At 45.2% G+C, this 70,087-nt stretch overlaps 2 protein-coding genes across 2 annotated transcripts; both read left to right on the forward strand.

The window, feature by feature from the left end:
• The first annotated feature begins 11,680 nt into the window (after positions 1-11,680).
• Positions 11,681-29,007, forward strand: LOC144592449 (arrestin domain-containing protein 3-like). Its single transcript, XM_078397038.1, has 2 exons — positions 11,681-11,958; positions 28,919-29,007. Exons 1-2 carry the CDS (start codon positions 11,712-11,714, stop codon positions 28,981-28,983), a joined length of 312 nt encoding a protein of 103 aa, XP_078253164.1. The 5' UTR covers positions 11,681-11,711; the 3' UTR covers positions 28,984-29,007.
• LOC144592448 (arrestin domain-containing protein 3-like) lies at positions 25,583-54,110 on the forward strand. Its single transcript, XM_078397037.1, has 7 exons — positions 25,583-25,829; positions 29,934-30,006; positions 34,597-34,747; positions 37,169-37,271; positions 39,754-40,010; positions 41,917-42,079; positions 50,453-54,110. The coding sequence occupies exons 1-7, from the start codon at positions 25,583-25,585 to the stop codon at positions 50,500-50,502; spliced, it is 1,044 nt and encodes a 347-aa protein (XP_078253163.1). The 3' UTR covers positions 50,503-54,110.
• Positions 54,111-70,087: the final 15,977 nt, after the last annotated feature.

The following is a 70,087-nucleotide window of genomic DNA, read 5'->3' on the forward strand; positions in this document are numbered from 1 at the left end:
TGGATCTCAGCGCGTCGCTGAGAAATCATCCGGAGTGAAATTTCTCGGCGACAGCTGGCTTGTCGCCAGGTATTGTTGCTTTTTGCGGGCGCTGTCGCATGCTGTCCCCAGGTTTGCTAGGTTATTTTAGATGCATTTAGAAGCACAAAATATTAAAATAAGTAAAGTCATTTGAAGATACCATAAAATACTTGTGTTTAACCAATTTATTTACTGTCAGGACATTTGACAGGTAGATTGGAGGTGACAGTTTCACGGTCAGGTAAGCGTGAGAATTTTGCAATGTTTATGGCCATCAGCCATTACATTTAAAGTGGGCTCCCAACCCAGAAATGCAACCCAGAAAGCAGATATGCATCTCCCGTACATTTTCAAAGAATGCGCACACACTTTTCACAAAAATCCACTTAACCACTTAAAAAAAAAAAAGTTTTAATACAGCTATTAGTAAACTGGAAGTAAATGCAGTTTATGCCTTGTTACAGTGATGCTTGATTTTTAAGTAATCCATACAAGATGTTATATTTCAAAACTCTCAAGTACTTACCAACTTGTCAGTGATTTCAGCGAAAATTTGGACGCTGGAGAAGCATTTACAGCGTGGGAATTTTGCAATGTTTCCGAAGACGCTGTAATCTCGACCTGACTCGGCATTGTCGTGGTCATTGTCGTCTGGTAAAAGAAAAGTTCGGCGATCTGCTATGACTTTGACAGTCGCCGGCAGTCGCCTTAAAATCGCCTAAAGTGGGACAGGCCCTTAACTGGTTCTTGATTATGTTGGCGACCTTGCCGAGGTAACATGAAGTGCAGATGGTCATTGGTCGGGAGGTTGGTTTGGGTGATGGTCTGGGATATGTCCAGAACTCTCTGCAATTTCTTGCGGAGATTCACTCCACTCTATGCCTGATGTTCCACTCCACAAACATAGCTCAGTTTGAGATTGGTATTGGTATATTATTGTCACATGTATTGAGGTACTGTAAAGACCTATTTGATTATGATGTGGAGTGCAGTTGTGTTGCAAGCTAGACCACAAGGATAGGAAGCTAAACATCCTCCATGAAAATTGTCAACACCAGCTGTGTTGAGAAACGCAAGGCTGTGTCCTCAGCCCTTACTATACCACTCTCCTCCCATCGACTCTATCCGCATTTCATGCTGTCTTGGGAAAGAAGCCAACATAAGCAAGAACCACTCACACCTCTGTCATTCCCTCTTCTCCTTTCTCCCTTTGGACAGAGGATACAAAGGCTTGAAAGTACACACTACCAGATTCAAGAACAGCTTCTTCCCTGCTGTTATCAAACTCTTGAATGGACCTTTCATATGCTAAGGATGTATTTCCAATCTTTCAACCTACCTTGACATCACCATCGTAGCACGTCAGTTCCATAGACAAAGTCCAATGTCCGCAATGGGCAGTGGTAAATCAGATAGTACCGATGTTATGCCAAAATGATTCCAGTCCTCATACTAAAATCCTCCACGATAAACTCAACTGCATTTCTCACCAAAAGCACAACTCAATTTAGGTTTAGGTTTATTATTTTAATGTGTACCGGGGTACAGCGAAAAACTTTGTTTTGCATGCTACCAAACAGAACGGATAATCCTGGACATAAATACAATCAGGTCAAACTCAAGTACAATAGGTAGAGCAAGGGGGAAGATACAGAATGTGGAATGTAGCTCTCAGTATCATAGCACATCAGTTCCATGTCAACAATCGGCAGTAGTTAACCAGATTATGGATTTAAACTAGTTCATGGAAGGACTATTCAGAAGCCTGATAATACAAGGGAAGAACCTGCTTTTGGAGTCTGATGGTGCATGATTCCAAACGTCTGGACCTCTTGCCAGATGGGAGAGGGGAGAAAAGAGAGTGACCGTGGTGAGACTGGTCCTTGATTATGTTGGCGTCCTTGCCGAGGCAGCATGAAGTGTAGATGGAGTCAACAGAAGGGAGGTTGGTTTGGGTGATGGTCTGGGCTACGTCCAGAACTCTCTGCAATTTCTTGCGGAGAATCACTCCACTCTACACATGATGTTCCACTACACAAACATAGCTCCTAACTCTGCTACGCAAATACAGCTGCAGCCCAAAGCACAGCTCCACTCAAATCCCCTATAATAATAATAATAATAATAATAATGCATTTTATTTATATAGCGCTTTTCATATACTCAAAGACGCTTTACAGAGATTTTGAGAACATAGGGAAATGAATAAATAGATAAATAAGTAAATAGATAAATGAACAGAGAAAGGAGACAGAAGGTGAGGTGACCTTCAGTGGTTGAAGGCAGTACTGAACAGGTGAGACTTCAGCGATGTTTTGAATGTGGTGAGTGTGGAGGAGTCTCTAACGGTTTGGGGTAGTGAGTTCCATAGGGTGGGAGCAGCGATGGAGAAAGCCCTGTCCCCCCAGGATCTGAGTTTGGTCCGGATGTGGGGGGATAGGAGATTGGCAGCGGCAGAGCGGAGGGTGCAGGTGGGAGTGTGCCTGTGGAGGAGGTCGGTCAGGTAGGATGGGGCCAGGTTATGGAGGGCTTTGTAGGTTATGAGGAGGATTTTGTACTGGATTCTTTGGGGGATGGGGAGCCAGTGGAGTTTATAAAGTACGGGGGTGATATGGTAATAGAAGTCTATTAGAAGTCTAATAGAAGTCTACCCCACTCTACTTCACAAACACCACTCCACAAACACTTTAGAGCACACAGAGAGCTCCGCTCCACTATATTCACATTCACAGCTACAATCTGAGAAACTTGTAATTAATTCCTAACTTATTTTCTATCTTGCTGATATATTTCTGTAGCTTATGTTACCTGATCCCAGTTTCCATATCCCCTAACCATTACGAAAATCTATTATATCTGGCAGTTTTGTGTAGGTCTGCATACAGTGTTGAGAACTCGTCGGTGAGCCCTGTTGAACTGCCACAGGCTGACACATGGAAGGGGCTTTCATAATATTGCTAGTAATACTAGTTGCTTAACTTGTAGTTTGTTAGGTCATTTAAAAAAAATTATTTACCATCAAAAGCAAAATTTCTGCTCATATATTACCTCCACCTCCTAGTTCCAACTTGTCTTTAAACCCACGAGATTATTTCTGCAGCAGACCATGGCTTGTCAACATGGAAGAGGCCATTAACTTTCTCAATTACTTTCTCAAAAATGATCACCAACAAAAAACATTGGTATGAAAAAAAAGTCATTTCAATTATTATTAGACTTATTGAGTCATCGAGTTATATAGCACATAAACATGTCCTTTAGCCCAACTCATCCACCTCAGCCGAGGTGCCTACCAAGACTAATCCCATTTGCTTGCATTTAACCCGTGTCCCTGTAAAACTTTCCTATCCACATATCTGTCCAAATGTTTCCAGGCATAGACCTTCATTGATGCCAGCTATCTGGTGTGTCTTTGCACTTATTGTGATTGTACTCCCTTGTTTTAGGTAATATAATGAAAATATATTATCATCCCTCACAAAATTAGGGCGTGGCATAGCGGTTGAGCTACTGCCTTACAGCGCCAGAGACCCGGGATCGATGCCGACTACGGGTGCTGTCTGTGCGGAGTTTGTACATTCTCCATGGGACCTGCATGGGTTTTCTCCAAGATCTTCGGTTTCCTCCCACTCCAAAGATGTAGTTTTGTAGGTTAATTGGCGTGCTGTAAGTGTAAATTGTCCCTAGTCTGTGTGTGATGGTGTTAATGTGTGGGGATTGCAGGTTGGCGCGGACTCAATGGGCTGAAGGGCCTGTTTCCGTGCTGTATCTCTAAACTAAACTAAACTAAATTAGACTACAATATATGGGAGACAATCCAGATGCATGAATGGATTTCTATTCTAAGGCCTAGGTCCCAGGGTGTGAATAGTCCTGGAGACTGGATATTTTATTCTTAAAGGACTCGTTAACTTGTATGTGAGAATACAGTAGAGTATTTGTCACTCATTTAAAAGTCCCTTTAGTTTAATTAAATGTTCCATACCTGAACTAATAACATTGTGCTGAACGTACTTCCTAGGTGAACTTCTGCCACATTTTCTACCTGATACTCAATGTTTGGTCTGTGTCGTTGATCGGCAGAATAATTTTTGAAGGGACAGTGTTTGACTTCTGCCTTCATCAATTACATGTTAATAATAATAACATGTTGCTCAATGTGGTTAACCATATCCTGTCAGTGTACTTTATCTAGTTTCCTTTCTAGATAAATATAATTTTCCTGCATAACTTATATACCTTGTGGCAGATAGCCTTGACAGTATTATCTAAGACAGCCAGATGCATAGTGTGACCAGAGAGCTGGCTTTAGTTAATATGGTGGCTACATCATTCTTAGCACATCGCTGCTCTATCCCCGCTGTCCAGCTGCTGAATACATTGTGTCCTGACCCCCTCACCCCCTCCCTCCAACCTCCAGAATGCTCCTTCCCTTCTGTTTGATTTCTGACATCATCAATGATGGTATATTAGTTGTGTAAATATGTTTCTCTCAGTGGTTAACTACATTAAACATTACTAGGCAATAGCTTGGGAGGGTGCACTTGGATCAGTTGTTAAAGGTTAAGTCCACACCTGACATGTAGGAGTTGTTTAAAGGCTTGTTGATCAAAGTTCAGAATCAGCATGTTCCAGTGAGGAGGGATAAGAATAACAATGTAAAGGAACCTTGGATGACAAAGGACATTGTAAATTTGGTCAAACGTTTTTAAAAAAAGAAGCAGATGCAAGGTGTAAGAGATTGCAATCAGACAGGGACTTTGAGGAATGTAAAGGAGGAAATAACTCAAGTGAACAATAATAAAGGTCAAAAGGGGTCATGAAGTGCCTTTGAGGAGTCAGTTTCACGAAATTTCCAAAGCTTTTTTTTACCTATATTAAAAACAAAAGGGTAGCCAGTGACAAGGTAGAACCATCAAGGATTAAGGAGTCTGGGAATGTAGGCAAGATACCAAACAAATACTTTGTACTTGTTTTCACCAAGCAGATGGACATGGAGGACAGTGAGATCAGCGTGGAGAATAGAATGGAGAATAGGGAATAGGTGGAGACTAGAGGGTCTGAGCTATAGGCAGAGGTCGAGTAGGCTGGGACTCTATTACTTGGAGCGCAGGAGGATGAAGGGTGATCTTATAGAGATATAATAATATATTCAATATATTCAATAATATATTCAATAATAATAATAATAATAATAATAATATATTCCTTTATTCCTTTACACTGTCACAGCAGCAAAGTAGATAGCAAGAGCGCAAGAGATCATTCATTATAAATAAAAGGTACATAAATTGTCATCAGTTTCCTGTGTGTTCTTAGCTGTTATTAAGATCATGAGAGGAATAGATCAGGTAGATGCACAGAGTCCCTTGCCCAGAGTAGGTGAATCGAGGACCAGAGGACATAAGTTTAAGGTGAAGGGAAAAAGATTTAATAGGAACCTGAGGGGTACCTTTTTCACACAATGGGTGGTGGATGTATGGAACAAGCTGCCAGAGGAGGTAATTGAGGCAGGGACAATCACAACATTTAAGAAGCAGTTAGACAGGTAAATGGATAGAACAGGATTGGAGGGATATGGACCAAATGCTGGCAGGTGGGACTCGTGTAGCTGGGACATGTTGGCCGGTGTGGGCAAGTTGGACCGAGGACTGTTTCCACACTGTATCATTCCATGACTCTCTAATACTAATATGCAAGAGCAGTATGAGACTAAGAAGGAGGAGGTCGTGGTTGGTAGGTTTGTCACCAAGATGACACCAAGATTGCTGGGCTCGTGGACTGTGAGCAAGACTGTCAAAGTATACAGCAGGATACAGATCACTGCAGAAATGGGCAGAGACATGACAGATGGAGTTTAATAGGAACCTGGCAATTTTTGCACAATCCGCAGGCATTGCCACTTTCATTTCACTGCACATCGTGTATGTGCAAATAAACTTGACTTGACTTGACTTGTTTAGACCAAGGTCGAATGTAAGAGAAAAATGTACAATTGATGGCATGACCCTTAACTCATTAATGTACAGAGGGATCTTGGGATCTAAATCCATAACTTCCTGAAAGTATCAACACAAGTTGATAGACTGGTAATTAAGGCATTTGATCTGCTTGCTTTCATAGATCGGGACATTTGAGTATAAGAGTTGGGAAGTCAAGATATAACTCTTAGGGCTAACGGAATCAAGGGATATGGGGAGAAAGCAGGAACGGTGTACTGATTTCAGATGAACAGCCTTGATCATATTGAATGGTGGTGCTGGCTCCAAGGGCCGAATAGCCTACTCCTGCACCTATTTTCTATGTTTCTATGCTTCTATGATGCAGCTTTATAGGACTTTGGTTAGATCACATTTGGAGCATTGCTGGTAGTTCTGGTTGCCCCAATACAGGAAGGAATGTGGAGGCTTTGGAAAGGGTGCAGAGGAGGTTTACCAGAATGATGTCTTGATTCAGGAATATTAGCTGCAGGGAGAGGTTGGGTGGATTTGATTGTTTTCTTTGGAATGCCAGGGACATGGTAGATCCAAGGCCCCGTTTCCATGCTTTTGGTTCTGTTTCTGTTCCTGGACGTCCCGGATTTGATAAGATATGACAACCAGATTTGTGCTGGGACTGGTCACCAGCAGCAAAGCTGTTTCTGGTATCTTCACATGGTTAGGATAACATAGGCAGTTTGCAGAATTGATTTTAAACAACAAACTGTCCCAATTTGACAATGATAGAGAATGGATAGTTTACATTCCGGGAACCCTGCCCATCAGATCCTTTCCGACATAACCAATACCTCACCCACAAAGCACACATCCTCGATGGAACTACGATGAGGATGAGATGATTGATCACCTCTTTGTGAACTGTGGATTTGCAAAGAAGGTGGGATATTTGTTCTCGTTGAAACTCATCCTGAGCAGCTACTTAGCAGAGGATTCTCTGATCTACAGACTGCTCCCAGGAATGCATAATGAGCCAAACATCAAGTGTTGCTGGAAGATCAGCAACTCAGTGAAAGACACACTTTGGTGTGCCTGAAATTTGCTGATCTCCCAGTACAAGAAGTTGTCTGTAAGGAAATAGCCCAGTTTGGCACATTCCCTTATGGAGGAATGTGTGATAAAGGATGTATTAAAGCTTGTGGATGCATTAGTGATAATTTTTCAAAACTCTTTAGATTCTGGAGTAGTTCCTGAGGATTGGAGGGTAGCTAATGTAACCCCACTTTTCAAAAAGGGAGGGAGAGAGAAAACGGGGAATTACAGACCAGTTAGTCTATCATCGGTAGTGGGGAAAATGCTAGAGTCAGTTATTAAAGATGGGATAGCAGCACATTTGGAAAGTGGTGAAATCATTGGACAAAGTCAGCATGGATTTATGAAAGGTAAATCATGTCTGACGAATCTTATAGAATTTTTCGAGGATGTAACTAGTAGAGTGGATAAGGGAGAACCAATGGATGTGTTATATCTGGACTTCCAGAAGGCTTTCGACAAGGTCCCACATAAGAGATTAGTATGCAAACTTAAAGCACACGGTATTGTGGATTCAGTATTGATGTGGATAGAGAACTGGCTGGCAGATAGGAAGCAAAGAGTAGGAATAAACGGGTCCTTTTCAGAATGGCAGGCAGTGACTAGTGGGGTACCGCAAGGCTCAGTGCTGGGACCAGAGCTATTTACAATATATATTAATGATTTGGACGAGGGAATTGAATGCAACATCTCCAAGTTTGCGGATGACACGAAGCTGGGGGACAGTGTTAGCTGTGAGGAGGATGATAGGAGGCTGCAAGGTGACTTGGATAGGTTAGGTGAGTGGGCAAATGCATGGCAGATGCAGTATAATGTGGATAAATGTGAGGTTATCCACTTTGGTGGCAAGAACAGGAAAGCAGACTATTATCTGAATGGTGGCCGATTAGGAAAAGGGGAGATGCAACGAGACCTGGGTGTCATGGTACACCAGTCATTGAAAGTAGGCATGCAGGTGCAGCAGGCAGTGAAGAAAGCGAATGGTATGTTAGCATTCATAGCAAAAGGATTTGAGTATAGGAGCAGGGAGGTTCTACTGCAGTTGTACAGGGCATTGGTGAGACCACACCTGGAGTATTGCGTACAGTTTTGGTCTCCTAATCTGAGGAAAGACATTCTTGGCATAGAGGGAGTACAGAGAAGGTTCACCAGATTAATCCCTGGGATGGCAGGACTTTCATATGAAGAAAGATTGGATAGACTCGGCTTGCACTCGCTGGAATTTAGAAGATTGAGGGGGGATCTTATAGAAACTTACAAAATTCTTAAGGGGTTGGACAGGCTAGATGCAGGAAGATTGTTCCCGATGTTGGGGAAGTCCAGAACAAGGGGTCACAGTTTAAGGATAAGGGGGAAGTCTTTTAGGACCGAGATGAGAATTTTTTTTTTCACGCAGTGTGGTGAATCTGTGGAATTCTCTGCCACAGAAGGTAGTTGAGGCCAGTTCATTGGCTATATTTAAGACAGAGTTAGATGTGGCCCTTGTGGCTAAAGGGATCAGGGGGTATGGAGAGAAGGCAGGTACAGGTTACTGAGTTGGATGATCAGCCATGATCATATTGAATGGCGGTGCTGGCTCGAAGGGCCGAATGGCCTACTCCTGCACCTACTTTCTATGTTTGTGCAGCCAACGTAAGGTTTCGTGGGGAAGAGCTGCAGCCTAAGGTCCTGCTGCCAAATGGTGTTGAGGGGCTGGGTCCACTGTTGAAGCCTGTTGTACACTTTTGATACAATACGATACGATATGATGGAATTTTATTTATCCCAGGAGGGAAATTGATCTGCCAACAGTCATAAAAACACAAAATACATGAAACATGGAATTAAAGTGACGAGTGGAAAGGCTTGGGGGATGTGCAAAGATTGGGGAGGGGAGACAGTCTCAGTCCACCCCATGGCAGAAGGGGGAGGAGTTGTAAAGTTTGATAGCCACAGGGAAGAAGAATCTCCTGTGGCGTTCTGTACTGCATCTTGGTGGAACAAGTCTGTTGCTGAAGGTACTCCTCAGGTTGACCAGTGTGCTACGGAGGGGGTGAGCTGTATTGTCCAGGATGCTCCGCAGTTTGAGGAGCATCCTCCCCTCCAAGACCACCTCCCATGAATCCCACTCCTCCCCCAGGACGGAGCCAGCCTTCCTGATGTGTTTGTTGATCCTATAGGCGTCCGCAGCCTTCACCCTGTTGCCCCAGCACACGGCAGCAAAGAAGATGGCACTGGCTACCACTGATTGGTAGAACATCTGCAGCATTTTACGGCAGACAGTGAGAGCCTTCTCAAAAAGTACAGCCGGCTCTGTCCCTTCTTGTACAGGGCCTCAGCATTCCTGGACCAGTCTAGTTTACTGTTTAGGTACACTCCAGTGGTCAGGGCGGTGAGGCTTCTCCATGATGATACAAAGCTAGGTGGCAGTGTGAACTGTGAGGAAGATGCTATGAGGTTGCAGGGTGACTTGGACAGGTTGTGTGAGTGGGCGGATGCATGGCAGATGCAGTTTAATGTGGATAAGTGTGAGGTTATCCACTTTGGTGGTAAGAATAGGAAGGCAGATTATTATTTGAATGGTGTCAAGTTAGGAAAAGGGGACGTACAACGTGATCTGGGTGTCAGTGCATCAGTCACTGAAAGGAAGCATGCAGGTACAGCAGGCAGTGAAGAAAGCCAATGGAATGTTGGCCTTCATAACGAGAGGAGTTGAGTATAGGAGCAAAGAGGTCCTTCTGCAGTTGTACAGGACCCTAGTGAGACCGCACCTGGAGTACTGTGTGCAGTTTTGGTCTCCAAATTTGAGGAAGGATATTCTTGCTATTGAGGGCATGCAGCGTAGGTTTACTAGGTTAATTCCCGGAATGGCGGGACTGTCATATGTTGAAAGACTCGAGCGACTAGGTTTGTATACACTGGAATTTAGAAGGATGAGAGGGGATCTTATCGAAACGTATAAGATTATTAAGGGGTTGGACATGTTAGAGGCAGGAAACATGTTCCCAATGTTGGGGGAGTCCAGAACCAGGGGCCACAGTTTAAGAGTAAGGGGTAGGCCATTTAGAACAGAGATGAGGAAAAACTTTTTTAGTCAGAGAGTTGTGAATCTGTGGAATTCTCTGCCTCAGAGGGCAGTGGAGGCCAATTCTCTGAATACATTCAAGAGAGAGCTAGATAGAGCTCTTAAGGATAGCGGAGTCGGGGGTATGGGGAGAAGGCAGGAACGGGGTACTGATTGAGAATGATCAGCCATTATCACATTGAATGGCGGTGCTGGCTCGAAGGGCCGAATGGCCTACTCCTGCACCTATTGTCTATTGTCTATTGTCTATTGATGTTGGCTGCCTTTTTGAGGCAGCACCTCCTACATATCCCATCGATGGTACACATACAGTATTATATGACACAAACCTGACGTTTGTCTCAACAGAGAAGGTGACGTGAGTGTCAGTGGTTCCTTGCAGGTAGAATGTGCCAACACTACCAATTTACGGGTGTAGGCAGGAACTGCAGATACTGGTTTACACCAAAGATAGATTCAAAATGCTGGAGTAACTCAGCGGGTCATGCAGCATTTCTGGTGAGAAGGAATGGATTTCTTCTCACCAGAGATGCTGCCTGTCCCGCTGAGTTATTCCAGCATTTTGTGTCTATCTTCACTACAAATTTCTGCATTATGATAAAACCATGAATATGCATATGATAAAACCACAAATTTCTGCATATGATAAAACCATGAACATGCCACGATGAAGGTATGAAATGCCATGCAGGGCTTATGTATTTGTGTTATCAAAAGTATCAAGGATGTTTAATTGTCATGAGTTCCTAAACGGAACAATGAAACTCTTACTTGCAGCAGAATAACAGGTCTGTAAACACTGTACTCAATTGATAACATAATAAAAAAGTTTTAAAAATCAGTATATTGAAAAAACAAAACAAATTAATGCAAACCCAAACATAGACCGAAGTCACAACTGCAACCAAGACAGTTCGTAGTTCGAATTTTAGTTGGTGTCCGTAGTGTTTAATAGCCTGATGGATGTTGGGAAGAAGCTGTCCCTGAACCTGGAGGTCACAGTTTTGATACTACTCTATCTTCTTCCCGATGGCAGGTGTGAAATGAAAGAGTGGTCAGTGCGGTGACCTCCAGTTTCAGGGACAGCTTCTTCCCAACATCCATCAGGCTATTAAACACCACGAACACCAACTAAAATTGGAACTACGAACTGTCTTTCTTGATGATGTTGGCTGCCTTTTTGAGGCAGCGCCTCCTACAGATCCCATCGATGGTACACATCTAAAACGAACACACAACATTTTAATAGACTTGAAATGGGTAAACGTCTTTCAGTGGGTTGTTCAATTTAACCTCACCCCCCCCCCCCCCCCCCCCCCCCCACAACCCCCCAAAAAAATCAGAGGACAAGGGAAGACATTTTCTTCACTGTCATATTTTGTACTAAAAGTTTGAACTTTGGAATAATAGTTTTTCGGAACGGAATTAGAATCTAAATATAGACGAGCCTTTCCTGGCAGTTTGTCACGCAATGCTCAGTGGGGTGGTGCTTATCACCCGCCCTAAAAATTGGAGTGGTGCTCAACCCAAGTTCTTGCCTTTTGTTTCGCTACTGGGCGGAGGGAGAAGTTCCGGTGCAGTCTCTCAGTGCACTGACCATGGGAAGAGTGAAGACTTTAGCGATCCTCTACGAGCACCCTACATACGCTTGCGGGCAATGGGTCTCCGGGCGCATCGTGTTGGAGCTGACAGATCGCACCGAGGTGAGAGCGCTGAAACTTCACGCCAAAGGCGAGGAGTTCGTGCGCTGGACCGAAAGGCACGGCAGTGGGAAACACCGCACCACTCGGGTGTACTCTCAGCAGCTGAGATACTTCAAGCACAAGTACCTGGTGATCGGGACGGGTAAGTGAGTCTCCCCTCGCAGTGCACAGAGAGAGAGAGAGAGAGAGAGAGAGAGTATAAACAAACTGGTTGCAAAGTGTCTTGCAGTCCAGCAACATAGCTCTGCTCGGCGCTGCAAAGCGGAGACAAAGGCCACTGCCGCCAGGGTTCAACACTTGGTTCCGACGGCGGGGGTTGCAAGTTATGATTCGTTGGAGCCTTCATCATGACTCACTGCTGTTGGGATTTCTCCTGTCCTGTCCTGTCAGAGCTGGGGGCCGCATAGCGAACCTCACAGTCTGACAAAGATCCCGGGGAGAAACATAGAGACTTAGTTAATGGGCCTAATATCTCCCTGTAAACCGTGGACATCCCGTGAAATAACACAAACAATATCCCCGTGAAACAACATCCTGTGAAATAACACAAACAATATCCCCGTGAAACAACATCCTGTGAAATAACACAAACAATATCCCCTTGAGATGATATTGAATCGGTATCGGAGGGGAAACCGTGACCTCAAGAGTGAGTCGTTTATTGTGTAGGGAGGAACTGTTGATGCTGGTTTAAACCCAAGACAGACACAAAATGCTGGAGTAACTCAGCGGCACAGGCAGCATCATCTCTGGAGAGAGAATGGCTGACGTTTCGGATCGAGATCCTGCTTCAGACTACTGATTATTGTCATATAAACGGGACAGTGATTTTTTTTACTTGCAGAAGCACAACAGATTATGTAAACATGGTATTTTGTAAAACCCATAAACCTAGGTCCATGAACCTAGGATTTAAACAACGAACATTGGTGCAGGAAGAGGCCATTTAGACCTTTGAGCAAGCACCACTGAGTTTATTAATTCGGAATACTTTCATACTTTCTGTGTGTAAATCGCAGCAGTCCTGACAGTGCGCGGCATTACAATACGACACGACAGAACTTTATCCCTGAGGGAATTTGATCTGCCAACAGTCATAAAACACAAGATACAGGAAACGTGAAATTAAAGTCACGAGTGGAAAGGATTGGGGATGTGCAAAGATTGAGGGAGGAGGGGGTATAAGAAAATAACTGCAGATGCTATTCACAAAATGCTGGAGTAACTCAGCAGGTCAGGCAGCATCTCAGGAGAGAAGGAATGGGTGACGTTTCGGGTCGAGACCCTTCTTCAGACTGATGTCAGGGGGGCGGGACAAAGGAAGGGGGGGGGTCAGTCTACCCCACGGCCGAAGGTAGAGGAGTTGTACAGTTTGATAGCCACAGGGAAGAAGAATCGCCTGTGGCGTTCTGTGCTGCATCTGGGTGGATCCAGTCTGTTGCTGAAGATACCTCTGAGGTTGACCAGTGTGTCACTACATTGAGAGGGAAGCTCTGATGGCTGCATAGGGCAACTCAGAAAATCACTCAAAAACGTTCAGCATATTGTTTTCAGAAACTAGCTGTTCATACCTACTTAGCAGAGGGCAAACAGTTCCCAGTCTAATAAGTCAGGTAACTGGATATATTCCCCACTCTTTCCACTATCCATCAGCGCTGTTCACTGGAACTCCCTCAAGTTCACGTATACCAATGTAATGGATAAAGGGGCAGGAGAATGGGGTTGAGTGGGAAATTGAATGATTGAATGGCAGAGTAGACTTTTGGACTGAATGGCCTAATTCTGCTCCTAGAACTTATGAATTTGTGAATGAATTCAGCATGTCTCCAACATGATTGATCTCCAATGAGAAGAGGTCTCGACTTTGACAGTAGTTCAGAGAATCTTACAGCTCATTATAATATATTTTTAAAATTGCAGTTAGTGCCAGGAAGAAATAAGCACAACCTGTACTGTACCTGTGCCTTCAGTTTTGGTCACCATGTGATAGGAAAGTTGCAGTCAAACTAGAAAGGGTGCAGAGAAGATTTATTGAAATGTTGCCAGGGCTCGAGGGCCTGAGCTAGAGGGTGAGGTTGAGCAGGCTAGGGCTTTAGCAGGGAGGTTCTACTGCAGTTGTACTGGGCATTGGTGAGACCACACCTGGAGTATTGCATACAGTTTTGGTCTCCTAATCTGAGGAAAGACATTCTTCCCATAAAGGGAGTACAGAGAAGGTTCACCAGATTGATTCCTGGGATGGCAGGACTTTCATATGAAGAAAGACTGGATAGACTCGCTGGAATTTAGAAGATTGAGGGGGGATCTTATAGAAACTTACAAAATTCTTAAGGGGTTGGACAGGCTGGATGCGGGAAGATTGTTCCCGATGTTGGGGAAGTCCAGAACAAGGGGTTACAGATTAAGGATAAGGGGGAAGTCTTTTAGGACCGAGATGAGAAAGTTTTTTTTCACACATAGAGTGGTGAATCTGTGGAATTCTCTGCCACAGAAGGTAGTTGAGGCCAATTCATTGGCTATATTTAAGAGGGAGTTAGATGTGGCCCTTGTGGCTAAAGGGATCAGGGGGTATGGAGAGAAGGCAGGTATGGGATACTGAGTTGCATGATCAGCCATGATCATATTGAATGGTGGTGCAGGCTCAAAGGGCCGAATGGCCTACTCCTGCACCTATTTTCTATGTTTCTATGTTTATTCCTTGGAGCACAGGAGGATGAGGAATGATCTTATAGAGGTGTACAAAATCATGAGAGCAATAGATCGGGTAAATGCACAAAGGCTTTGGCCCAGAGTAGGGGATTCGAAAACCAGTGGTCAGAGGTTTAAGGTGAGGGGGAAATTATTTAATAGGAACCTGAGGGGTAACATTTACACAAAGGGTGGTGGGTGCATGGAATGAGCTGTCAGAGAAGATAGTTGAGTCAGGTACTATTGCAACATTTAAGATGTATTTAGACAGGTACATGGATAGGATAGTTTTACAGTGATATGGGCCAAATGCTGGCAGGTGGGATTACTGTAGATGAGGTATGTTGGTCGGGGTGGGCAAGTGGAGCAAAAGGGCCTGTTTCCATGCGGAATGACTCTATGTCCTATGCCCCCTGTAGTACACCAGAGTTTTATAAAGTGCCCACCGACACTACTCTAGTGATATGTAATGACTAACCTGTTCCTGCTCACAATGTAACTAGAGTATATAATGACAGCTCCGTACACCATTGGACACCATCATTGGAGACCTTCAAACTATCTTTAATCAGATTTTATTGTATTTTATCTTACACTAAACATTACACCATTTATCCTGTATCTGTACACTGTGGATGGCTTGATTGTAATCATGTCTAGTCTTTTCGCTGACTGGATATCATGCAACAAAATGCTTTACATTGTACCTCAGTACACGTAACAATAATAAATGAAACTAAACTAAACAGACAAAAAGCTGGAGTAACTCAGCGGGACAGGCCGCATCTCTGGAGAGAAGGAATGGACCCTCACCAAAGTCCCGACGGAGCTCGGTAGAACAGGCCCCTGGACCACCACACCGGGGGGTTGGAGACGGAGCTGGCGCAGGGAGAGGAAGCAAAAATGTGGTCGGAGAGCGAGGGTGCAGGCCAGGCTATGGAGGGCCCCACAAAGACCATCCTTACCAAGCATCTTTCTCGCCAATGTCCGGTCACTCTCCAACAAGCTGGATGAGGTAAGGCTGTGGATCAACACCCAGCGATCCCTGAAAGACTGCTGCGTGCTGATCTTCACGGAGACGTGGCTCAACGCGCTGGTTCCCGACGGGGCTGTGGAGCTAATGAACCGGTCACTACATCGTGCTGATAGAACAAAGGACTCCGGTAAGAGCAAGGGCGGTGGCCTCTGCATCTACATCAACAATGACTGGTGCACCAACCACTCCGCAATAGAGAGCTACTGTTCCCCAGACCTGGAGTACCTACTGCTCAAATGTAGGCCGTTCTATCTGCCGCGGGAGTTTACGGTGGTCATCATCATGGCTGTATACATTCCCCCACAGGCTAATGCTAACCTAGCACTAGCACAGCTGCACTCCGCCATCAGCAAGCAGTAGGATGCCCACCCCAACGGTGCCTTCATTGTTGCAGGGGACTTCAATCAGGTCGACCTACGTGCCACACTCCACAAATTCCATCAGCATGTGCAGTGCCCTACCAGGGGCTCAAACACACTGGATAAGGTGTACACCAATGTAAAGGATGCCTACAGAGCTCTCCCCTGCCCACCCCTGGGACAATCCGATCACCTCTCACTGTTTCTACTGCCCGCATACAAACCCCTCATCCGCAAGACCAAACTCACAATAAAGACGGTCAAAATATGGCCCGAGGATGCCACCCTACAACTCCAAGACTGCTTTGATCGCACCGACTGGGACCTGTTTGCACAACAGGCCACCTACGGTTCAGAGGTAGAATTGGAGGAATACGCATCCACTGTGCGCTCCTACATCAACTTCTGTGTGGAGAATGTCACGGAGGACAAGGAGATAAAGATGTTCCCAAACTGGAAACACTGGATGAACAAGGAAGTACAGAACCTGCTGAGGGCACGCAATAATGCCTTTAAATCTGGTGACATTTCAGCATACAGTGTTGCCAGGTCAAACCTGAACAAAGGTATTAAAAGGGCCAAAGACACCCACAGGCAATGGGTGGAAGACCACTTCAACACCACGGACACCAGAAGCATGTGGCAGGATGTCAGGGACATCACTGGCTACAAGAGCAGCCCTGCCTGCCCCCACAGCGATATGGCACTGACCAACGAGCTTAACACCTTCTTTGCCCGCTTTGAAACTGGCAAAACCACCTTGAGTGGAAGAACCCCAGCCGAGGCGGTGGGACAGGTCTTGCAACTGAGCACACAGGAGGTACAACGCGCTCTGCAAAGGGTCAACCCACGCAAGGCTGCAGGACCGGATGGAGTTCAAGGAAGGGTACTGAAGGACTGTGCTGAACAGCTAGCTGTGGTATTCACCAGGATCTTTAACCTGTCATTATCTCTGGCTACGGTCCCCAAGTGCCTGAAGTCGGCTATCATAGTTCCGGTGCCGAAAAAAGCAAAGATCTCCAACCTGAATGACTACCGCCCGGTTGCCCTAACGCCGATAGCCATGAAGTGCTTTGAAAGGCTGATCCTCTCACACATCAAATCCAGCATCCCTGACTCACTGGACCCACATCAATTTGCATACAGGGCAAATAGATTCACAGAGGACGCCATCTCTCTGGCTCTTCACACTGTCCTGACTCACCTAGAGAGACAGGGCACATACGTGAGGATGCTATTCATAGACTATAGCTCCGCCTTCAACACGGTCATCCCCACCAAGCTCATCACCAAACTCCACCAGCTAGGCCTCAGCTCGTCATTATGTGACTGGATCCTGGACTTCCTGCTGGAACGACCGCAGGCAGTGAGAATGGGCCCGCACCTGTCCTCCACTATCACCCTGAGTACTGGCACTCCACAGGGCTGTGTTCTGAGCCCCATGTTCTACTCCCTCTTCACACACGACTGTGTTCCTGCATTCGACACCAACACCATTGTCAAGTTTGCAGACGACACAACGGTGATCGGGCTGATCACCAACGGGGATGAAACAAACTATAGAGCGGAGGTGCAGAACCTGGCGGACTGGTGCTCGGATAACAACCTGTCCCTAAATACCACCAAGACCAAGGAGCTGATCATCAACTTCCGTAGGTCACATAACGGGGAATATGCCCCGATCTCTATCAACGGGGACAGTGTGGAGAGAGTGTCCAGCTTCAAGTTTCTGGGCACTCACATTTCGGAGGACCGAACATGGTCCAATAACACTGCTGCGCTGGTCAAGAAGGCACAGCAAAGACTGTTCTACCTAAGAACACTGAAAAAGTCTGGTCTACCCCAACAGCTGCTGACGACCTTCTACCGCTGCACCATAGAGAGCATCCTAACGCATGGCATCCCTGTGTGGTATCTCAGCTGCACGGAGGCAGAAAGGAAAGCTCTACAGCGGGTAGTCCATAGAGCTCAGAGGGCCATCGGAACACAGCTACCAGACTTGGAGGGCATCTACAACACACGGTGCCTCAGAAAAGCCACCAGCATCCACAAAGACTCTTCACACCCCTGCAACAGTCTGTTCGAACTCCTTCCATCGGGCAGACGATACAAGGCCTTCTACGCCCGCACCTCCAGACTCAGGAACAGCTTCATCCCCAGAGCCATAGCTGCTATGAACCGGTCCTGCTGAGCCGGATGGTCACAATGCATAGATCAACTTGCACTTTACCCTGTCTAAAACTGTTACAATTGTTTCGTTGGGTTGCTGTTGTCTAAATTACTTAAATTATTGCATCGTATGGGAGGCGCTTTCCCAATCTCGATGTACCCCTGGGTACAATGACAATAAAGATATATTGTATTGTATTGTATTGGGTCGAGACCCTGCTTCAGACTGGTTAGGGATAAGGGAAACGAGAGATATAGATGGTGATGTGGAGACAAAAAGAACAATGAATGAAAGATATGCAAAAAAGTAACAATGATAAAGGAAACATGCCATTGTAAGCTGCTTGTAGGGTGAAAATGAGAAGCTAGTGTGACTTGGGTGGGGGAGGGATGGAAAGAGAGGGAATGCCGGGGCTATCTGAGAGAGAGAGTCCAACAGAGACAGACAGCCTAATGCCCACCGATTCTGTTTTCTAGTGTTATACGGTGGCAGATCAGAACAAATTGCTGGAGAAACTCAATGTGTCAGACAGCATCTGTGGAGGGAAATGGATAGATGACGTTTCAGGACAGCAGTGTTACCAACCTGCATTTACTCACCAGTTTCTATTCATGCGGCTCTTTTTTGGTTTCACTAGAAACAGCAGCTCCATGCATCATCAACTGTTTGGTCCAAATGGACTAAATAAGTAAATTCCAGAAATTAGGTGAGAGTCATTGTCCTTGACTTCAAGGCAACGTTTGACGATGGTATAACTGTAACTATTACTACTCCAGTAAAACTGTAATCTGTGGCCATCAATGGAACATATTTTGTAACAGCTCTTCATATCTGATTTGGTTGAATTGTTCTTCCATTGACCTTTGACTGTTCGGTATTTCCAAAGGCTTTGGGTTTGCAACCAGATCTTTGCAGCTTTAAATGTTACTTTCTTGTGAAATTTTACAGTTAGCTGGTTGAATAGTCCAAAGCCAGAAGAGACCACGGAAGGAAAGCATTGGTGAAGATCAACACAATGCTCCCTCTCCCGCTCTCTCTCTCTCTCTCTCTCTTTCTGTCGTCTCACACCTTGTACATTTACAAATCTCTTGGTGCACTCATGACATGCTGGTCTATAAAACTTTGGTCAATTCCTTAGAATGTGGGCAGCAGGCTGCCATTAATGTAGAGCCGACAAAATGTGTAGGAAAGAACTGCAAATTCTGGTTTAAATCAAAGATATGCACAAAATGCTGGAGTAACTCAGCGGGACAGGCAGCATCTCTGGAGAGAAGGAATGGGTGACGTTTCGGGTCGAGACCCTTCTTCAGACTGTAGTCTAATGTAGAGGCATTCTGTTTGCCATGCCCTTCCTGCAGGCATAACTACATCCACATACATAGTTCTAACCAGTTGATCCATTCCAGTGTGCTTTGTAAACACAGCTCCACTATACAGCATAAGGCAGTGCTGCTCCTCTCCACAAAGACAGCTGAACACCTCAGACACTTCATGCCACTCATGCCAATATTTGGGATGTTACGGTGGGCTGAAGGGCCTGGTTTTATGCTCTATTTCTTAACAAACATAACATCACTCCACAAGGACAAGCACCAATTCATTTCACCCAACACATGAACATCCACTTCACAAACACAGCTCCAGAGAAACTTTAAGGCACTGTGTTTGGAATTGTTTAGTTTAGATCATTTAGAGATATAGCGCAGAAACAGGCCCTTCGGCCCACCGAGTCTGCACCAACCAGTGATCCCTGCATATGAACTCTACACACACTAGGGGCAATTTTACATTTTTATCCCAAGCCAATTAACCTACAAAAATGTACATTTTTGGAGTGTGAGAGGAAACCAAAGATTTCGGAGAAAACCCATGCAGGTCACGGGGAGAACGTACAAACTCTGTAAAGCACCCGTAGTCAGGTTCGAACCCGGGTCTCTGGCGCTGTAAGGCTATAGCTCTACCACTACGCCCATTGACCCGGTTGTACCTTATTATGTGCAGTTTATGGCTTCCTTCCCAATTCAATATAGAGTGATCCAGTATGTTTAATTTCTCTTCAATGTTCTTTTTGCTGTGCCTATTTATTTCTCTCATACCCCATCCAATTTCCTCCTTAATACATCGATTATCATCATTTCTACTATTCTCAAAGGCAGCAAGTTCCAGCTTATTACCAATTGCTGCTTAAAAGTACTCTGCCTCACATTCAAGGCTTGAGATCTCTCTCCTGAATTTTGTGCCATTCGTTAATGAGAATAGCTTTTCTTGTTTATTAGTTTAGTTTGGCTTAGTCTAGTTTATTGTCACGTTTACTGAGGTACAATGAAAAGCGTTTTGTTGCATGTTATCCAGTCAACGAAAAGACAATACATGATTGCAATCAAGCCATCCAAGATAAAAGGTATAATGTTTAATGCAAGATAACATCCGATAAAGTCAGATTAACGGTAATTCGAGGGTCCCCAGTGAGGTAGATGGGTCAGGACCACTCTCTAGCTGCTGAGAGAATGGTTCAGTTTCCCTGATAACAGCTGGGAAGAACCTTATCTAATCGTTCAAAGTATTGTTCACTTTGTCAAATCTCTGCTCAATGTCCTTTCAATCTATATGGAGAAAAACATCAACTTCTCTGACCTAAACTGGTCGTAAAAAATCACTATAATATTACTGGCAAAATTGGTTTAAAAAATTGGCCAAACTGGTAAAAAATACTGTACTCACATCCTTCAAAACGTTTGGTGACCAGCATTGGGCCCATTAGTTTCTTTGTTGTCATTTAGTGAGAGCACAATGAAGCTTATACAGTATATAATTACCCAGCCTTTACTCTCAATAGTTCATTTATGATGTCCAAGATTTTATTTTCTTCAGTGACATGACTCATTGTATGATTCAATCCTTGCTTTGTTATATTTCTTAATTAGTGTTCTGTTCTGAAAATACTTGTTTCAAATACTATATCTTATTACCATATTCCTGGGAGACCTCTTGTATGTGCTTTGTTCAAGTATATCTGTGCTTTCAACCCTTCCAGTCTAAATGAGGACAGTACAGGACATGAACAGGCTCTTCAGCCCTTAATATCTGTGCTGAACATAATGCCAAGTTAAACTATCTCATCTGCACAATTGTGATAAATGTGATAAATATTCCTACAGTTTATAGTTTATACAGTTTGGTTTATTGTCCTGTGTACCATGGTACAGTGAAAAGCTTTTGTTGCATGCGTATCAGTCAGCAGAAAGACAATACATGATTATAATCGAGCCACTTACAGTCTGTAGAATCATGATAAGGGAATAACGTTTAGTACAAGGTAAAGCCAGCAAAGTCCGATCAAGGATAGTTTGAGGGTCACCAATGAGGTAGATAGTAGTTCAGCACTGCTCTCTGGTTGTGGTAGGATGATTCAGTTGCCTGATAACCGCTGGGAAGAAACTGTCCCTGAATCTGGAGGTGTGCGTTGTCACACTTCTATACCTTTTTGCCTCCACACTCTGCATATCCACGTGCCTATTTAAAAGCCTTTTAAATACCTCAATTGTATTTACCACCACCACCACCACCCCTGGAAGAACATTCCAGGCTTCTACCACTCTTTGTGTAAAAAAAAACTTGCCCTGCACGTCTCCTTTAAACGACCCCCCTCACAACTTAATGTCTTTGACATTTGCACCCTGGGAAAAAAAGGTTCTGACTGTCCATCCTATCTGTGCCTCGCATCATTTTAAAAACCTTTATCAATTTCCCCTCAACTTCCAACGCCCCAGAGAAAACAATCCAAGTTTGTCCAACCTCTCCTTACAGCTAATGTCCTCTCATCCAGGCGGCATACAAGTAAACCTCGTGTGTACATTGTCCAAAACCTCCACATCCTTCCTGTAATGTGGTGACCAGAACTGCACGCAATACTCCAAATGTGGCTAACCAATCTTTTATAAAGCTGCAACATGATTTCATGTCTCTTATACTCAATGCCCCGAATGACGAAGGCAAACATACCATACCCCTTCTGGGATGGTTGAGGTGAGGTAGATGGCAGTGGTTAACACGCTACTTGCATTTATGTTCTTCAGAACTCAGCCACATTGGTCTGTTAAGGTGTTATTATGGTTCAATGGTGCTTTATTATCACATGTACAGATGTACAATGAAATTATTTTTATTCATACAGTTCAGTAAAATGTCACTATACCTAAGCACAATCCCCAATTAGTATAATCTGCATGCGTATATAAGTAGTCCACTGAGACTACATATAAGAGTCGCCATGTTTTGGCACCATTTTTAAAGTCCAGTCCGGCTCACGCGCTAGGCCTTCTGGAGCAGTGACTGATCCTGGCGAGCCCTAGGCTGCTGCAGGGCCTCCTACCGTCACCTCCACCTGGATCGTCCAGTGAACCAATGTCCCTATCCTCGTCCAACCACTTTCAGATTGCCCTGGGAGCACCTCCCACAGCCGACCTTGAGGGCGCGGAAGTAAGATCCTGGTTCACTCTCTTACTGGCCCTTGCTCTCACGTCCGCTGTTGCCGGCTTCCTCTATCCTCCTCTCTGGTTCTCCGGTCCTTGGGAGATGATCAGGTACCGGGCTCGGTGACTTCACAATACAGACCGCTGCTATTCTTTCCTTCTGGCCTCATGGCCCTCCGGCCCATCCTTCTGCATGGTTAGTGATAGAAATTGAAGATTTCCATCCAAAGGACATTCCAAATGGCCTTGTTACTTCCATCGCTTCTTCCAAGTGCTGTCCAACAGACGGAGCACTGATTCATCAGCTGAGGAAGAAGTGTGCAGGAAGGAACTGCAGATGCTGGTTCAAACCGAAGGTACAGAAAAAAAGCTGGAGTTACTCAGAGGGACAGGCAGCATTTCTGGAGAGAAGGAATGGGTGACGTTTGAGTTGAGACACTTCTTCAGACTGAAAGTCACGGGAAAGTGAAACGAGAGATATAGACAATGATGTAGAGAGATATAGAACAAGGAATGAAAGGTTGCGAAATATGAGATGCTGTTCCTCCAATCTGCATTTAGGCTCACTCTGACAATGGAGGAGGCCTAGGACAGAAAAGTAAGCATGGCAAGGGGATAGTTTCGGGACTCGATCCTGCATCAGGATTGTAGCAAGAAGATAGGCAGAATATATAAAGTAATACGTGGGTATAGGTGAGGTACAGGACAAGAGCTGCAGGTGAAAATGAGACAAAAGGGAGTCAATAAGGAAAGAAGAGGAAGAGTGAAATGTAAATCCGAAGGGAGGGATATGGGTGGAAGGGAAAAACAGGAAGTGGTCCAAATCACTTTCAGCCCGGGGAGACTCTTTTAAAGAGCAACAAAAGTTAACTAAAAAGGCAATACGGGGAGAAAAGATGAGGTACGAGGGTAAACTAGCCAATAATATAAAGGAGGATAGCAAAAGTTTTTTTAGGTACGTGAAGAGGAAAAAAATAGTCAAGGCAAATGTGGGTCCCTTGAAGACAGAAGCAGGGGAATTTATTATGGGGAACAAAGAAATGGCAGACGAGTTAAACCGTTACTTTGGATCTGTGTTTACTGAGGAGGATACACACAATCTCCCAAATGTTCTAGGGGCCGGAGAACCTAGGGTGATGGAGGAACTGAAGGAAATCCACATTAGGCAGGAAATGGTTTTGGGTAGACTGATGGGACTGAAGGCTGATAAATCCCCAGGGCCTGTTGGTCTGCATCCCAGGGTACTTAAGGAGGTGGCTCTAGAAATAGTGGAAGCATTGGAGATCATTTTTCAATGTTCTATAGATTCAGGATCAGTTCCTGTGGATTGGAGGATAGCAAATGTTATCCCGCTTTTTAAGAAAGGAGGGAGAGAGAAAACGGGTAATTATAGACCAGTTAGTCTGACATCAGTGCTGGGGAAGATGCTGGAGTCAATTATAAAAGACGAAATTGCTGAGCATTTGGATAGCGGTAACAGGATCATTCCAAGTCAGCATGGATTTACGAAGGGGAAATCATGCTTGACAAATCTACTGGAATTTTTTGAGGATGTAACTAGGAAAATTGACAGTGGAGAGTCGGTGGATGTGGTGTACCTCGACTTTCAGAAAGCCTTCGACAAGGTCCCACATAGGAGAATAGTGGGCAAAATTAGAGCACATGGTATTGGGGGTAGGGTACTGACATGGATAGAAAATTGGTTGACAGACAGAAAGCAAAGAGTGGGGATAAATGGGTCCCTTCCAGAATGGCAGGCAGTGACCAGTGGGGTACCGCAAGGTTCGGTGCTGGGACCCCAGCTATTTACGATATACATTAATGACTTAGATGAAGGGATTAAAAGTACCATTAGCAAATTTGCAGATGATACTAAGCTGGGGGGTAGTGTGAATTGTGAGGAAGATGCAATAAGGCTGCAGGGTGACTTGGACAGGTTGTGTGAGTGGGCGGATACATGGCAGATGCAGTTTAATGTAGATAAGTGTGAGGTTATTCACTTTGGAAGTAAGAATAGAAAGGCAGATTATTATCTGAATGGTGTCAAGTTAGGAAGAGGGGATGTTCAACGAGATCTGGGTGTCCTAGTGCATCAGTCACTGAAAGGAAGCATGCAGGTTCAGCAGGCAGTGAAGAAAGCCAATGGAATGTTGGCCTTCGTAACAAGAGGAGTTGAGTATAGGAGCAAAGAGGTCCTTCTACAGTTGTACCGGGCCCTAGTGAGACCGCACCTGGAGTACTGTGTGCAGTTTTGGTCTCCAAATTTGAGGAAGGATATTCTTGCTATTGAGGGCGTGCAGCATAGGTTCACTAGGTTGATTCCCGGAATGGCGGGACTGTTGTATGTTGAAAGGCTGGAGCAATTAGGCTTGTATACACTGGAATTTAGAAGGATGAGGGGGGATCTTATTGAAACATATAAGATAATTAGGGGATTGGACACATTAGAGGCAGGAAACATGTTCCCAATGTTGGGGGAGTCCAGAACAAGGGGCCACAGTTTAAGAATAAGAGATAGGCCATTTAGAACGGAGATGAGGAAGAACTTTTTCAGTCAGAGAGTGGTGAAGGTGTGGAATTCTCTGCCTCAGAAGGCAGTGGAGGCCAGTTCGTTGGATGCTTTCAAGAGAGAGCTGGATGGAGCTCTTAAGGATAGCGGAGTGAGGGGGTATGGGGAGAAGGCAGGAACGGGGTACTGATTGAGAGTGATCAGCCATGATCGCATTGAATGGCGGTGCTGGCTCGAAGGGCTGAATGGCCTACTCCTGTACCTATTGTCTATTGTCTATTGAGAAGGCGTTGTTTTCGCGGACAGGGAGCTGGGACTGAAAGTCCCTGTGAGGTTTGCGAAATCATATTATTACTGAATACTTCCCGTCGCTCAGGACGGAAGCAGGACCTGAGTGCGGGCATGCCATTCTTGGCAGTTTGCCCCGAAAGTTTCAACAGGGTGGAGGAGGCGAGGCACGAAAGGCGTGGCATTGATCATGTGAAGTCTTGTCTTCTGTTCGCCACTCGGGACAGAGGTACCGTCCGCAGCCATGGGCAGAGTGAAGACTTTCGTGATCCTCTACGACCGCACTACCTACTCCTGTGGGGAATGGGTCTCCGGGCGCATTGTGATGGAGCTCACTGACAAGACAGAGGTGAAAGCCTTGAAGATCCACGCCAAAGGCGAGGCGTACGTGCACTGGACAGAAACCAGCGGCACTGCAGATTCTAGACGAACTGAATCTTACACTCAGCGACTGCGATACTTCAAACACAAGTACTTGCTGATTGGGTCGGGTAAGTGTGCAGAGAACTTATGGACAAGCCGACTGTAGAGTGTCGGAGTAAAGAACTGCAGATGCAACTTTACACCCAAGATAGACACAGAATGCTGGAGCATCTCAGCGCGACAGGCAACATCTCTGGAGAGAAAGAATGGGTGGGTGGAGCCCCTTCTTCAGGCTGTAAAGTGCCTCTCAGTCCAGCGACATTGACGCGTGGAAACGAGAAAGTGCAGATACTGGATCTATACACCAAAGGACGCAGAGAGCTGGAGTAACTCAGTGGGTCAGGCAGCGTCTCTGGAGAACATGGATTGGTGCCGTTTCGGGTCGGGACCCTTCTTGAGACAGAGCTCACCTGTCCCGTCTACCTGTGGCCGGCTGTGGAGCGGACACAGAGGCAGCGAGCGCTCCCCGCCGCGTTGCCAACTTTAAACACGCTCTACAAACGGGTGAAAGTTGTACATGTGAACGTGCGGCATGCAAAACGCCGTATTTTGTTTTTCCTCTCTGCTGGCGGAGATTGTGGGATCGTGGGATGACAGAGGTCTTGTCCCGTGTTGTTATGAGTAGGGCCACACTGTAGATCAGTGCAATGGTGTCACTCATGTCATACCTAGCCCCACTGTTGCAAAACACGAAGTGCTGGAGGATTTCAGCGGGCCAGGCAGCTTCTGTAGAGAGAAGGTTTAGGAAACGATTCGGGTCGGGACCCTTCTTCAGACTCCATCCCCAGACGCTGCCTGACCCGCTGAGTTCTTCCAGCAGTTAGTGCTTTGCTCAAGAAGGGTGGTGAATCTGTGGAATTCATTGATTGCCACAGAAGGCTGTGGAGACCAAGTCAATAGATATGTTTAAGGCGGGTATAGATAGATTCTTGAATGCATGGGTGGCAGGGGTTATGGGGAGGAGGCAGGAGAATGGGGTTAGGAGGGAGAGATAGATCAGCCATGATTGAATGGCGGAGTAGACTTGATGGGCCGATTGGCCTGATTCCAATCCCATCACTTATGTCGTTATGATTTCACCTTCTGCGGTCCCTCGTGTGTCTATTTTAAAGTCGCTGTGGAGGATAAGAGATCCTGGGGGGAAGCATAGGGTATGAGGAACAAACTACGCCCTGTAGCTCCGGACATCCAGTGAAATATTATTAAACAAGAGGCAAAAATAGCGTGTAACACAACATTTACTATTCAATGTTATTCATTTCTGATTTTTTTCCCCTGGAAATCGCGGCAGTCTTCATAGTGTGTGGCGTTACATTCAGAGGGAACTCTGAATGCTGCACTTATAGCCACTCAGGTAAACATAAAATGTGATAAGAACCAGTCTGAAGAAGGGTCTCGACCCGAAACGTCACCTATTCATTTTCTTCAGAGATGCTGTCTAACCCGCTGAGTGATTCCAGCTTTTTTGTGTCTATCTTTAGTGATAAGAAAGAACTACAGATGTTGGTTTATACCCAAAGATTGGTGACGTTTTGGGTCAGGACCCTCCTTTAGTCTGCTGAAGAGGCGTTCTGTCCTGAAAAGTCACCTATTCATTTTCGCCAGAGATGTTGCCTGACTTGCTTAGTTACTCCAGCACTTTATGTCGATTTATACCATAGCAAAATGCCGGAGTAATCCAGGCAGTGTGCCAGGCAGCATCTCCAGATAACATGGGATGTTACTCAAGCACTTTGTTTCTTTTGTAAACCAGCATCAGCAGTTCCTTGTTCCTCGCGTCTCAAGCGTAATGCTTTCAAGAAAGTTAACTGTTTACTCCATCCTCATGAAGAGCAAATATGAAAGGGAAATTATTTTTGACAATGCTTTGAATTCTCCGAGCATGTATGTAGGAGAGTAAATATGGGGGGATGGGGAGGGCGCGGATATGGTGTTCTTGCTTATTTTTCAAACGGCTTTTAAAACATTTGATTTAGGAGGCTGGGTGAACAATATTTGAGGGTGTGGAGTAGAAACAAGGAAATGCAGATTTACAAAAAAAGACAAATTGCTGTGTGGGTCAGGCAGCATCTCTGCAGAAACATGAATTGGTGACGTTTGGGATTGGGACCCTTCTTCACACTGTCTGAAGAAGGGTCCTGACCTGTAAATCACCTATCCATATTCTTCAGAGATGCTGCCTGACCCGCTGAGTCATTCCAGCACTTTGTGTATTTTTTTTTTAAGAGGGTATGGAATTGGCATTTATATACTAGTGTGGTCTGAGAGCTGATTAATACATAGGAGACAAGGAGTTGGAATACATGAGTCATAATCAGGTTGATAGGCTTCAACTTTTCGGGTATGGTAGAGATCAGTGCTGAGCTCCAGCTATTCACGGCTTACATCAACGATTTTTCCTCGGGGGACCAAATGCAAGATTTATTAGTTTGCTAATAACATGAATCTTGCTGGGAATAAAACAGTGATGGAGGCATAAAGTGGCTTCGGCTGTATATGGGCAGACTGAGTGATTGGGCAATCACAGGGCTAATGGGATGCAATATGGAAATTGTGAGGTTATCAGGCCAGTTAAAAAAATACAGAAACACAGAGTATGTTTTGCTCTGTTAGATTTGGAAATGTTGATGTTCAAACGGACCTGGATGAATCTGCGTTAGGAGATGAGTATATGTAGGAGGGGAAAGGAGCAGGGTCACTTACATTACATTACCCCCACTCCCATAAGATTAGTGGAACCCTTCCATATCGCTGTGTCTCCCTCTCCCCTGACTCTCAGTCTAAAGAAGGGTCTCGACCCAAGACGTCACCCATTCCTTCTCTCCAGAGATGCTGCCTGTTCCGCTGAGTTACTCCAGGATTTTGTGTTGACCTTCGGTGTAAATCAGCATCTGCAGTTCCTTCCTACACGGGAATTACACAATTTCCTTATTACGGAAAAGTGATATTTCAAAATGATTTGTGGTTTAAATCATCAGAATTCTGTGGTTAAAGTAAACTTGACATTCCCTTAAAAAGCATTCACTTCACAAATTACTAACAATAAAATAAAAATAGAAAAGGCTGGATATTCAAGTAGGCCAGGCTATTGAGACGAAAGTAACAAAGTTAGCATTTCATATGATCGATCTGCTACTTAATTGTACCTTTCTCCAAGGCCTGGCCTGCTGTATACTTTCATCTCCAAGTTTGTGGATGACACAAAGCTCGGTGGCAGTGTGAGCTGCAAGGAGGATGCTATGAGGCTGCAGGGTGACTTGGATAGGTTGGGTGAGTGGACAGATGCAGTATAATGTGGATAACTGTGAGCTCATCCACTTTGGTGGCAAGAACAGGAAGGCAGATTATTATCTGAATGGTGTCAGATTAGGAAAAGGGGAGGTGCAACAAGACCTGGGTGGGCTTGTACATCAGTCACTGAAAGTAAGCATGCAGGTACAGCAGGCAGTGAAGAAAGCTTGTGTTGACCTTGATTGTGAGGGGAATTGAGTTTAGGAGCAAGGAGGTCCTACTGCAGTTGTACAGGGCCCTGGTGAGACCGCACCTGCAATATTGTGTGCAATTTTGGTCTCTTAATTTGAGGAAGGACATTATTGCTACTGAGGGAGTGCAGCATAGGTTCACCAGGATGTCGGGACTGACATATAATGGAAGAATGGGTCGACTGGGCTTGTATTCACTGGAATGTAGAAGGATGAGATGGGACCTTGTAGAAACATATAAAATTCCTAAAGGATTGGACAGGCTAGATGCAGGATAAATGTTCCGATGTTGGGGGAGTCCAGAACCAGGGGTCACAGTGTAAGAATAAGGGGCAAGCCATTTAAGACTGATATGTAGAAAAATCTCTTCACCCAGAGAGTTGTGAACCTGTGGAATTCTCTGCCACAGAAGGCAGTGGAGGCCGGTTCACTGGATATTTTGAAGAGTTAGATTTAGCTCAGGGCTAAAGGAATCAAAGGATATGGGGAAAAAACAGGAACGGAGTACTAATTTTGGATTATCAGCCTTGATCATATTGAATGGCGATGCTGGCTCGAAGGGCCGAATGGCCTACTCCTGCACCTATTTTTTTTATGTTTCTACCTTTCAGCATTTATTTGCTTTTACTATTTCAGATAGCATCTGCAGTGTTTTGCTGTTGAACTAATTTCTTGACTTTGGTTTTACAGAATCTTCTGACGAAGTTACTGTATTGCAGGAGGGCAGACATGAGTATCCATTCAGTCTTGTGCTTCCACAAATGTGAGTCAACTACAGCATAGATACAAAAATGTATTTGAATTCGGACTATCTAAATGTCCATGAAGTCATTCACTTTCTTTTGAAAGACATGTCTACACAATGGGTAAAACTCCCACCAAGTTTGCTTTTTAGTTGTCCATATTTTTTTGTTGGATATATTTTGTTGGATCCGGCAATATGTGTACCTTGAGTGCTGTTGAGCAACCTGTGATAATCCCTGGCAACTTAACTCATCAACTTGTTGGTGCCAGAGCTGCCGACTCATCCGTCTGACTCAGAGCTGGACTTGCTCTCCATAAACCTGGATTACTGGTGCAATTTTGTTTCCTTTCAAGAAATACCTGAATAACACAGTCATAATCCCTTTATAGTTTCGTAATAGTTAAATCCTGATGCAGGCAGTTTTGCTATAATGTGATAGTTGCATTCCTAAGAAACCTCGCGGTGTAGAAAGTTGTGTTAGAAGAACAATTGTGTTTAGACTTTACTTTTAGACTTTAGAGATACAGCGCGGAAACAGGCCCTTCGACCAACCGAGTCCATGCTGGCCATCGATTACCCCATACACTAACACCATCCTACACACTAGGGATGATTTAAAATTTTACTGAAGTCTATTAACCTACAAACCTGCACTTGTGGGAGGAAACCAGAGCACCCGGAGAAAACCCATGTGGTCACAGGGAGAACGTACAAACTCCATACAGACAGTATCTGTAGGCAGGATCGAACCCTGGTCTCCGGCACTGTAAGGCAGCAACTCTACCACTGTGCTGCTGGCTGTAATGGGTAAGGGAGGATAAGGGCCTAGAAAATTTCGCAGTGACAAAGCATATTTCCCTGAAGGATTTTCAAAAATAAAGGTCTTTTTAATAGGTTTAAGTTCATTTTTGTTACCCTAAGTTAGAAATACTCTCGGCTGTATGTTATATTAATAGAGTATCATCGCACAAGTGTTGTCTGCTTATCAACTTCAATGACCACCTGCTGTGACACTGACAGACTGTGTCCTTAAGGGGCAACTACATCTGATTACTTTAAGAAGTTATATAAAAATATTTTTTTGCAAGAAGTTTGCTTTCTGCTCATCAAATCCCAAAGTAATTTTTAAGTAGTTCTCTGCTTTCTGATCAAAATTTCGTTATAACCAATTTGGCCTATTCAATTCAATGATTCAATGATACTTTATTGTCACATGTACCTAGGTGCAGTGAAATGCTTTGTTTTGCATACATCCGGGTAAAATCATGAGTCACGAGACATGTCAAGTCAAGTCAAGTCAAGTCAATTTATTTGTATAGCACATTTAAAAACAACCCACGTTGACCAAAGTGCTGCACATCTGACTAGGAAAAAAAAGAAACATACAGTGGCAGGCAGCCAAACACAACGGCGCGGCCATCTTGAACAAAATGTTAATTCAATCACCCACAGTCCAACAATAAAAGCACTAAACAGGCACCCAAATTACCCAACCCCAAAAAACCCCCAAAACACAGTCCAACAATAGAAGCATTAAATAGGCATTCAAATCACACACCCCAAAACCCCCAAAAACACAGTCCAACAATAAAAGCATCAAACAGGCACTCAAACCACCCAACCCCAAAAACACACAAAAAAGAAACATCCATCAAAGAAACATCCATCACAGTGAGTCTCCTCCTCCAGTCCTCTCTCTCCTCACTGTGATGGAAGGCCACAATGTCTTTCCCTTCTCCTGCTGTCCTCGCCCGCAGTCAGGTTGTTGTGGTTGCAGGCCGCGCCGGACGGTCCACAGCGGGCCAAGCCCAAGGCGCGTCGCGTCGCAGCCGCTCCCGCAGCCTCCGAAGACGGCCGGCTCCGCTGATGATAAGTCCGATCCGGGGCGGGCGAACACGCTGTCGCTGCCGCTGTTGCTGCACGTCGGGGCGGTCGTGGCTCCCAACATTGAAACCCCCGCCCAGCAGAGAAATATCCCGCGGCCATCTTAGGCCGCGCCGGACGGTGAAATGTCCGCGCCCCAAGCCCCGCGATCCGGGGCGGGCGAACACGCTGCCGCTGCCGGAGCTCCCGATGTCGGCATCCACGCGGCCCGAACCTAAGGCGAGTCGCAGCCGCTCCCGCAGCCTCCGAAGACGGCCGGCTCCGGTGATGGTAAGTCCGATCCACGGACTTGGATGGTAAGTCCGATGGAGGCTGACAGCTCCAGGAGTTGGGCCGATGGTAGGCCGCAGCAGGAACGGAGACACGGCCCAGAAAACAAAGGTCGGGTCTCCGTTCGGAAGGGACACATATTTACAGTGTTAGTTTCCCCCTCCCCCCCACATACACACATAGTACACAAACACAAAACACCACATCACAACTACAACTAAGACAAAAAAAACAACAAAAACACAAAGACAAATGGACCGCAGGTGAGCGGCAGCTGCTAGGGCAGTGCCGCCATTTTGTAATTTATGTGGTGACGCTCATAAACTGCCTGGGTGAGCAGACCTCATCTAGGCAGTGCACAAAAGTCACCACATTTCTGGCGCCGATAAAGTTACACAAAATGAATCAAGCAGACTTATCTTCTGCTCACAGCGGTGGACTAGTCTTGCTGCAGCATGTGGCTGCAGTGTCCCCCCCCCCCCCCCTCGCTGGGTCCCCTCTTCGTTCCCGGAGGCCTCCTGCCAGATCCCCCTTCGTTCTCAAATACAAATTGTGTTCCCTACTTCAACAATTGCATTGCATCCAATTTGTGATATAGAAACACAAGTTTCAGCAGAACGACCTGTGTTAAATATGTAAGAAGAACCCCACTGCCCTTTCATCATGTGGCTTTCTTCTTCTCATTTGTCCTTTACAGCCAGATAGGAAACATTTCTATTCCATTTTGAATTTAGATTTATCACGTAGCACACTGGATGTAAAAGCATACTCTCTGTTGATAGAGTAGTTGCCAATTCAACTTGTGCTTGAGTGTTCACATAGTCTAATTCTTGCATTAAATAGTTTCAGTAACACCCAAATGAAAAGACAGAGGGGAAAGACAGAGGAGAAAGAAGTACCCAATCTACATCGGGTATTCAGGATGTAGATTGGCTTCGGGACTCCCTTACATTGGCCAGTTGGCTGCATTGTTGAACAAAAGATGAGAGAGGTTGAATTGACTGATTTAGCAAACACCATCTGCATGAACTGAGTGATTCTCTTTGGATTCCATTTGTCCACATACTTGGAGTTGATCCTTTCTTTCCCTGGACAGCAAGCAGGTCCTTTACACACTCTGACCCTTCACTGATACAGGAGCATTCATATCCAAGTTTCATCTCAAAGGAACTTTAGATGAACCTTTTGCCAATTAGTGGTTCCCCTTCCTCGTGCTGGTACTCTCAAACTCCAGAATGGTTCAGCGGTGCTTTTATTGTCATATGTGTGAAGTGCTGGCACTCAGTGTCTTTTTCTTACAACCAATCCAGTAGAGTATTACCATACCCCCTGATCCCAGATTAGCAAGTGTACATAAATAGTCTACTGAGCCCGCATGCAAGAGGCACCATGTTTTGGTGCCATTTTCCAAGTGCAGTCCATGTTCTAGTTTTTACGAGCAATGCCCCAGGCTGTCGCAGGCCTCCATCCACCCCCTTCCTAGAATTATTTTTTAGTCCTACTCTACAAATGGACAAAAAAGCAAATTCTCTCCTCTGAAACTGTTACATATCAATGGCTGCAATTCTGTTGTTTCTGACCACATCTGTTGACGTTTCAGTAAAGAAACACGAAAGTGATCGTTTCTAAACACACACACGATTCCCACTGATCTTCCTCCAAGGAAGATTTCCGAATGAAAATAATAGGAAATCAAATGGGAATTCAAGCCCCTGATATCTGTCTGCAATTGGTTCATCTTTTAAACAACCATGCTCTGCATTAGAAACTTTAGAATGAAATAGAAATAAGGAAACATGAACTTATTGAGGGTTAAAATGTGACACAATGTTGAAAAATTGCCTGTTCATTCTCTCCCCAGATGCCAGCTAACTCACTGAGTTCCTCTGGTGCTTTGTTTTTCTTCCTCATGATTGCAGCATCTGCAGTTTCTTGTGTCTTCATGACATTGATGCATGCATATATGTTCCAGATAATTACAGTACCCCCTGTATGATTGAATGATAACAGTTTTTCCATCAGGCATTATCAGTCGGCCTTTAAACTGGATGGCTGATCTTTTCTGATAAACTCCCTGTGTCTGGTCTGATTTGAGAAGATCCCCAAATCAATTAAGATGACATGCGAATGTCTGATTGAAAGACTCATTGAGAGAACCGAGCCATGGTATTTAAAAATCAAGAAAATTGCAGACGTTGAAATAAAAACATACGGTGCCGAAAACACTCAGCAAATCAGGTACTTCTGTGCAAAGAGAAACAGCTTTAATTTTTCAGGTCAAAGATAGGTTTGATGAAGGTCTGTCTAATGATCTGGAACATTAACTCACTGCATTGTTACAGGCATAATTTCTACCCTGGCAATCGTACTGTGAGGGACATTTGAAGTTGCACGCACTAAATTTGTGTTCTGTTATGAGCCAGTGATCTTCATGACTTTTTGTGTTCCCAACAGGCCACCACTGCCTTCTTCCTTTAAGGGTACATATGGTCACGTGAAATATTGGATGACAGCCAAACTGCACAGGCCACTGAAGCTGAGAAGTAAAACCAAAGAACCATTTACAGTATTTAACCACGTTGACATTAACGCTCCCAGATTATTGGTACGTTTTGCAGGATTTTTTGTGTCTGCTTGAAGGAACAATTAGTTGCTTTACCAATCATATATCTATTCATAACATGCTCTCTAACAACGTTTTATCAGAGGGCAAAAATAGACAAACAATCTCATGAACTGAATTATTCAAACCTTACATTTGTACTCAAAGGCATCCAAGTAAACAAATACAATTGAAAGCAATTCATGTTGGGAATTTTCTTTGAAATAATCATTAGAAACCTGTTTAGCAGACAGGGAAGATCTAATGACAGGAATCAATGTTTAGAGGAAGAGGGAGACCTAAATATATTTTCACTGCAAAAAACTCCAGTCATTGAAAACTTCCGCATGGGTTCTTCTGCTTGCTTACTGTTACTGTGCTGACTATTATTATACTTCTGCTTTGGAATGTTCACATCTTTATATCAAATCTCCACCTCCTTGCCCAGCTGGGTTCTTTAGTTACCTCCATTCTCCTCAATGTCCTCCTAACCTACTCATAAAAATCAGGACAATATACAGCATTACAAGTCTGTGAATATATAAATGTGTTACTGTCTACTGTTCCCATCTGCATCAAGGAAACCACTATCATTCCAGCACCCCCAAAGAATAGTGTGACCTGTTTCAAGGTCTACCACCCAGTATATCTAAGTTTGATCATAATGAAGTACTTCGAAGGATTGGTCTTGGCCCATATCTACGCCAGTCTCCTGGACAATCTCAACCTCTGGCAGCTTGCAAACAGGAACAGTAGGTCAACGGAGGATGTCATCTCCCTTGCACTACATTCAGTATTGTATCACCTTGACAATAAAGACACCTATAACAGGAAGCCAGGTCAGTTTTTACAATCATTATCTCTAAACTTTTGAACCTTGGGGCCTGAGGGCCTCCATCTGCACTGCCTTCTACTTGACTGGAGTTGATTAGAATTGGCTATAGCCTTTCCCCCACCATGACCGTCAGCTGGTGCTCCCCAGGATTGAGTGCTCAGTACTTGCTCTACTCACCTGTACACCAATGACTTTATGGCCAAGTACATCGCCAACTTGATCTTTGCCGTTGATACCACTGATATCGGCCGAATCAACAACAATGAAGAGACAGAGTACAAGAAAGAAATTGAGAGCCTTGTGTCATGGTATGAAAACAACAGCTGGGCCCTTAACATCAGCAAGACAAAAGAGTTAGTAAGATGTAAGGAAGCGAGAGAATCCTCATTAATGGACCTGCTGTAGAGATGGTCAACAGCTTCCAATTCCCAGGCATCTGTATTCCTAGCAACGTAACCTTGTATCTTCATACTGCTGTGGTGATCAAAGAAAAATCATCAGTCTATAGTTTTTGAGGTATCTGAGAAGATTCGCCAAGTCCACAAGGATTCTCACTTCTACAGATTTGCTATAGAAAGAATTCTGATGTTATGCATCTTGGCCTGATATGGCAACAACTCTCCTCTCAACCACCTGAACCTGCAGAGTGTGAACACTGCGCAGTCCATCACAGGCTTATCGCTATCTTCATTTCAGTCCAGGCCCCATAGCAGAAGCGTCCATGTCGCGGGGCTGGAAACTGGAATTCTGCTACCACCATCATCTATGGCAACAACTGATGGCTCCCACTGCTTGTCGCCGGAAGCTTGCGTCCTTTCCAGGACGGACGATGTCAGCAACGTCAACATTTGAAACATGGATGATGGACACGAAAGAAGAAGTTTCAGTCCATTTTCCTGGTGTATTGCATTAAGAAGGCTGGGAGCAACATCATGGCTGCTCCCTTTTCTCCCTTCTCCCTGTGGGAGCAAATACAGAAACTTGCAGAACTGGATATCCATACTTAAGAAAAGCTTCTTCCACACTGCTATCATACACTGGAACCAATCACCTCTTTCATGTTCCAATCCTGGAAGTAACACCATGCACCCTTATTTTTAGCTCTACCTCAATTGGTTATTCCGTTATTGCATTTCATTATTTTTGTTGTATTAATTCAGATTGAATGAAAATCTTTATACTATTTTGCTCTGCAGCTTTCGCCTTCGTATTTTTTGTTGTATTTATCGCATTTATGGTTTATGAACATCATGCAAACTTGGAATTTTGTTGCGCCACGGTGCGCATGAGAAACTAATCTGAATCTTAAGTGCATAAACAAAATAGCATCAGCAGTAAAGTGTGAAACCAATTAATTGTGTTTCATTTCTCATAAAGTAAATCATAAAGTTGGAGACCTTCAGATATTTTGCATTCAACTCAGGTTAATCTTTTTTGCTAATTTAATATTTATATCTTTAACCTTTTTTAAAAAAAGACATTGATTCTGATGCATAAAGAAAATCTTTGAACTTGATGGTCTCAGAAACGAATGCCAATCCTGGTGGAAGCCAGAGTGTTTACTGTTTTCTTTTGTGTTATTTTGATAGGAACCACACACAGCAATGAATGAGAAAATTATTTGTTGTTGGTGTTGTGCTTCTGGCCCAATATCACTAAAAGCCAGAGTTGAACGGATGGGCTATGTGGCAGGTAAAAGTCTAGAAACTGTTCTTCTTGCTACTTTGTATCATATTCACCATAATATAACATTAAAAGGTTACTCGTTTTCTGTTTAATAACTGCTATTTGCTTTCTCAAAGATCTTTCTGTGAGGTTTCCCTGCAGCATTTAACAGATCTATACTTACCCTATTGTTTTCCTGTTTATAATTTACATCTCTAGGATAATTGAAAATTGCCACTCACCCGAGGCGGAGGCAGTAGGCCTCTTATGTACTTATTCTATTTATTTAATACCTATTACATTTCAAAGGGAAATGTGTTGATTTCCAGCATGCAGAAACTGCCCCTGCTGTTGTCAATGGAGGTGGAAGAACTCCCAAGAGTTAAAGAGCCCAAAAGCCTCATGCTTTGCCTCAGATTCCATCATGGCCACTTTCCAATCTAGAGACCAATCCATTGCAGCAGAAAACATCATGCCCCCACTTAGAGTCATAGAGTCCTACAGATACAGTGCGGCAGGGCCGTTTTTACAGCATTATGGGCCCCCGGGCAAAGCAGTGTACTGGGGCCCCTACCGTTACTCTCCCCCACCCCCCTTTCCCTACCAGCCCCTCCCCCCCCCCAGTCGTGCCGGCGAAAAACACTTACCGAAAAGCACTTAGCGATGGACTTAGGGTGCTACATTGTTGCGAAAAGCACTTACAGATCGCTGTGAGAAGCACATAGTGACCGAAAATGTTGCGAAAAAAGCACTTATTGAACCTACATTTTTAAAGTAGTATTTATTTATTGCAAGTCACTTAACATACACAGATCAGCATGGGGCCCCTATGCTCGTGGGCCCCCGGGCAAGTGCCCATCAGGCCCATGCGTTAAGACGGCCCTGCAGTGCGGATAGCCCCTAGACCCTTATCCCCATTGATACAACTTCTAACGCGTTTTTTTGGTGTAATACAAAGTTTCTTGGAAATGCAACTGTCATGTTACATCAGAGTGACTTGTACTGGCACACCATTGGTTCTTCTTTATCCATCCTGCTCAATGTATCCTCTGCGGATTCTAATAAACTTGACTAAGGCAAATTTCCATTGATAACATTATGTTGACTCTGCTTGATTCTTCATGGATTGATTCTATTATAAACTAGCTGCTGTGGACCCGTTGGGTGCAAACCTCCTGCATTGGTGTAGCACCCTCCCTTCCCCCACTCCCCCCCTCATCCCCTTCTCCTACTCACCCACTCCATCCCCCCTCAACCCCATTTTTCCCCCTCCTCCCCTCTCCCCCCTCACCCTCTCCATCCCCCTTCAACCCCACTCCCCCACCCCCCCCCCCCCCCATCCACTCCATCCCCCCTTAAAACTCCCCCGGGACCGGGGGTGGGCGAGTGGGGAGAGGAAAGGGGAGAGGGAGCCACTCACACCGGCCCCGGGCGGCCATCGCGGCAGCCAGCAGCAGGAGAGTTCTCATCATTCATTGGCCGTCACTCGGGCTGGTCCCGCCCCCCCTCTGAGCGGCAACCCTACCCAACTGCGCACACGTGGATCCGGCGGCCATCTTCTTTTACCTTCTCCCATTGTGACATCGAACACGGAGGTATTACTGCGCAGGCGTGGTTGATGGGCAAGGAAAGTGGAAACGCAATTTATTAAAGATTAAAATATGAATGACTCTTAAAATATATCAACAATTTGAACGGAAATTGCTACTGCACACCGCAGGCCAATGGTGAGTATGGTGGGCCTACAATTGTTGCGCTATCGTGTACCGTTTCAGCTGTATTTCGGGAACAAACAAACAAACAAACAAACATACAAGATAAGAGTTTTAGTAACACATATAGATAGATAGGTTTCTAAATATTCTGTTTTTACTTCCTGTTGCATTCCAAGATTTTCTCAACAACAGACATTGGACCAACTGGCCTGGCCTGTTATTATCTGCTTTTCATCTGGAGTTTTCCAATTTATTGAGAGTTTTCCAGAACTAACTTTGGAAGATCACAAACTATCACCATCACGTTATCCACCTATTTTTCTATGAGTGTGTAAGAAGGAACTGCAGATGATCCTGGGATGCAGATCTTTTTTTGGGGAGATACAGTATGGAAACAGTCCGTTTAGTCCACTGCGTCCACACCGACCACTGATCGCTCGTTCACAGTAGTTCTATATTATCTCTCATCCCCTCTCTAAACTTGGGGCAAATTTTACAATGGCCAGTTAACGTACAAACTTGCACATCTTTGGAATGTGGGCGGGAACCAGAGCACAGAGAGGAAACCATTGAGGTAACAGAGAGAACATGCAAATTCCACAAATAGACAGCACCCACGGTCAGGATCGAACCCAGATCTCCAGCACAGTGAGTCAGCAGCTCTACCAACTGCTTGTGAAAATCCTTCTTCAATTATCCTCAATTTTACTTACTGACTTTTATTATTGTAACTAATTTGCTACGTCCAGAAGGAATATACAAGATTATATGAATTTTGCATTTTGTACTTTTAGGTGAATCGGTTGAAATATTTGTTGAAATTGAGAACCACTCTTCCCGCAAAGTAGTGCCAAAGGCAGCCATTTTGAGATCAACCATATTCCACGCAAAATCCAAGAAAAGGGGAATGTCGGAGGTTATAATCAAAACCGAGGGAGAGCCAGTTCTAGCCGGACAAAATGACAGTCAGAATACAATGGTATTGAAAATCCCAGAATTGATTCCAACACTCATGAACTGCACCATTATTCAGATGGACTATTTAATTAAGGTAAATAACTTTGAATTACAGTTTTGAGTGGGGACAATGGGAAATATGGACAACACCATAGAGTGTGCAGTAATGGCAAGCATTCAGAAGTGGAGCTCACTGGTTACAGCATACTGTTCTATTAATCTTAACTTCACCTCACTACTATTTTGACTGCTTTTGCCCTCTAGCCCTCATCTTCCACCCAAATCATTTTGCATCAAAACCTTTAACGTTTGAATAAAATAGCATTAAACTGAAATGAAGAACACTGAACATAGAACAATCCAGCACTGGAATAAGTGCTTCAGCCCATAACGTCTGCACTGACGATGGTGCCAATTTAAACTAATCCCTTTGCTTGGACATGATCTCTATTCCTCCATTCCCTGCTTGTTCAGATGCCTGTTTACATTCCTCTTAAACATTGCCATTTTATCTGCTTCCACCACTTCCCCTTACCACTCAGTAAAAAGATTTTCAGTAGGAGCAAGGATAGAGTCATTGAGTTATACAACATAGAAACAAAGCTTTCAGCCCAACAAGTCCATGGCAAACATCGTAACTATTTACACACAGGGCATACTAATTCCATTTAATTCTACCTACACTTCAGTCAAGTCCCCCGTCCCCCCCCCCCCCGATTCTAAACATAGAATGTAGAACAGTTCAGCACAGGAGCAGGCTCTTTGGTCCACAATCATGATGCTAAATTAAACTGCACGTCTGACTGAAAGTGGTCTATATCCATTAATTCCCTGCGTGCTCTTCTCTCAGAGAGTGGTGAACTTGTGTAATTCTCCAACATGGAAGGCCATGTCATTAGAGATATTTAAAAAAAGATGGGTTCTAGAAACAAAAGGCTTTGAGAGATTTAGGGAGAGAGCAGGAATGTGACATTGAGACAGTGAGTCAGGCAAAATTGTATTGAATAGCAAGACTAAAAAATCCAAATTATCTACTCCTGTTTCCATTTCCTATTTTCCTTTCTCTAAATAACAATTATATGTTTACAGTAATTTACGACTTTCAAGAGACATTTGGACAGATATAGGGACAGGAAGGGTTTGGAGGGCTCTGGGCTAAATGCAGGCAAAAGGCCCAGCTTAGTCAGCATGGACAAGTTGGGCTAAAGCTGCATAGCTCTATGACTCCATACTCGCTTAAATGTGCAGATTAGGTTTAGTAATCTACTGCAACGTATCTTCCCAATTAAGTTCGGCATTACTTAAGAAACAGAGACCAGGAAATCAATGCACCAGAAAAAGGTGGCAGAGCATTAAGTTCTGTTAGGCCTGTTTGATTGTAACCTGATATAATTGTTTGGGCTGCATACATGTGTGATGGTGTAAGGGAGAGGGGAGGGCGGGGGGGTATACTTGGCTGCATCTTCAGAGCACATTATCAACCTGAGTTATAAGCAGGCTCCTGTTCTCAATTATATAATACTGTCAACATTTCTGTAAATGGAAATCATGTAGCTGATTGTTTAGCAAGAAAATGCAGATGAAGGCAGACACAAAATGCTGGAGTAACTCAGTGGCTCAGGCAGTATCTGTGGAGAAAAGGAATAGGTGACTTTTCGGGTCGGAAACTGAAGAGGGGTTTCGACCCGAAACGTCACCTATTCCTTCTCTCCAGATATGCTGCCTGACCCACTGAGTTACTCCAGCATTTGTGTATCTATCTTCATGTAGCTCTTTTTCAGGTATCTCAGATTCATTTATCTTGTTATGATGTAAACAGTGGAATTAGCAGATTGTTTATCCGTCCTTCAGTAAGCTCCGTGGCTCTGCTGGGGTGGTGTCAAATGTTTGACTCAGTGTGGCAATGGTTACTGTAAGTGTGGAGCAGAGATAAAGGAAGGTACTAAATATGTTGGAGTTGAGATTTTTTAATCCTTAAGGCTGTGCATGATGTTCCTTAGGTAACTCTAGATATCCCACGTTCAATGAGTTTAAAGGTCGATTTACCAATAGTTATTGGTACAATTCCATTGCATTCTCTCGGTGGCCCAGCCAATGACTTCAATAACCAATATGGGATGAACTACAACAACGTAAACCATGACTTCCCTGAAGGATCTGCAGGTAAGGACAAGATTGAGTTATTGAGTAATATAGCACGGAAGCAGGCCCTTTGGCCCACTAACCATGAAGCACACATTCACGCTAATTCTGCACGAACTCCATTTTATTTCCCCACATTCCCATCAACTCCCTGCAGATTCTACCGGTCTTACACAAAGGGCATCCTACAGTGGCCAATCAACCGGCCAACCTCAACCAATCATTGACGATGTGAAGGAAACAGGAGCACATAGGGAATTCCCGACCGATTACAGTGCAAACTCCATACAGACAGTGCTGGAGGTCACAATCTTGGGTTCAGATTTATTATCCGGTGCTGTCCGTGTTAGACTAAGATCAAATCAATGACTTTCCAATAATGGCGGCACAGTGGCGCGGTGGTAGAGTTGCTGCCTTACAGCGCCAGAGACCCTGGTTCGATCCTGAATACGGGTGTTGTAAGGGGTTTGTACATTCTCCCCGCGAACTGCGTGGGTTTTCTCCGGGTGCTCCGGGTTCTTCCCACATTCCAAAGACCTACAGGGTTGTAGGTTAATTGGCTTCAGTAAAATTGTAAATTGTCCCCGGTGTGTAGAGTGTGGGGATCGCTGGGTGGCGCAGACTCGGTCGGCCGATGGGAGGCTGTGGGGTTGAGTGTCTCAAGGATGAGGGATCTGAGAAGTGGCTATGTGCATATGACCATAGAAAGAGTTGGGAAATCCCCAGGAGCAGAGCTTTATGTCTTTGGCACCCTGTCTGTCATGCTGGAAATGCTGCCAATTACACTGTGAGTACACAAGAGTAGTATTAATATTTCCAAAATCATTTTTTTATTTAACCAGCCTATGATTTCCCAACACTTGGTACAGAAATATTGCAGCAATTAATTTGGTTTGTTAAAAATATTGAGATTCTTTTTTGACTTTTTAATAGTTTTCCTTAAAGTTATGGCAGGCTGCCTTAGGATTGTCAAATGTACATCTTTTTAGATTTTATTTTTTTTTAGATTTAGAGATACAGCGCGGAAACAGGCCGTTCGGCCCACCGAGTCCGTGCCGCCCAGCGATCCCCGCACATTAACACTATCCTACACACACTAGGGACAATTTTTACATTTTACCCAGCCAATTAACCAACATACCTGTACGTCTTTGGAGTGTGGGAGGAAACCGAAGATCTCGGTGAAAACCCACGCAGGTCACGGGGAGAACGTACAAACTCCATACAGACGGCGCCCGTAGTCAGGATCGAACCTGAATCTCCGGCGCTGCATTCGCTGTAAGGCAGCAACTCTACCGCAGCGCCACCGTGCCGCCCATTTTTCTCTTGGAACTGCATGCATTTCCCTACTGGGAGGAAAGCGTTTTGGAACCTGAATATCTCATACTCCCTGATTAGTGCTCACTGGGGATTTTTCAGCACTGCTCCTATGTTGCGTTCCTCCTGTAGTCCTAAGTATTTTAGGAACAGAATCACCATAGAAACATAGAAAACAGGCGCAGGAGTAGGCCATTTCTGCCCTTCGAGGCAGCACCGCCATTCAATATGATCATGGCTGATCATCCAAAATCAGTATTCTCCCCATATCCCTTGATTCCGTTAGCCCGAAGAGCTATATCTAACTCTCTCTTGAAAACATCACTGTGTCTATCAATGTTAATAATGGCCGTGAGTTTACATTACAAGAGTGGAGCTGAAAATTTAATGAACTGTGATGACAATCTGGAATTTCTCATTTTGTGATCAACTAACTTCACTTAATAGATTATAATAACTGAACGCAATGGCTGACGTATAACCTTTCTTACCCTCAGAAAAGAATGGTTTAACACCAGAGTGTCAGTGATAAGTCAGTTAATGATCTAGTTGTAGTGAGTCCGATAGCGATGGATGCTGCAGTCAAAGTTTATTAAACAGCTCTAAAAAACCGGTGACAATTCGCAACACTCAAAGCTCTAGACTACTACCTAACGTCTTACCTAAAAGGGTTCCAACGCTAGACTGCTCGAATCTCTCGCGCAACCCACCTCGTGACCTCGCTAGCCAATCCGAGGGTTCGACCATCCAACCAATCCCTATGTCCCGACATGACCCCCCCCAGAACCCTCGATACCATACCGCACGGGCGCCCGGACCGCCCGACCCGAACGCGTACGAAGAGGGGAGGCCGGTATCGCCAGCGTGGCAGGAGGCGGGAAGGTCCCCGCCGATGGAGACGATGGGGACGCCTTTGGAGGGGGAGGGAAGATGGAGCCCGCCGATGTAGGCGATGAAGGCGTAGCTAGAAAAGGCAGAGTGAACCCCACCGAGGGCGGTGGAGGCACGAGGGGGGAGGGAAGAGACGCAGTTGGTGAATCAGGTGAGTCGGCCGGAGGTCTACCCCGGCGAGGAGGTTGGGCCACCAGCACGGGACGGTCCGGGTCCAAGTGGGCCGGTTTGAGCCAGGAGACCGAAACGAGCTCCTGACGGGTTCCCACCTGTAACGTGAAGGTAACCGTCCCCCTTTTCAGCACCTGGAACGGGCCCTGGTAGACCGGCTGTAGAGGGGGGCGATGGGAGTCCCGCCGGAGGAAAACGAACTCGCAATCCTGCAAGTCCGCCGGCACGTGCACAGCTGTACTTCCGTGACAGGAGGCCGGGACTGGGGCCAGGGAACCTACCCGCGCCCGGAGAGAAGCCAAAACCGACGGGACGGACGACGGCAAGGGGGAGGACAAGGGAATAATGTCACCCGGCACCCGCAGGGGCGAACCGTAGAGAAGTTCCGCCGAGGAGGTACCCAGATCAGCCTTAGGGGCCGTGCGAATACCAAGGAGGACCCAAGGCAGCTGGTCGGCCCAGTCAGGGCCGGTCAGGCGGGCACAGAGGGACGCCTTCAGCTGTCGATGGAAACGCTCTACCATCCCGTTAGATTGGGTTTGATAGGCGGTGGTCCGCTGCAAGCGGGAACCATACAGCTGCGCAAGCGCGGCCCAGAGGGACGAGGTGAATTGGGTGCCCCGGTCGGTAGTGATGATAGCCGGGACGCTGAAACGGGCAACCCAATGCAGCGCCAGGGCCCGTGCACAGGAGGCCGCCGAAGTGTCCGACAACAGAAGAGCCTCCGGCCAACGAGTAAAACGGTCGACCACCGTTAGTAGATGAGTGTAGCCCCTAGAGTAGGGCAATGGACCAACCAAATCCACATGGATGTGGTAAAAACGGACAGGGGGAACCACAAAAGTCTGGTACGGGGGCTTGACGTGGCAGTGGACCTTGGAGGTCTGGCACGGGACGCAGGCGCGGGCCCAGGCGGCCACCTGCTTCCGCAGGCCGTGCCAGACAAATCGGGCGGCCACCATGGCCGAGGTCGCCCGGATGGACGGGTGAGCCAGGCCATGAATGGCCTCAAAAACCTTACGCCGCAGGGCAGTCGGCACCACCGGGCGAGGACGGGGAAGGGAAACGTCGCACCAAAGTGTGGTACCTGTGAGGCCGCACGCCACCTGTTCCAACCGCAACCCCGAGGCTGCGGAGGCGTACGCTGAGGCAGTTCCTTCCAGGCGCTGAGCCTCCGCTAGTTCCTGGAAATCCACCTCGCCCCCCACCGCAGCAACAGAGGAAGTGGCCGGCCGGGACAGGGCGTCAGCCACGGCGTTAAGCTTACCCGCGATGTGGCGAACATCGGTGGTGAACTCAGAAATGAGGGTGAGATGCCTTTGCTGGTGGGCCGACCACGGATCAGAAACCTTAGAAAACGCAAACGTAAGGGGTTTGTGATCCGTGTAGGCAACAAAAGAGCGGCCCTCCAAAAAATATCGTAAATGGCGAACTGCTAAATAGAGGGCCAGGAGCTCCCTGTCAAAGGCACTGTATTTCAGCTCAGGTTTTGCGAGCTGCCGGCTGAAAAATGCCAGAGGCTGCCAGTGACCGTTGACCTGCTGCTCCAAAACCCCACCCACCGTCACGTCTGAGGCATCCACCGTCAGGGCCGTGGGGGCAGAGGGACGGGGGTGCACGAGCATGGTGGCGTTGGCAAGGGCGTGTTTAACCGCGGCAAAAGCCGCCTCTGCAGCTGCGGACCAAACCAACTCAGCGAGGTTACCCGCGAGGCATTGAAAAAGGGGGCGCATGATCCGAGCTGCCGCAGGCACAAATCGGTGATAAAAATTCACCATGCCCACGAATTCCTGCAAACCCTTGATGGTGGTAGGGCGGGGAAAGGTTTGGACGGCGTCCACCCTAGCGGGCAAAGGAGTGGCCCCGGCCGATGTGACCCGGTGACCCAGGAAATCCACCGCGGACAGGCCGAATAGGCATTTGGACGGGTGGAGGATCAGACCGTGGTCTTGCAGCCTCTGGAACACAGTGCGAAGGTGGACCAGGTGCTCTGGGACCGAACGACTAGCCACTAGAATGTCATCAAAATAAATAAATACAAAAGACAATCCACGACCCACATGGTCCATAAGACGTTGGAATGCCTGAGCCGCGTTTTTGAGACCGAACGGCATCCTCAACCACTCAAATAACCCGAACGGAGTAATCGTAGCCGTCTTAGGAATGTCCGGTGGGTGGACAGGGATCTGATGATATCCCCGCACCAAATCGATTAAAAAAAAAACCGTAGCCCCCTCAAGTCTGGCTGAGAAGTCCTGTATGTGAGGGATCGGATAGCGGTCAGGCCGGGTTGCAGCATTAAGATAATCCCCACATGGTCTCCACCCCCCAGATGCTTTAGAGACCATATGCAATAGACAATAGACAATAGGTGCAGGAGTAGGCCATTCAGCCCTTCGAGCCAGCACCGCCATTCAATGCAATCATGGCTGATCACTCTCAATCAGTACCCCGTTCCTGCCTTCTCCCCATATGCCCTCACTGCGCTATCCTTAAGAGCTCTATCCAGCTCTCTCTTGAAAGCATCCAACGAACTGGCCCCCACTGCTTTCTGAGGCAGAGAATTCCACACCTTCACCACTCTCTGACTGAAAAAGTTCTTCCTCATCTCCGTTCTAAATGGCCTACCCCTTATTCTTAAACTGTGGCCCCTTGTTCTGGACTCCCCCAACATTGGGAACATGTTTCCTGCCTCTAAGGGGGAGGCCCACGGACTATTTGACGGTCGAACAATCCCCAGTCGTTCCAAATTGAGGAATTCCTCCCGAGGCATGGCCAGCTTGTCGGGAGGTAGGCGCCGCGCCCGGGCGAATACAGGCGGCCCCTCAGTAGGGATGAAATGGACGACACCATGCTTATCGGAAGGTGCATCGAAACGCTGAACGAGGAGCTGCGGGAAGTCAGCGAGGACCGCAGCAAACTGGCCGGGGGCCGTGGTGATGGCCTTGATCGACGGGCAGGGTGGGGTGGCAGGTGGAGGAGCAGCAGGTTCCATACTGCTAGCCGAAGGTTGTAGGCCCTTCCCGCGGACGTCTGCGACCAACGAAAAATCCCAGAGGAAATCCGCGCCCAGAATGGCCTGGCCCACGTCGGCAACGATGAAATCCCAACGGTAGGTCCAGGACCCGAAGGACAGGGACATGGCCCTCTTGCCGTAGGTGCGGATGGGACTGCCGTTGACCGCAATGAGGGATGGACCCTTCCCACCTGCTCGCACTTCGCAGTTGTAGGGAGGCACGATGCTAACAACCGCTCCCGTATCGACCAAAAAGACGGTGCCGGTACCTTGATCTGTGGCGTAGAGGCGGCGATTGCGGCCGATCGAAACTGCCTCTACATTCGATCGGCCGAGGCATTTACCGGAAACGAACAAGGGGCCCTGCAACTTCGGGCTTCACTGCCGCACCGCTTATGAAAAAAACACCAGCCACGCCTGTGCGGCTCTGTTGCTCGGGGCCGCTGCCAAATGGCGGGTGCTGCAGCCCCGTCTTGGCGGGCTGACTGCCAAATGGCGGCCGATGCGCCGCCACCTTGGCCGCGCGGCCGGCTGCTACTAGGCCTCGAAACCCGATTTACCGAGTCGTCCCGAGTGGAGGCCCACGTGACGAGAGCGTCGGCTTTTTCTGCGAACGCTACCGGGTCTTCAAAAGAGACGTCCGCCAACACTAACCTGACGTCCCGGGGCAATTTCACCCGGAATGCCGCTTCGAACATCATACACGGCTGGTGGTCGCCGATCAAGGTTAGCATCTCCGTCATCAAAACCGACGGCAGCCGATCCCCCAGCTCCGGTGAATGTAAAAGCTTCAGAGCCCGCTGGTTCTGGCTACAGACAAAAGTCCTCAGCAGGAGCCTCTTGAGCCCCTCGTACTTCTCGGTTTGGGGAGGGTTGGTCAAGTACCTTCCCACCCGCGTGGCCACCTCGGGCTGTAGGCAGCTTACCAGCAGGTGGAACTTTTCCAGGTCTTCTTCCACCTTCTTGAGGTGGAACTGGGATGCTGCCTGCACGAACCACAGGTGCGGCTGATGGGCCCAGAATGGGGGTAGGTGAAAGCCGCTCGCGCTCTGCTGCCCACTGTTCGCTCCTACCTGCGACATGGTCCTGTGATCTTCGGATCACGTTCAGGGTCACCAATGTAGTGAGTCCGATAGCGATGGATGCTGCAGTCAAAGTTTATTAAACAGCTCTAAAAACCCGGTGACTACTACCTAACGTCTTACCTAAAAGGGTTCCAACGCTAGACTGCTCGAATCTCTCGCGCTAACCCACCTCGTGACCTCGCTAGCCAATCCGAGGGTTCGACCATCCAACCAATCCCTATGCCCCTACATAGTAGCATATATCACCTGCTGACTAACCTCTTTGCTTCGCATTTGTGTTTCCTATCCCAATAGTCAAGTTGGTTTTATTGTCACATGTACAAGTACAGTGAGGCACAGACACAATGAAGAATCTTGCTAACAGCTGCATCACAGGCACAGAGACAAACACACAAAACAACTTATACATAAATTATACACAAATTCCACATAAAAAATCTAAAGAAAGACTGCAAAATCCATCCATTTTGTTTTGTGACTGATGAGGTCATTCCTTTCTAACTGCAGTGTCCTTATGGCCGGGAGGTCATTAATTTGATGATAAACACTGCTGGGTTATTCCCTTTAATTTCCAAGGAGGGATGCTTTACTTCCCTCCCCTTTAGCTAAAGGCTGCAAATCCTGCTTATCAGGCCTAAAACAACAACCTGGCCTAGAGTGGTTAGTAAATTAACACCAGTGTTTTGTCTCTCTCTATCATATGGTAACATTAGTTTATTATGGTCAGGTGTACTGAGCTATGGTGAGATACTTTGGTTTTGAAGCACGTGACAACAGTAACCCAACACAAACATAAGGTAGAGAGAGAGAACACAGTTGGAGTTAATTACCCATGTGGTCCGGTCCAGATGGTTTGCAGGATTTGCAATCTATAGCTAAAGGCAGCTATGTCAGCCTCACATTTTTGTTGTTTGGTAGAGAACAGTCTACAGTTGTTCATTTACACGTGTGTAAATTAAACAATGCATTGTGACTCTGCATGTATTTCCATAGACAACTAACCCCATCTTGATCCAATTTGTTTCAAGTCCAATTATTGCCCATTTCTCCGTTATTAAGAAACGTTATTCTGTCTGATGCTTGCCAAGTGTTTTGATGGGAAAAACTCTAAACCTGATGAATGTTCACCAGAGCAACAGTTTTGAGCATTAACATTTAATAAATGTTTTAGGGATGAAACCAGGCTTGGTGGGGCTACTTTTCTGTGGATTATGTAAGGTTTGTGGAGAGCCAGACCTCACTTCTTTAGAGAAAACAAATAGTTAACAAATACACATTAGCTACTCCTGCATCTTCTTCAGTTCACATTCTACTGTTCCAGAGGTTCATTTAAAAAAAACGTAGATTCCTTATGGCATGCTAGGAGGCCTGATGTATTGTCTTAAGCTGCAGTGTGCTGGCCTGTTTAATATTAGTTGTGTTGAAATGCTTTCTCATTGCAGATTAGGCTAAAGCATTTGTACTGACCTCCTGGAGTTCCCAAGCACTTATGCTGGGAAATTTACTCACATGCCTTGGGGCCTGTCCTAATTCCGTTTCCAGGAACACTTTCGTTTGAGTGGAAAGGTAAAGCAGTGCAGGGGAAAGTGCAGTGTAGGTTTCAGATTACCCCAATTATTTTTTTTTAGTGTATTTAAATAATTTTATTTTATTTTTTGCAATTTGATAAATTTTGAATGTTTGGCATATCAAATACATCACTGATCATTTAAGGTGATTAGCGCATTTGGTTACAGTCAATTGATATTAGAGTGTTTTTTTGTCATTTCCATGTGTGAAGCTTATTCACCCCTACCCCTTAATACAGTCTGTGTTGAGAGATGGCAGGAAAGGATGTTTGGAATGTTAGTCCGACTCAAAAAAGATAATTATTTTAAAAATGTGGGTAAATGGCTATGTTTCGTTTATTTTCAGTGGAAGCTGGTTTTCAAGCCACCAACAAGAATCTTGGCTACTACACATAAAGGGAATGGAAATTCTTCAGAGGTACAACAGATTGAAGACTTAATGAAGCCTTTGGTGTTGGGTGTATGATGTCTAGATTGGTTCTTGAGTCATCTGGCAAAATCCAACTTCTCCTCAAAATATCTTCAATTTAAAGGCGTATAAGATAGAATGGGACACAATAATCATAAACCAAAAAACATTGTTATTATTCCTTTGTTTTATTATATTTCAGAATAAGGGCATTATTAATCACTTTAAATTGCCAATAACATATTTGCATGAACAGCACCAAAGCCAATGCATGTGGGCTGTATTGTTTTGTTACATATTGGTATTGTTCTCCCTAACTTCAGAGAATGGCATTCTTCATCTTTTTCAATTTTCATAAGTTGATACCTTTTGAAAATATATATTTTATTTGTATATGTATATGTTTGTATGTTCTGTTATAATATCATCAGTCAATGTCTCGCATCTATGTACATATTTCATGTCATTATAAATTACCAAATTGGTGAACATTTTTCCATACGTTGTACAGCATGGAAACAGACCATTTATTCATCTTGCCTAATTGAACCTCCTCCCATTTTGACTCATTTAAATCTATCAGCAGAGTCCTACATTCCCTTCTTCTTAATGTACTTGTCCGTCTTTTTAAATGTATACATTTTTGTCCGAGACTCTCATAGTTAGCAAGTTCCATATTCCCACTACTCTTTAGGTAAAGACGATTTCTTTTTTGAATTCCCTTTTGGATTTCTTATTCATTATCTTACACTGAAAGTCTCTAGATGGGCTCCTCCCCACAGATGGACACATGTCCACTGCTTCTACTCCATTAATACCTTGGATCATTTAAAACATTTGTACTAAGTCACATCAGTACATTAGTGGGAACTATAGGCCAGTTAGTCTGTCTTCAGTGGTTGGTAAGATGTTAGAGTCCATTATAAAGGATGAGGTTACGGAGTACTTAGAAGTTCATGATAAAATAGGCCGAAGTCAGCATGGTCTGACAAATTTGCTGGGATTCCTTGAAGAAGTAAATAGTAGGACAGACAAAGGAGAGCCAGTAGATGTTGTATACCTAGATTTTCAGAAAACCTTTGATAAGGAGCCACATGGGAGGCTGCTAAGAAAGATGAGAGCTCATGGTATCAAAGGGCAGATACTAGCATGGATAGCAGGTTGGCTGGATGGTAGAATAAAGGAGCTTTTTCTGGTTTGCTGCCAGTGACTAGCGGAGTTCTGCAAGGGTCCTGGGGCCTGTATATTAATGATTTGGATGGGGGGATTGAAGGCTTTGTGGCCAAGTTTGCGGATGATACGAAGAAAGGTGGAGGGGCAGGTAGTGTAGAGAAAGCAGGGACTCTGCAGAAGGACTTGGATAGGTTGGGAGAATGGGCAGAGAAGTGGCAGATGAACTGTAGTGTAGCAAAGTGTGGAGTCATGCATTTTGGTAGTAGGAATAAAGGCGTAGATTATTTTCTAAATGGGGAGATAATCTAGAAATTAGAGGTGCAAAGGGACTTGGGAGTGCAGGTGCAGGATTCGCAAAATGTTAATCTGCAAGTCGAATTGGTAGTAAAGAACGCAAACTCAACACTAGCATTTATTTTGAGAGGGCTTGTATACAAAAACAGGGATGTAATGCTGAGGCTCTGCCAGGCCGCATTTGGAATATTGTGAGCAATTTTGGATGAGGAAGGATCGTGCTGGCTCTGGAGAGGGTCCAGAGGAGGTTTACAAGAATGATCCCAGAGATGAGTAGGTGCACATATGATGAGCATTTGACGGCACTGGGCCTGTACTCACTGGAGTTTAGAAGATTGAGGGGGGACCTCATTGAAATGTACAGAATAGTGAAAGACTTGGATAGAGTGAATGTGGAGAGGATGTTACCACTAGTGGGAGAGTCTAGGACTAGAGGTCACAGCCTCAGAATTAAAGGATGTTCTTTTAAGAAAGAGATGAGGAAACTGGAAAGGGTGAAGACATTCATGGGGATGTTGCCACGACACTGAGCTATTGGAAGAGGTTGAAAAAGCTAAGACTTTACTCCCTGGAGCGCAGGAGGATGAGAGGTGACTGTACAGAGGTGTGCAAAATCATACGATGGGTAGATAGGGTTAATTAGTCTTTTACGCAGAGTATTGAGAACCTGAGGGCATAGGTTTAAGCAGAGAGGAGAATTAAACATACACCTTTTTCATTACTCTCACTTGTGTCCTATTCATCGCAAAGTCTTGTAAATGTTCTGTTGTTTGTTTAACAGAATATATATTTGTGGATTCTCCATGCCTTTTTAAATGTTTTGTTTTGTAACATCATCATTTGCCAGTGCTATTGGCTATTTAATCATCCTGTTCAATTCTCAGCCTTATGACATCAGCCTCTCTCTCATGTATAAATCTGGTATACTTCGTACTTAAATAGTTTATCTTTTTTAAAGCATTTTATGATCAGATTGGCCTAGATGTTCCCCTACTTTGTCTTCTTTTAATTCTCTCAGTTTGAATTGAATAGGTGATCTTCCTTTGTTGGGTTATTGTGCTTATTGTGTCAGAAAAGAGTTTTTATATGTCATAGGAATTCTGTGTTATCACATTTACCTGTCTTTCTATCCATAAGGTCATAAGTAATAGGAGCAGAATTAGACCATTCTGCCCACCATGCCCACTCTGCCATTCAATCATGGCTACCTCCTAACCCCATTAATTTTAGGGTCATTGAAATCCTCAATGATCACTACTGTATTTTTCAGTCATGGTCTCTAAAAGAGGATTATTTTGTAATTATTACCTCATTATGTGTGAGACCTTTCTTGGCAAATTAGCTTCGATTACAACAGGAACTACTCAGGAAATAGTATTTCACCAACTTCAATATGAACATTTAGTTCATAAGCTAACCGACAACAACCCCACCAACACACACCTTTTTCCCCTCTCTTCCTTGTGCCCCATGTGGATACTCATTTAGAAACATAGAAAATAGGTGCAGGAGGAGGCCATTCGGCCCTTCAAACCAGCACCGCATTCATTGTGATCATGGCTGATCATCCACAATCAGTAACTCGTGCCTGCCTTCTCGCCATATCCCTTGATTCTGCTAGCCCCTAGAGCTCTATCTAACTCTCTTTTAAATTCGTCCACTTTTAGGTTGAATTGGCCACTCTTTTGAATTGGCCTCTACTGCCTTCTTTGGCAGAGCATTCCACAAATTCACAACTCTGTGGGTGAAAAAGTTTTTTCTCATCTCAGTTTTAAATGGCCTCCCCTTTATTCTTAGACTGTGGCCCCTGGTTCTGGACTCCCCCAACATTGGGAACATTTTTCCTGCATCTAGCTTGCCTAGTCCTTTTATAATTTTATATGTTTCTGAAGGTGGTGCAGTGCAAGTGAACTGTTTTGTAGTGCAGGAGTCAATACGTTTCATGCCCTGTTGAGGAATCTCATGTTTAAATTTATATGCCGATTGAATGGTTCTCAGAATTCCATCATTGTGCTGCTGGTAAATCCTGGTTTCAGAGCCGTGAGATACCTGTCACCTATGTGGAAACATTGGTATTGTTGCCTTTTCTAATTTAATTTAATTTTATATGTATATACTGTGTACTGTATGTGTATTCTAATGGACCATGAGTCTGCTTAATAAATTTTAATAATAATAATATAAGACCCCCTCTCATCCTTCTAAATTCCAGGGAATACAAGCCCAGTCTTTCCTATCTTTCCTCATATGACAGTCCCACCATCCCGGGGATTAACCTCGTGAACCTACGCTGCACTGCCTCAATAGCAAGGATGTCCTTCCTCAAATTAGGAGACCAAAACTGCACACAATACTCCAGATATGGTCTCACCAGGGCCCTGTACAACTATAGAAGGACCTCTTTACTCCTATACTCAAATCCTCTCGTTATGCATTCCCCCCTTTCCCCTTCCTCTTGTCCTCTTCCATCCATATCCTTTCCTCTGGCTTCTCATTTCATGACTCATCACCTTATCTTTTGGCTTTTGACCTCTGCCCTTAGTCTAACCATTTGCCAATTAAACATCCCTCCCGTGTATGGACCCATCGCGTGCCTGGCTTCGTCAATCTCCCGCCTCTCTTCCAGCTTTCTTCCCTACTCTACAATCATTCTGAATTTGGGTTCCAATCTAAAATGTGGCCTCCTCATGTCCTCCTGAGGTGCTGTTTGACCCGCTGAGTTACTGCAGCACTTGTGTCTTTTTGAAATCAAATTGTTTACATATAAAAAGCTTTCTTTAAAGATTCATTTGCGACTAGAATACTACCAGGACATAAAGTTAGGAATAAACCAACATAATGGGTGAACAATAATAGAAAAATGCATGCTATCACCTTCATCCAATTTTGATGAAGTCTTTATTTACCTGACTGGACCACCACAATATGTCAGGCAATGGAACTGTGTCTAGAACATGGTGGTGAGCCACACAGGGGCCCCATGGGGGTCGGTCCTCTATCCCTTCCTGTTCACCATCTACGCCTCGGACTTCAGATCTAACTCTGGCTCGTGCCACCTGCAGATGTTTTCAGATGGCTCTGCAATTGTGGGCTGCATCAGTGAGCGGAGGGAAGCTGATGACATTGTTGGGCTGAATCACCTGCAGCTCACCACCAACAAGACTAAGGAGTTAATGGTTGACTTTAGGAAGAGAGGAATGCCCCTGTCTCCATCAAAGGTGTGGATGTGCAGTTTACCAGGGAGTACAAATACCTTGGAGTGTACCTGGACAGTAAACTGGACTGGTCCAGGAACGCTGAGGCCCTGTACAAGGAGAGAACCGTCCATACTTCTGAGCAGGCTCCGCTCCTTCAACGTCTGCAGTAAGATGCTGCAGATTTTCTACCAATCGGTGGTAGCCAGTGCCACCTTCTTCACTGCTGTGTGCTGGGACAGCAGGGCGCAGGCCGCGGACGCCAATAGAATGTTGTATGTCATCAGGAAGGCTGGCTCTGTCCTGGGGGCGGAGTTGTATTCATGGGAGGTGGTCTTGGAGGGGAGGATGCTCCTCAAACTGCGGAGCGTTCTGGACAATACAGCTCACCCCCTCCATGACACACTGGTCAACCTGAGGAGTACCTTCAGCAACAGACTTCACCAAGATGCAGGACAGAATGTCACAGGAGATCCTTCTTCCCAGTGGCCATCAAACTGTACAACTCCTCCCCCTTCTGTCATGGTGTAGACTGAGACTGACTCCCCCCACTCTCCCCAATCTTTGCACATCCCCAATTCTTTCCACTCGTCACTTTAATTTCCTGTATTTTGTGTTTTGTATTTTTATGACAGTTGGCAGACCAATTTCCCTCCTGGGTGAAATAAAGTTTTATCATTTTGTATTATTGTAGGAGCAAAATGGAAAGGCCACACGGAGTCGGGTCCTTTCCATTTTTGCTCCTACAATTACATAAGTAATATATAAAACTGGAGTCAAGGTCAAGACCACGAATAGAACTTGCCAAAGGAAGTCAAATGTTCTCCATCCAGAAATCCACCTTTCCTCTTTGTACTTCAACTCGACCACTGTGTGCCCCACCATTAAAGAATTACAATTACCCCTCCAGCCAAGTCTGCACCGACTACATCAAACCTAAAGAAGAGATTCTATCTCAGCATTTTATGAGGAACTACTAGACTTTTTTTAAAACAATATTCAAAGCAGACTGCCAGCTTAAAATTATGTGACTGGACACATTCACATACAAACAAGACTAACCAAAGGACACAATTTACTTATCTGCTTTCTCCACAGAGAGTCTGTGGCCTGACAGTTAAATGGTCGCTGAATTTTTCAAGGTGCTGTGAAAATTGATGACAAGAACAAATGAAATTGAGCAGTGCCTGAACAAAAGGAATAGACCTGACTTACAGGTTCCAACCAAAGATGGGGTTTGATTTATAGATTGTACAAAGGGTGTTTGCGGAAAAACTGAGGACAACTTGCAAAGGATTGTGAACAAGATTGATCACCTGTAAAGACAGGAGAAAGCCCCTTTCAATGGTTGCTACAGTGACTTATCTTTGAGTTAAGGTTATTGTCAAGAGATAAAACAAAGTATCATTGTTTGAGTAAATATTTTTTATAATTCTTTGGTAGGTTCTTATCATACTTATCAAACTCCTTCCATCGGGCAGACGATACAAGGCCTTCTACGCCCGCACCTCCAGACTCAGGAACAGCTTCATCCCCAGGGCCATAGCTGCTATGAACCGGTCCTGCTGAGCTGGATGGCCACAACGCATAGATCAACTTGCACTTTACCCTGTCCAAAACTGTTACAACTGTTTCGTTTTGTTGGGTTGCTGCTGTCTAAATTACTTAAATTATTGCATCGTATGGGAGGCGCATTCCCAATCTCGTTGTACCCCTGGGTACAATGACAATAAAGATATATTGTATTGTATTGTATTGTAGTTCTATTAACTATTGTGCTTTATATTATATTGTTTATATTTTCTTAGTTTGAATAAACTAAAAGGAGTTTTGTGTTGGACTGCACTATGAGACTTGACGAAATTTACTCCTTCTTGTTTAGTTCAAGCCAAACTCAGAGACTACCCAAGAAAGAAGCACAGATTTCAAAATGTGATAAAGACCTCATGCAAAGAAGCATGCACTGCACAAGACTAACCAAGGCAATTTTCCTGCCTCCGCCTTCATGATAGGTTTCATATTATAGGGCGACACATTGGCGCAACGGTAGGGTTGCTGCCTTACAGCACCTGAGACCCGTGTTCTATCGTGACTACGGGTACTGTCCGTATAGAGTTTGTACGCTATCCCCGTGACCTGCGTGGGTTTTCTCCGGTTCACTCCCACACTCCAAAGATGTACAGGTTTGTAGGTTAATTGGCTTGGTAAAAATGTAAAATGATCCCTAGTATTAGTGTGCAGGGATCACTGGTCGGCGCGGACAAGGTCGGCCAAAGAGCCTGTTTCTGTGCTTCCTATCGATCCTTAATTACTTTTATACTGTATCTCATCCACCCACAATGTCAGTAACTTCATCGAAAACACATCAGGTTCATCATGTACATTGATGACATCCTTTTATCAAAGTAGAGCGGCGATGAAAGTCCTTATCATCAATAAAAACAGAAAAAGTTTAAACTGCTCAGCATTCCTTCCAATGCTGAGCATTTCAAGCATTTTTCTCCTTTTATTATCCATTTTCAGCTTCTGCGGTTTTTATTTGCTTTTCAATATCCACTGGACAGGTACATAGGTTTTGAGGGATACGGACCAAACACAGGCAAGTGGGACTAGTGTGGATAGGGTATCTTGGATGCCATGGGCAAGTTGGGCTGAATTGGTTCCATGCAATACGACTCTATGACACTCTCCAAACTATCAGACTATTTCCCTAATCAGCTGGATGAACAGAATCCCCTGGGCACTATGTCAATGGGTGGTGTCCTTGTTCACATCATTGGCAGAACCAGAAGGAGCTCACTCAGTCTGAGACTTTTCCAGACTCAGAAGGAATAGGGCCTCTGGCTCAGTTTTAAATGATGGGGGTGAGGATGTGGGTGGGTAGTGAAGGCACAGATGGGATTTGGGGAAATGATGTGGCAGTGGTGGGAGATGCAGGACAGGAGAGAGGTCTTTGGAGGGTGAGTGGTAGAGTTGTTGGGGATGGTGTTGGTCGCAAGGTAGTTGGAGAGGTGAAGGAGAATGTTAGATTTACCACATGGCCTGGTATATCACCTTTACAAGAAACATAACAATAAAGTTCCACATTTTAAAAAGAGGAAAAGAGACCAGATGTTTCCTGTTGTCACCTTCTGCATTTCATAATTTATTCCCTGACGCTAGGAGGAAGTTATTTTGATTCTGGTTTTAAACTGGAGAGTAAATTTCCCCAAACCAAAGCAATTAGCTTGAACGGACCTTGGTAAATGTAAAGCACCTCTCTACTGTTCGGAAGTGAGCAGGTAGAAAAATCAGAGTTGCAGTTCACTTGATGGACCCCACTCCAAACAGCTTTGCCTGGTGAAGCTGTTCAATGTGACCAGTCCATTAAGTCAAGATCAGATTGGGTGGGATAATTAAGTTTATCCATTCAGGAGATCAGTTTAACAAGAGCAAGAATAATGTGATTTAGTGTTTCCACGTTATATGACCACTATTAGAAAAGGCAACATAACTCAAAAAGGGAGAAATGTTTTATTTACTGTGAGAGAGTGAAAATGTGTGGGGAAGGGATTGTGAAGAAGAGTGGGGAGTTCAGACAGGGAATCAAGAGAGTTGATTGGGCAAATAATCAGCGAGGGACCACATTGCCCATTTTATTTTGTACATATTCATTAATCAGAAAGTTGAAAAATTATTATCTGGAAGATTGAAACATAGTGTTCAATTCAAATTTAACATTAGGAGATGCACATGTTGGCAGGAAGAACAGAAAGGTTGTATGATTATATGAATTAACTAGAACAAGGTGGACCCGTTGGCCCCAAAGTTCTCCTGCATTGGTGTTGTACCCTGCACCCCCCCCCCACTTACCCACTCCATCGCCCCTCAACCCCCTTTTTCCCCCCTCCCCCCTATCCCGCTCACCCACTCCAACTCCCCTCAACCCTCCTTATCCCTCTCCTCCCCTCACCCCCCCCTCCCTACACTCAGGGTCTCTCCAGCACATACCCCCCCCCCCCTTCCCCTCCCCCCCCCCCCCCCCCCCACAACTCGATGGCTCAGCAGCAGTGGCAGCTCAACGGCTCAGCAGCCACTCCCGTCACTCGGCCGGGTCTCATTGTGACATCGAACGCGGCTGACAGGCAGGGTAGGTGGAACAGGGAGGGGCCGTGCCACCCACCCCCGCTCATAGGCCGTCACTCAGACGGGTCCCATTGTCAAGTCGTGGAAAAGGGAGGGGCCACCCCACCCCACCCCCATTGGCAGCCACTCCCTTCACTCGGGCGGGTCCCATTGTGACGTCGATCTTGCTGACGGCAGGGGTAATGGAAAAATGATTTTTTAAACTTTAAAAAGGTGATTTTTAAAGTTTAAAAAGTGAAAAACTTTTAAAATATAACAACCATTTAAACCACAAGACATTGGTGATTAAGGTGGTGCTAAAATTGTCACGCTATCATGCACCGTTTTGGCTGTTTCAACAGTTCAAGTCAAAGCTAAAGGGTCTGATGCTCTTGTTGATAATATCAGTACCTAACTGCCACTATCCTATCCGTACCTAACTGCTACTACAATTATCTCTATTGCAATTCTTACTACTACATATCGCAGATATTGCCTTTGTCCTATACATTCTTCCTTCCATCTTCCCCACAACATAATTTCCAGCACTGCAGAAATAGGCTGCCAGTTAAAATCCAGTGCTGCCCACGATCCTAAGTGTCAGCAGCTGTAGCCCTTTTCCACATTCCCATCCATGCACTTGTCCAGTGACACTCATAGTTATTGTTGTCTGAACTGGATCACCGGTGTTGGGAAAATAAAAAGAAGAAAATATGAAATCATTAAATATCTCAAGATATCATGGTGTTCTTCAAGAAATTGCAGTATTATAAATGAATGCGTAAACATGCTACTGTCAACTGTTCAGATTGTTGGAAGAGGATCTTAAATTTGTATACTCTCGTCACCAAACCAGATTTTAGACAAAGGAACTAGTTATAGACTTCAGGTACATGTCTCAATCAGCATCAATGGTGCTGAAGTGGCAATGGTAGAGAGCTTCAGGTTCCTAGGTATAAATATTACCAACAATCTGTCCTGGAACAACCACCTTGAAGCTACAACGAAAAAAGGTATACCAATACCTCCACTTCCTGAGCAGACTGAGGAAACTTGGCATGTCTCCAACCACTCTTACCAACTTCTACAGATGCATTGTCGAAAGCATACTGTTGGTTTGCATCACAGTTTGGTTTGTGAACAGACCTGTCCGAGACCCAAGAAATTGCAGAGAGTTGTGGATGTAGCCCAGTCCATCACACAGAGCAGACTCTCCACTATTTATTACATCATCGGCTGCTTTGGGAAACAGCCAACATAATCTAAGGCTTGACCCACCCTGGTCGTTCCATCTTCTCCCACTCCCAACAGGCAGAAGATACAAAAGCTTGAAAGGACACACTACCAGACTCAGGAGCAGCTTCATCCTGTCTGTTACCGGGCTTCTGAATGGTCCTTCCATAAGCCTGGGTGCAGTCCTGATTTTTCCACCTATCTCATTGCAGACATTGGACTTTTTCTCTGGAGCTGTTATGTTAGAATGCTTAGAAACAATATTCTGCTCTCTGGGTATTTGTCTCTTCACCCTGTCTATTGTACTTGTGTTTGACTTGATTGTATCCATGTATATTATTATCTTATTTGATTGGCTAGCATGCAAACAAAAACTTTTCACTGAATCTCGGCACTCATGAACCTAAAATAAAATAAAGCTAAACCTAAATTAGCAGTTCAATTATCAAAATATTCAGTTAACACTTTTGTTCAAATGAAATAGATTAATATAGAAACATAGAAAATAGGTGCAGGAGGAGGCCATTTGGCCCTTCGAGCCAGCACCGCTATTCATTGTGATCATGGCTGATCATCCACAATCAGTAACCCGTGCCTGCCTTCTCCCCATATCCCTTGATTCTGCTAGTCCCCAGAGTTCTATCTAACTCTCTTTTAAATTCATCCAGTGAATTGGCCTCTCCTACCTTCTGTGGCAGAGAATTCCACAAATTCACAACTCTCTGGGTGAAAAAGTTTTTTCTCATCTCAGTTTTAAAGGGCCTCCCCGTTATTCGTAGCAAGTTATAGGGTGTGGCATGCAGTTTAAAACTGAATGCTGATGGACTTCGAATCTAACTAGCTATGGTACCATAATAATGAGAAAGAGTTTTGTACTTTGTATTAACATGCAGATGCAAGTGTCTGCAGATGTTGGAATCTTAAGGGTCTATCCCACATTAGGCGATTTTAAGGCGACTGCCGGCGACTGTCAAAGTCGTAGCAGATCGCCAAACTTTTCTTTTACCCAACGACAATGACCACGACAATGCCGAGTCAGGTCGAGATTACAGCGTCTTCGGAAACATCGCAAAGTTCCCACGCTGTCAATGCTTCTCCGGCGTCCTAATGTTCACTGACAAGTCACTGACAAGTCGGTAAGTACTTGAGAGTTTTGAACTATAACACCTTGTATGGGTTACTTAAAAACCAAGCATCACTGTAACAAGGCATAAACTGTATTAAAAACATTAATTTTAAAAGTGGTTAAGTGGATTTTTGTGAAAACTGTGGGCATTCTTTGAAAATGTACGGGAGATGCATATCTGGTTTTTGGGTTGCATATCTGGGTTTGGACCCCACTTTAAATGTACTGGCTGATGGCCATAAACATCGCAAAAATTCCCAGGCTTACCTGACCGTCAAACTGTCGCCTCCAATCTATCTGTCAAATGTCCTGACGGTAAATAAATTGGTTAAATAATAATAATAATAATAATAATAATGCATTACATTTGTATAGCGCTTTTCTAAAAACTCAAAGACGCTTTACAGGGTTTACTAAAACATAGTAAAAATAAAAAATAAATAAGTAAACGAACAGAAAAGGAAAAATAAGGTGAGGTGACGGTCAGTGGTTGAAGGCAGTGCTGAACAGGTGAGACTTCAGTGATGTTTTGAATGGTCTGATGGTCTGAGGTAGTGAGTTCCAGAGGGTGGGAGCAGCGATGGAGAAAGCCCTGTCCCCCCAGGATCTGAGTTTGGTCCGGATGGGGGGGGGACAGGAGGTTAGCAGCAGCAGAGCGGAGGGTACGGGTGGGAGTGTGTCTGTGGAGGAGGTCAGTCAGGTAGGATGGGGCCAGGTTATGGAGGGCTTTGTAGATCATGAGGAGGATTTTGTACTGGATTCTCTGGGGGATGGGGAGCCAGTAGAGCTTGTAAAGGACGGGGGTGATATGGTCACGGATCGGGGAGTGAGTGAGTAGACGGGCAGCGGAGTTCTGGAAGTATTGGAGTTTATTAATGATTTTTGAGGGTGAACCATAGAGGAGGCTGTTACAGTAGTCCAGACGGGAGGTGATGAAGGAGTGGATGAGGGTTTCTGCAGCTGTGGAGGAGAGGGACGGACGGAGACGGGCGATGTTTTTGAGGTGGAAGAAGGCTGTCGTGGTGATGTGTTTGATGTGTTTGTCGAAGGAGAGGGTTTGATCAAAGATGATTCCAAGATTCCGGATGTGAGGGGAGGTGGATACTGGGAAACCATCAATATTAAGGGTGAAGTTGTGGGTGGATTTGGTGAGCGTTTTTGGTCCAATGATGATGATTTCAGATTTGTCGTAGTTTAGTTTGAGGAAATTGAATTGAAGCCAAGATTTTATTTCAGTGATGCCATAACTGATGTTCAGTTAAACACAAGCATTTTATGGTATTTTGAAATGACTTTACTTATTTTAATATAATGTGCTTCTAAATGCATCTAAGAGAACCTAACAAACCTGGGGACAGCATGCGACAGCGCCCGCAATAAGCAACGATACCTGCCGACAAGCCAGCTGTCGCTGAGAAATTTCAAACCGGATGATTTCTCAGCGACGCGCTGAGATCCACTACAATTCTTGGAAGACCTCACGATCATGCTCGCGACACCTGACGAACTGTCGGCGACAGCCTAGTCGCCGGCAGTCGCATTAAAATCGTCTAAAGTGGGACAGGACCTTTAAGCAAAAATGACAAACTATTGGAGGAACTCAGCAAGTTAGGTAACATCTATACAGTCAGAGGAATAGTCAATGTTTTAGGTTGAATCCCTCTGGTAGTTTGTTTATTGCAACACATATTTATATAATGCCTTTGATGCAACAACATTTCTCAAGCATTTAAAGGAATGTGACAAGCAAAACGTGGCACTGAGCCACATATACAGAGTACAATTTTGTCTGTGGATTTTAGCTCTGCATTCAACAACATTGTGCCAGAGCTACTACACTCTAAACTCTCCCAGTTGACTGTGCCTGAACCATCTGTCAGTGGATCATCAACTTCCTGATAGACAGGAAGCAGCATGTGAGGCTGGGAAAGCACATCTCAGACCCGCTGACCCTCAGCATAGGAGCACCGCAAGGCTGCGTACTCTCCCCTCTCCTTTACTCTCTCTGCACCAACGACTGCACATCCACAGACTCCTCTGTCAAGCTTCTCAAGTTTGCGAATGACACAACCCTGATTGGACTGATCCAGGATGGGGAGGAATCTGCCTACAGACAGGAAGTGACACAGCTGGCGTCTTGGTGCCTTCACAACAACCTGGAGCTCAATGCTCTTCAGACAGAGGAATCGATTGTAGACTTTAGGAGAGCTCCCCCTCCCCTCCCCCCACTCACCATCAACAACACCACAGTCACATCTGTGTTGTCATTTAAGTTCCTTGGAACCATCATCTCCAGGGACCTTAAATGGGAGACCACCGTTGACCCCACAGACAAAAAGGCCCAACAGAGGATGTACTTCCTGCAGCTGCTGAGAAAACACAATCTGCCACAGGCAATGATGGTCCAGTTTTATACTGCCATCATAGAGTCTGTCCTCACCTTCTCCATCATGGTCTGGTTTGGCTCAGCCACCAAGCACGACATTCGGAGGCTGCAGCGCATCGTTCAATCAGCCGAGAAGGTTTTTGGCTGCAACCTTCCCCCCATCGACAAACTGTACACTGCAAGGACCAGGAAGCGAGCGGGCAAGATCATCTCTGACCCCTCTCACCCTGGCCACAAACTCTTTGAAGCACTTCCCTCTGGAAGGCGACTCTGGACTGTCAAAGCCGCCACAGCCAGACATAAAAACACATTTTACCCACGAGGAGTAGCTCTACTCAACAACCAATGGTTTGTAGCCTCCTTTTGCTCTGGTATCATATTTTTATATGGACAGTAGGACGAATATATATATATATATATTCCTTTATTCGTCCGACACCAGGGAAATTTACAGTGTTACAGCAGCAAAGTGGATAGCAAGAGATCATTCATTAAAAAATAAAAGTAAAGACAAGGATAAATTGTATTCCTTAGCTGTTACTGTTGACTCGTCTGCTGGGAGCAGTGCTGGTTGTGCAGTCTCACAGCAGCGGGAAGGAAGGACCTCCTATATCTCTCCTTCACGCACTTGGGGTGAAGGAGTCTGTCACTGAAGGAGCTACTCAGTGCAGTGACAGTGTCCTGCATGGGGCGGGAGTCATTGTCCAGCAGCGATGTTATCTTTGCCATCATTCTTCTCTCTCCCACCACCTGTACTGAGTCGAGGGGGCAACCCAGGACAGAGCTGGCCTTCCTGACCAGCTTGTCAAGTCTCTTCCCTTCTGCTGCTGAGATGCTGCTGCTCCAGCAGACCACTCCATAGAAAATGTCTGATGCCTCCACCGTGTAGTAGAAAGTCCTTAGGAGTGCCCCCTGCACTCCAATGACCCTGAGTCTCCTTAGCAGATAAAGTCTGCTCTGGCCCTTTTTGTATAGCGCATCGGTGTTTTCAGTCCAGTCCAGTTTATTGTTGAGGTAAACACCCAGGTACTTATAAGAGTCCACCCTCCCGATGTCCATTCCCTGGATGTTCACCGGTGTCGGGGGGACCTGGCTGCGCCTGTGGAAATCTACCACCATCTCCCTGGTTTTCCCCGCGTTGATCCGGAGGCGGTTCCGCTGGCGCCAGTCCACAAACTCCTTGATCAGTTCTCTGTATGCCCTGTCCTCGTCGCCCGTGATGAGGCCGATGATGGCAGAGTCGTCAGAGAACGACTCTGAAGATAGGAGCTGGCAGAGTCGTCTGTAGATAGTAGCTTGCAGAGCTGTGCCTGAAGTCCGCAGTGTACAGGATGAACAAGAATGGCGCTAGCACTGTTCCCTGCGGAACCCTAGTGCTGCAGACCACCATGTCTGAGACCAGGTCCTTTGTCCTCACATACTGTGGTCGATTGGTGAGGTAGTCCAGAATCCAGGATGTGAGGTGGTGATCCACTCCTGTGCGCTCCAGCTTGCCCCCCAGAAGCCCCAGCTTCTTTATTTATTATTTACCTTAAACCTATGTCCTCTGGTCCTCAATTCATCTATTCTGGGGAAGAGACTATGTGCATCTACCCGTGTTAATCGTCTCATGATTTTATACACCTCTATAAGATCACCCCTCATCCTCCTGCACTTCATTTATTTATTATCAATAAAAACCAAACCAAACTGTTCAGTTTTGGGCACCATGATAGAGGAAACATGTTGTCAAGCTGGAAAGGGTAGAGAAAATTTACGAGGACGTTGCCAGGACTGGTGGGTCTGAGCTATAGGAAGAGGTTGAGCAGCCTGGGACTCTATTCCTTGAAGTGCAGGAGGATGAGGGGTGATCTTATAGATCTGTATAAAATCATGAGACGATTAACTTGGGTAGATGCACATAGTCTCTTCCCCAGAATAGGTGAATCGAGGACCAGAGGACATAGGTTTAAGGTGAAGGGGAAAAGACTTAATAGGAATCTGAGGGGTAACTTTTTCACACAAAGGGTGGTGGGTGTATGGAGCAAGCTGCCAGAGGAGGTAGTAGAGACAGGGACTATCCCAACATTTAAGAAACAGTTAGACAGGTACATGGATAGGAGAGGTTTGGAGGGATATGGACCAAACGCGGGCAGGTGGGACTTGTCTAGCTGGGACCTGTTGGCAGTGTATGCAGGTTGAGCCAAAGGGCCTGTTTCCACACTGCATCACTCTATGATTCTGTAACTCTATGACACACACACCCAAACCCTCCAGCAGAGGTCACTAGATAGCTGAGAAGCACTGGTCTTCTGCAGGGCAAAACTACTCGAAACATTACGGTGCATGTCATATGCTGACCTGACACTCAAGAAAATATTTGAAGATTAAAAGAATAATATCCAACTTATATTGCACATTTCATTCATTCACAGTCAATGAAGTATATTGATCTTTATATGCAAAACACAGCCATTAATATGCATGCAGCAATTAAGTTGGACTTAGTTGTTAAAGAGCATTGGGTACAGACAAACACAAAAAGCTGGAGTAACTCAGTGGGTCAGGCAACATCTCTGGAGAAAACGAATAGGTGGCTTTTTGGGTTGAGACCCTTCTTCAGACTGAAAGTTAGGGAAAAGGGGAACAAAAGATATAGACGGTACTTAGGACAAATGAATGGAATATATGCAGAAAGCAACGATAATCAAGGAATTGTGGAGCCCACTGGTCCATTGTTGGTTATGGGATAGGTGATAATGAGTTATACAGACAGTGGAACTCAACAGGACAAAAGTAAAACTAGTAGGACGACTAGGGTGAGGAAGGGACGGAGAGAGAGGGGATGCAAGGGTTACTTGAAGTTACTTGCAGTGCGGTAGATAGTAGAGAGGACGATGAAGGAGGCATTTGCCATGCTTGCTTTTGTTAGTCAGGGTATTGAGACCAGGAGTTGGGTCATGTTATAACTTTACAATATGTTGATAAGGCCACGTTTTGAGTACTGTGTCCAGTTCTGGCTGTCCTAGTATAGGAAGGGGGTTATTACACTGAAAAGGGTGCAAAAAAACAATGTTACCGCATCTGTAGAGCAAATAGAGGAAAACAATTTCCTTCAATTGGGGGACAGGAAATAAGATCATTAATGGAAAACAGAAGTTAATGAAAGGTAAATTCAGAACAACGTGTAATAGACTGCCAAAGATAGACACAAAAAGCTGGAGTAACTCAGCGGGTCAGACAACATCTCTGGAGAAAAGAAATAGGTGACGTTTCGGGGTGAGACCCTTCTTCCAATCTGATCTTGCAGATTTTGCATTATTGGTAAAAGTTAACATTTCTCCACGGGAGTTAAGCTTAATTCAATAGGGATTCAGTGGGAAATGCCAAGAAGGGATAAGATGTTTTTTGAAGGAAATACAGCTTCAGATACAAATTTGATACGTTGTGATGTTTGGGAGTCTAAATGTGGCGTCATAGTCACTGAGGAAGCAGAAACTGGTGCTTCTAATTTGCATGTAAATTTGGTTACAAATGCTCTATTCAAATCCGTCCGAATTTCAGTCTGAATACAACCGAAGAAGTTGTTGAATTTGTGGAGGCAACTTCAAGAGCACAATATGGGTTGGACAATATTTACTTTGAAGTGTTTAGTTTTAGAGATACAGCAGGTAAAAAGGCCCGTCGGCCTACCAAGACCACGTCGACCAGTGATCCCCACACACTAACAGCATCCTACACACACTAGAAACAATTTACAACTTTATCGAGTCCAAAAAACCTTCATGTCTTTAGGCTGGAGCAATTAGGCTTGTATACACTGGAATTTAGAAGGATGAGGGGGGATCTTATTGAAACATATAAGATAATTAGGGGATTGGACACATTAGAGGCAGGAAACATGTTCCCAATGTTGGGGGAGTCCAGAACAAGGGGCCACAGTTTAAGAATAAGGGGTAGGCCATTTAGAACGGAGATGAGGAAGAACTTTTTCAGTCAGAGAGTGGTGAAGGTGTGGAATTCTCTGCCTCAGAAGGCAGTGGAGGCCAGTTCGTTGGATGCTTTCAAGAGAGAGCTGGATAGAGCTCTTAAGGATAACGGAGTGAGGGAGTATGGCAGGAACGGGGTACTGATTGAGAGTGATCAGCCATGATCGCATTGAATGGCGGTGCTGGCTCGAAGGGCTGAATGGCCTACTCCTGCACCTATTGTCTATTGTCTATTGTCTATTGTCTTCGGAGTGTGGGAGGAAACTGGAGGACCTGGAGAAAACACAAACAGGTTACGGGGAGAACGTACAAACTCCGTACAGATAGCAGCTATAGTCAGGATCGATACCGGGTTTCTGGCGCTGTAAGGCAGCAGCTCTACCGCTACACAGAACAGAACTTGTACAAGCAAGGGTAAAACATTATATAGCAACTGTACATTCCAATGGGCCACAGATGTGTAATCATGTCAATAAAAACAACCACTGAAATGGACATTAGAACCTGAGACCACAATTTTGATCAAAGAGGTGGGGGTTTACGGAAGTTTAAAAGGAGGAAGAGAGTGTAAAAGGAAAGGATTGGGTATAATGGTTTCAGATAATTTAAGGCACACCTGCCAATAAAGTGTAGGGGAGGAGAATGGGGTGAAGCTGTTTGGTGAAAGGATGACAGATGGTAGGATAAGTAAAATTCCAGTGACAGATTATCAGTGTGTATTGAAGAAAAATACCCAAATAATACAAGGTCTTTAAGCATTTTAACCATAAGGATGGGATTTTTTAAATTTGAAGTGTTTTGGAAACAAAATCCAGTGTATGGCAAAGTCAGTGACAAATATGCAAGGCAACACAGCGTAGGGCATGAGCATTAGCGGCTTGAGTGAGCTCAGGTTCGGAGAAGAAAAACAATGACTGGGGAGGCGTTACCTTAGTGGGCCAAAGACATTGAGGTTGTTTTTCTCAATTATGTAACTTGAAGAAATTTCAGCCTGCCTGGATGTTAGCCAGTCGGTCTAGTGATTTTTAAGTGGTTGATTGGTCAAGATGGATGTGAGGAAGAAGTCCAAGGTGGGATTGTACATGTTAAATTTGGCCCTGTGTTTAAAATGATGGCACCAACAAACACAGCAAACCCTCGTTATAACGGACCACAGCGGGGGAAATGGTATCCATTACTGCCAATTGTTCGCTATACCTAAGTGTAAAAAGTAGCATCTCATTTGTACAGACCCAACAATAGCATCTAGGCAATACAACAACTGCACTGTGACAGAGGTGCCTTTTTCCCCAGCTGAAACATTGAAGCAAAGCCTTACCTGCCCTAAGCTACAAAGCTCCAAGGTCTTAATAGAGCAATACAGATGGCGGAGGCAGGTGCGGCCGAGTAAGCTGTGTGGGGCGGGGGTTGTGTCAGCAGGCACAGCCGAGGAAAGTGGCCAGGGGCTGGCATCAGAAAGCACGGCAGAGGAGGGGGCTGGAGCCAGCAGGTACGGCCGAGATAGAGACCAGGGGCCGGTGGTAGCAGGCGCAGCCGAGGAAGCGGTGTGAGTGGGTGGTGGTGTCGGCAGATGCGGCTTAGGAAGTGGCCGGGAATGGCGTTGGCAGTCGGGTATGGCGGTGAAGGTCAGTAGGTCAGTCCGCTATAGGCAAAATACGTTACAAAGAGGTCCGTAAAAACAAGAGTTTACTGCAGTTTATAAACAAAGGAGAGTGGAGGACAAGGATATTATCCAAGAAGAATTTGACACGTTTATGGATGTGGAAAGTCAAGCCATTGTTTAGATTAGTTTAGAGATAAACACAGAAACAGAACCTTTGGCCCCCGAGTCCACACGACCAGCGATCCCCGCATATTAATACTATCCAACACATTAGCGACAATTTTACATTTATACACAGCCAATTAATCTACAAACCTGTACGATCTTGGAGAAAACCCACGCAACTCACGGGGAGAACGTACAAACTCCGTAAGGACAGGATCGAATCCGGGACTCTGGCGCTAAAAGCGCTGTAAGGCAGTAACTCTACTGCTGCGCCACAGTGCCGCCAAGAGAATTAAAACAGTCCCATTGAGCCATTGAAAAATTGG

Source organism: Rhinoraja longicauda, chromosome 3 (genome assembly GCF_053455715.1).
Source record: "Rhinoraja longicauda isolate Sanriku21f chromosome 3, sRhiLon1.1, whole genome shotgun sequence".
Lineage (NCBI taxonomy): Eukaryota > Metazoa > Chordata > Chondrichthyes > Rajiformes > Arhynchobatidae > Rhinoraja > Rhinoraja longicauda.

What these genes read in the sequence shown, in the direction of transcription:
- LOC144592449 (XM_078397038.1), top strand. Translation starts at nt 11,712, where the DNA reads ATGGGAAGAGTGAAGACTTTAGCGATCCTCTACGAGCACCCTACATAC. An exon ending in GTACCTGGTGATCGGGACGG is followed by an intron (nt 11,959 to 28,918) that starts GTAAGTGAGTCT and finishes CCTTTCTCCAAG; the next exon opens with GCCTGGCCTGCTGTATACTT.
- LOC144592448 (XM_078397037.1), top strand. Translation starts at nt 25,583, where the DNA reads ATGGGCAGAGTGAAGACTTTCGTGATCCTCTACGACCGCACTACCTAC. An exon ending in GTACTTGCTGATTGGGTCGG is followed by an intron (nt 25,830 to 29,933) that starts GTAAGTGTGCAG and finishes TTGGTTTTACAG; the next exon opens with AATCTTCTGACGAAGTTACT. An exon ending in ACGGATGGGCTATGTGGCAG is followed by an intron (nt 37,272 to 39,753) that starts GTAAAAGTCTAG and finishes TTGTACTTTTAG; the next exon opens with GTGAATCGGTTGAAATATTT.